We start from the raw sequence: 72,089 nt of genomic DNA on the forward strand, positions 1-72,089 counted from the left end.
CCATGTCAGGAAAATCATTTACACGTATTAATAAGGTACACGGGAGAAATATGTATCCAGAGGAGGGCTTGCTTGACAAGGGGCTCGGTCAGGAGCAGCCTGAACTGTGCCATGATAACTATTCAAAGTGGATGAGCTTTCTGTCAACAACTTAATAACCATCGCCTGCTGAGAATGAGCTTCAGCTGAGGCTTTCTGCAATGAATGGCTGGTAATGAGCAGGTTAGGCTGGGGAGACAGGCCCTTTCTGTCAAAGCGGTGGTCTTGTCTACAGAAAGAGATGCAAAAAAGCTAGTTTGCCCTGTATCGGTTAACATAGGAGTTTAGGAATGAAGATGTGATGGTGATGAGCAGGGATAAGAACCTACATAGAATAGAATAGAATCACCACACTGGATCAGTCCCCAGATACATATAGGCCAGTATCCTATCTCCGCCAGTGGCCATAACGAGATCTTCAAGAGGAAGGTACGCTAAACCATAGAGTACGCAGATGTAGTATAATTAATCCACCCAGAGAGTCTCCTCTTAACCCCTAATAGTTAGAGATTGGTTTAAGCTCTGAATTGTGAGGTTTTTATAGCCCTTCCCAAAGTACTTTTTTGAAAGTATTTACTACTGTAAAAGTGGATTTTCTTATTAACCATATAAATATTCAGTCCTTTTAAGCCTTCTAACTTCTTGGCTTCAAGGTAATCCCATGGCAATGAGTTCCACAGTCTAATTATGCACTGTGCACAAAATTATTGCCTCATCAGTTTTGAATTTGCCACCTTTCAATTTCTTGGAATGCCCCCTTGTTCTGGCATTATGGGAAAGAAAGTTCCTGATCTCCCATCTTGAGACCACTCATTATTTTATATAATCTTATTATGCCCCCCCCCCCCCGCATTCATCTCTTTTTCTAAAGTAAACAATCCCAGTCTTTTGTTGAACGAAAGTTACAGCATACTAATTAAATCTGCCGTGTCTAGTCTCCTGCAGGCAGCTGTTACTTTGCTGGAGTGTAGTAAAGGAGTAAACACAAGTTTAACTAGTACTAAAGCAAGAAAACTTTGTGTTAGTCTTGTCTCTGGGCTTCCACACTTTTGGTGTCAGCAGCTATGTCACTTTTCAATCAAATGAACCTCCCGTAAGTGAATCAGAGAAAAGCTGTAATTATAAATCCCAATTTAAGTCCAAGTGGCAAGAAATGCTTCTCACCATGTGGACTTTTGCCAGCTCTCCCTCTTGGGGCGTGATTCTTCTGTTTCAAACAGTGGTGTAAATCAGGAGTAACTCCATTGAAGACAATGGGGCAGACTCTCAGCTGGTTTGATTTGGCATTGTTCCTTTTAAATCAATGGTGTTTTGTGGATTGACACCAGCAGCAGGTCTGGTCTAATGGGGCCAATTCATTGTTGCTCTGCACCTTGTTTGGTCATTTTCAACAGTGCCACCTAAGTGCAAGGTGAGTGCGAAGCATGGGGAGGTTTCATACTCTCTTTGCACTGGCATAAAAGGTTCTACCCAAGAAGCAGGGCAATGAAGAACTGGGCCCAGTGGTCCCTTTTTTCCTCTCAGGCAGGTGTAAATAAAAACATAAGAACATAAGAAGGGCCACACTGGGTCCGACCAAAGGTCCATCTAGCCCAGTATCCTGTCTACCGACAGTGGCCAATGCCAGGTGCCCCAGAGGGAGTGAACCGAACAGGTAATGATCAGTGATCTCTCTCCTGCCATCTATCTCCACCCTCTGACAAACAGAAGCTAGGGACACCGTTCCTTACCCATCCTGGCTAATAGCCATTAATGGACTTAGCCTCCATGAATTTATCCAGTTCTCTTTTAAACCCTGTTATAGTCCTAGCCTTCCCAACCTCCTCAGGCAAGGAGTTCCACAGGTTGACTGTGCGCTGAGTGAAGAAGAACTTCCTTTTATTTGTTTGAAACCTGCTGTAACTGAAGAACTTGTACTGAACCCAATGGAGCTGAACTGGAGAACTGGGACCAAAGGGGTTCCTCTGGTGTAAAAAAAAAAAAAAAAGACGAAGAACCTTAGTGCCCAGATTGGACCCCGGACTCTCATCTCAGCTACACTGGTGTGAATCCACATGGTCTGAATCACCTCTCCCTTGCTCCAGTATGAAACTGGAGTCGCCCCTCTGACTTCAGTGGAGTTTCTTTGGATTTACACCAGCGTGGGAGGAGAATGAAGCCCAGCGGGGTTCCTCCGGATTTACACTGGTGGAGCTAAGATCCAGAGCTGGCTCAGGGCCCTTCTGCTTCGTGTGTGTGAACGTGCTGACACTGTGCAGGCCACCCACTGCCAGGACACACTGAGCAAGAGAAGCCACCTCTGTGTGCTTATTCTGGGGGAACAAGGAATTAGCCCTTGGTGAGCAAATTCCTTTGGCTGCTTGAGAGTCAGGCTCAATACTTCTGAACACCAGACAGATAACAAGAAATCAGACACTCGCTTAAAGGGGCTGCAGACAGGAACAGAATGCTGCAGCTGTTTCTAATGGGAATGAGCTGGGTGTCTCTCGTAGCACATCACAGAACGGAGGTGGGGAAATGAGACACCGGGCAGACTATGAGGTGGAGTTAGGACCCGTATTCAGTTGTTATGATCAGAGATGTTAGGACAACGTGCAGTGGGGTTCAGATCTGGGGCGAGCTTGTGTGCTGTGCCCCACCCCCACATGACCCCCTATGTCTGAGCTTGCAAGAGGTCCTTGGAACACAGGCTCAGAGGTGTTGTGCACAGGACATAAGGGGAGGGGGGCTTTTAGGGCCTCTTTATGCTGGACTGAGGCCTGGTCTGCACCTAAAGTGTAGGTCAACCTAGCTACGTTGCTTCGGGCTGTGAAAACATTGGCGCCATTAGCACCATTGTTAGATCGACCTAAGCCTTGGTGTAGACGCGACTAGGTCGACGGAAGGGTTCCTGCCTCTTGCAGATGGGAAAAATCCCAGAAAAATGGAAAAAGCCTCTCTGTCGATGCTGGAAGCGTCTACACTAGGGTGCCGTAGCTGTGCCACTCTAGCGGCCGTAGTGTAGATATACCCTGGGACCCAAGCATAGGCGCTGACTCCATGGGTGCTCCAGGGCTGGAGCACCCATGGAGAAAAATTAGCAGGTGCTTGGCAGAGAGGGAGAAGGGGTCAAGCACCCCCTGGCTAGAGGGGAAGTTGGCGTCTATGGACCCAAGCAATCTGGGCCTCTGCCACAGACTTTTTGTGTGACTTTGGTCACGTCACTCTGGGCTTGTGTACACTTAAAATGCTGCAGTGGATGCTTCAGTGAAGACACTGCCTATGCCAATGGGAGGGGTTCTCCTGTGGGCATAGGTACTCCCTGTCCCCGAGAGGGGGTAGCTAAGTCGATGGGATAATTCTCCCTTTGACCTAGTGCTGTCAACAGTGAGGGTTAGGTCAGCTTAACTGCATTGCTCAGGAGTGTGGATCTTTCACAACCCTGAGCGACACAATTATACTGACCTAATTTCCTAGTGTAGACCAGGCTTTAATAGCTCTGTGCCTCAGTTTCCCATCTGCCAAACAGGGATAATGATCTGTCCTTTGTCCATCTGGACTATTTAGATTGTAAGCTCTTTGAAGCCAGGACTGTCTCTTTCTGTGTGCCTGAATGGTGCTAAGTACACAGGTGCTCTGATCCCTGCTGGGGCCCCTAGGCAGGATAGTAATATAAACCATCATAACTTTATGGCTCTGGTTTTTTTCAGCTGGGTGTTGGGTTGATTTTTTGGGTTTGCTTAATCCTGAAACACAAGGTGGAACGTGGCTAGAGGGATGGCATTGAACAACCCCTGCAAATATAGGTATAGGAACCCCTGCAGAGAGATTTCAGAGTAGCAGCCATGCTAGTCTGTATTCGCAAAAGAAAAGGAGGACTTGTGGCACATTAGAGACGAACCAATTTATTTGAGCCTAAGCTTTTGTGAGCTACAGCATCCGATGAAGTGAGCTGTAGCTCACGAAAGCTTAGGCTCAAATAAATTGGTTCGTCTCTAAGGTGCCACAAGTCCTCCTGCAGAGAGAATTCACCAAGCTTTGCACAGCTCTGAGAATGAATTCTTCCCCCTCTGCACCAAGGTAGGCAAGTATTTTACAGATGCTAAAACTGGGGCATGTGGAGGTTGAGGCTGAAGCTTTCAAACTTGGGTACCTAAGGTTACTCCTCTAACTCCATATATAGATAAATATCCCATTTTTAAGAGACACTGAACAGTAGCTCCCATTGATTCCAGTGGGAGCTGAGAATGCCAAAGTAGGATAATGAAAATATACCCTCATGCTACAAATCCCATCCCCCAGTCTCTAAGTTTTATACAAATAACATTTTAAAACCAGAGAAACGAAGCCATTCAGTGCCTGATGCAATAAATGCTGATTTCCGAGGGCCGCGCTTCCTACTGTGATTAGGTGCGTGGAAACCAGTAGGGTCACTCATCATAATGAGCCCTGTGCTCAGCAGTAAGTGTTGTAAGCATTGGACTCCAAAGGTCAGAACCTCAGCTTGTGTAAATTTGCAGAGCTCTACTGAATTTAATGGAGCTCCTTTGATTTCCACCAGCTGAAGAGATGGCCCTAAGGTTTTATTATGTGCCGACTCCAATTTTTTTAGCAGAACAATCTTAATGTCATTTAAGAAACCAAACAGAAATATCTCTGAATTTTTGGAAAATAATGAAATAACTGTCTGCTACTTGTTGTTTTGGGAATTTTCTGAAAGAGGCTCTCTTGCTGGAAGGGTGCATCATAACATGACCCTATTTTTTAAAATTCAGAACACAAAAGAACCCAAAACCAGATAGAGGCAAAGCAGGCTGCTCTCTAGTGCAGAAAGGCACAAATCACCCCACATTAGTCTAGGCTGTCTGGCTCCAGATTAATTCTGATCACACTCGCAAACTTTCCTACAGAGCTCCCTATCTTAACAGCAGGACCAGTATTTAACGTGACAGCATGTAATTCTTACACTTTTCAGTACACCCCAGGTTTGAATTGGGACCAGTTCACTCTTACGGGTCCAATCCTCACCTTGTGTATAATGGTGGCTGTCATCAGCTGAGGCTCTGGCCCATAATATGTGAAATCAGCCACTCATTAGTGTCTCTTGCAATCTATCAGCACATGGGGTGAAATGCAAACATACGCCATCTGCCAAATTGCCACCTGGAACAAATTTTTACAGCTGAGTTATGATCTGCCTTGGAAAGTAGGAGTTTTTCATTAACATTAACCATTTAACAAAGTGCTTGGATGCTGCTGCTGAACGGTTTCACACCAGGTCTGCCTCTGCTGAATCCCATTACGGAGTTCCCCGAACGAGTACCAGAAACAGGACAATGCGGTGTTCCCACACAACACGCAGGTCGCAACATCGCCACAGCATCTCCATTAGCAATGTTGTACTGGTGTCATAAACCTTTGACTACCGCTTAGAATGTCAGCCTGGAGGTAGCCATGAGCACAGCTAGCCTCTAGCTCCTTCAAGTGACATTTGTGACTCCCCTTTCCTCCCCCTTTCGTCTTCTTGTCTTGTCATTAACGAACAGGCCTGCCTTTCCCAAGGGACTTTGGGACTCTCTTACACACCTCTGTCTGCTGTCAGAGCCACTCCATCCCTGTGTCCCTTTCCTTTCCCACAGTGGGTACGTCTTAGTGTTTATGCTTGTCTCTCATTCACTGCGGGTATGGCTATGCTTGAATATTTAGTTCTGTTTTAACACCTGGTAACTAACACGATGGTAAATTCTTGTGTAAACGCAACTGGCTACAGACACTTGGTCTCTGCCTGCATTCCGTAATGAAACAGATTAGTTAATCTGGAACCTGGATAAAAATTCAAGTGTCAATAGGAAGGCTGCCAGTTTGGCCAACCCAAGAGACTGAACCAAGGACTAAAAGCATGAATCTCTGTAATTGAGCACAGCCCTGCTTGACACCAGTGCAGTCTGTCTACATTAGAGGTGTGCACCAGTGCAAAACTACAGCAGTGTAGTTCCACCTGGCAAATTTCAGTCACACTTTATTAACCCTTTATACACCATTTATAAATAAAGCCTTAATATCGAGAGTTAATAGGTGCTGCAAGCATGTTACATGCTCTGTTGTTGTAGCCATGTTGGGCCGAGTTTACAGAGTTTTTCATCTTGAACAACAGGGGCTTTGGCTGGGCTCTGGGCTAACCAGAATGCTCTATGCTTTAACCTTCATTTCTCTATGCTAACCGAAGCACTTCCTGTGTTGCGTTCCAGTGGGCTAATAAACCCTGCTGTTTTGACAACGCTGTATGAGTGTCACTGCAAATACTTGGCGAGGCATGTTAATGCTGGAAGAGCGATCAAGTCTCTACCAGGAGTCTGTCTCAGCTGGACTCACTGAGCTGAGCTCACAGAGTGAAACAGGAGGGTGGGAGCCCCAGAGGTTCAGTTTAAGGAGGTGGTGAGTGGCTGGTAGACTGAGACCCTTTGGAGGTGAAGGGGTGCCATACCCCAAAGTCGTCTGACTTTTCCTGCACAGGGTTGGCTACACAGCCCGACCACGGAAGGAGTTCCTTCTAGAGACTGTTCCAAAGCTTGGGGTGTAGCACCAGAAGAACTCAATGTAAGCCTGAAAGCTTGTCTCTCTTGCCAATGGAAGTCTGTCCGATAAAAGACATTACCTCACCCACCTTGTCTCTCTAAGCATGTTCTAGACAGGAACAAAATGTGTTCCAGGTGGTTAGAAGCACATCAGTAGAAGGAAGTATAAAGGGTTATAAGTCATGGCTGCAAGCAGCCTGTTGGCCCTGTTGGATTCTATAACAATGGATTAAAACATCTATTAATGATTTGTTTATCCTTTATAAGCAATTTATATACAATGTAACCTTCCTACAAACTGTGACCGAAAGCGTTCTAGTGTGGACAGGCCTTTAATGTGCTCTCCGAATCCTAATGCTCTCTCTCTCTCTCTCTTTGCTAGGAAGTTTTCCATTCATTTATAACAAAACAAACAAACAACAACAACAAAAGCAACTCCCTCCCACCCCTGCAAAAAAACAAATCAGACTTTCTCTGTCTGCTGGGAACATTTTGATTTAAAAAGAAAACATATTTGACTATATCTCCCTTTTCTTTTAAAGAGCTGTCGTGGAAAATTCACTTGAAATCAAGGTATATAAACCTGTATTGTTTTGCTCCTGGCTAATTAGGTAAGTGCACCTCAGAAGGATCACAGCTAGACTTGTTAACCAGACTTAGTCACGCAGACAGCCTGAAAAAACAGACCCCTTTACAACTACATGGAAAACCAAAGTCACTGCTGTTTGGCTCAGAGGAAAAGCTGCCAATCTGTAATACAGACATGTTGCTTCAAAGAACCAAGGTGGGAGTGGGGAGAAAGAGAGGCTATGCTGTGGAAGCAGTCAAGTACAAGGATCCCTGCTTCAACATGGTTGTCCTCCAAAATAATTAAACCACATGTTATTCTCACAGTGTCGATGGGATTGAATTATATTCCAACTACTTTTCTGTAGCATGGGGCACTCAGTTTAAACATGGCGTGGTCCTGCCTATGCTGCTAGATTAACACATAATCATGTTGGGAGACAGATGTGTTGCAACTGGATGGCTCAGCGTGGTTGTCCCTCGAGTGAATGCAGGCCCCTGTTTCTCTCCATCCTCCCCCTCACCGTGACTGCAGAGGAAACATGACTGAATTAAATGTTGGCAGCTTTCAGGATTTTCCTTGGAGCCAAGCAGCAGTGAGTTTGATTTTCCAGCTAAGTCTAGGAAGGCTGGCATTTTTGTCTGAGTGCAGCAATATATCTGGCTGCGATAGTTCAGAGCTGACCTTGCTTAAGCACAGAATAAATACCCCTGGATTTCCATTGAATTCTCGGTAACTTCCCTCTAAAAATGGGGCTCACATGAAAATAATGGAGCAAAGAGTTTTTAAATGCTCCACGAATTCCCATTCTCCGGGCACCTGAGGTCTGATTTCACACCGGGGCATTCAAGAGCAGTTCTACTGAAGCTAGGACAAGAAGCAAGGGGCTTAAATTGCAGCAAGGAAGGTTTAGGTTGGACATTAGGAAAAACTTCCAAACTGTCAGGGTGGTTAAGCACTGGGATAAATTGCCCAGGGAGGTAGTGGAATCGCCATCATTGGAGATTTTTAAGAGCAGGTTAGACAAACACCTGTCAGGGATGGTCTAGATAATACTTAGTCCTGCCACAAGTGCAGGGGACTGGACTAGATGACCTCTCTCGAGGTCCCTTCCAGTCCTATGATTCTATGATGCCAGTGGAGTTACACTGCTGTAAAACTAAACAGGATCAGGCCCCACATGGTCTCTAGCTTCTTCCGTCCAAGGATACAAGGGCTCACAGTCAGTGAGAGGGGAAGGTGAAAGCATTTCCAGAATGCCTGTCTTTAAAGAAAAACTCTAATGTACTATAATAGATACAGGGCAAATGGCGTTATAAGGTGTAACCAAGAGAAGAATTTGGCCCATTCTGTTAATGGACGAGGAAGCTGCTGTCTTCACCAAGGCCCCTATTCAGCAAAAGCACGTAGTCAGGTGCCCAAATCCCATTTCAATGGGAGTTGAAGGCCTAACTCCAATGGGCTCCTTTGAGCATCACCACACGCTTAACACCAAGTACATGCTCGGTTCTCATTGATGCCACTGAGATTTAAAACCTTGCTTAACATTAAGCAAGTGGTTAACCGTTTTGCTGAATGGGAACCGAAACGCTGAGCTACAGTTCTTGGGCATATAATAGGCATCACAGAAACCTGGTGGAGTGAGGACAATCAATGGGACACAATCATTCCAGGGTACAAAATATATCGGAAGGACAGAACAGGTCATGCAGGGGGAGGAGTGGCACTGTATGTGAAAGAAAACGTAGAATCAAATGAAATAAAAATCTTAAATGAATCCACATGTTCAATAGAATCTCTATGGATAGTAATTCCATGCTCTAATAAGAATATAACAGTAGGGATTTATTATTGATCACCTGACCAGGACAGTGATAGTGACGATGAAATGCTAAGGGAGATTAGAGAGGCTATCAAAATAAAGAATTCAATAATAGTGGGGGATTTCAATTATCCCCATATTGACTTGGGTACATGTCACCTCAGGATGAAATGCAGAGACAAAATTTCTCAATACTTTAAATGTCTGCTTCTTGGAGCAGCTGGTACAGAAACCCGCAAGGGGAGAGGCAACTCTCGATTTAGTCCTGAGTGGAGCGCAGGATCTGGTCCAAGAGGTAACTATAACAGGACCACTTGGAAATAGTGACCATAATATAATAACATTTAACATTCCTGTAGTGGGAAGAACACCTCAACAGCCCAACACTGGCATTTAATTTCAGAAAGGGGAACTATACAAAAATGAGGAGATTAGTTAAACAGAAATTAAAAGGTACAGTGACTAGAGTGAAATCCCTGCAAGCTGCATGGACACTTTTCAAAGACACCACAATAGAGGCTCAACTTAAATGTATACCCCAAATTAAAAAACACAGCAAAAGAACTAAAAAAGAGCCACCGTGGCTTAACAACCATGTAAAAGAAGCAGTGAGAGATAAAAAGGCATCTTTTAAGAAGTGGAAGTCAAATCCTAGTGAGGTAAATAGAAAGGAGCATAAACACTGCCAAATTAAGTGTAAAAATGTAATAAGAAAAGCCAAAAAGGAGTTTGAAGAACAGCTAGCCAAAAACTCAAAAGGTAATAACAAAATGTTTTTTAAGTACATCGGAAGCAGGAAGCCTGCTAAATAACCAGTGGGGCCCCTGGACGATTGAGATACAAAAGGAGCATTTAAAGCCGATAAAGTCATTGCAGAGAAACTAAATGAATTCTTTGATTCAGTCTTCAGGGCTGAGGATGTTAGGGAGATTCCCAAACCCGAGCCATCTTTTGTAGGTGACAAATCTGAGGAATTGTCACAGATTGAAGTGTCACAAGAGGAGGTTTTGGAATTAATTGAGAAACTTAACAGTAACAAGTCACCGGGACCAGATGGCATTCACCCAAGAGTTCTGAAAGAACTCAAATGTGAAATTGCGGAACTATTAACTATGGTTTGTAACCTCTCCTTTAAATCAGCTAGTGTACCCAATGACTGGAAGATAGCTAATGTAATGCCAATATTTAAAAAGGGCTCTGGAGGTGATCCTGGCAATTACGAACTGGTAAGTCTACCGTCAGTAGCGGGCAAATTAGTTGAAACAATAGTAAAGAATAAAATGGTGAGACACATAGAAGAACATAAATTGTTGCGCAAAAGTCAACATGGTTTCTGTAAAGGGAAATCATGTCTTACCAATCTATTAGAGTTCTTTGAAGGGGTCAACAAACACATGGACGGGGGGATCCAGTGGACACAGCATACTTAGATTTCCAGAAAGCCTTTGACAAGGTCCCTCACCAAAGGCTCTTATGTAAATTAAGTTGTCACAGGATAAGAGGGAAGATCCGTTCATGGATTGAGAACTGGTTAAAAGACAGGGAACAAAGGGTAGGAATAAATGGTAAATTTTCAGAATGGAGAGGGGTAACTAGTGGTATTCCCCAAGGGTCAGTCCTAGGACCAATCCTATTCAACGTATTCATAAATGATGGGGACAAAGGGGTAAACAGTGAGGTGGCAAAGTTTGCAGATGATACTAAACTGCTCAAGATAGTTAAGACCAAAGCAGACTGTGAAGAACTTCAAAAAGATCTCACAAAACGAAGTGATTGGGCAACAAAATGGCAAATGTAATTTAATGTGGATAAATGTAATGTAATGCACACTGGAAAAAATAACCCCAACTTTACATACAATATGATGGGGGCTAATTTAGCTACAACAGGTCAGGAGAAAGATCTTGGAGTCATCGTGGATAGTTCTCTGAAGACGTCCACGCAGTGTGCAAAAAAGCAAACAGGATGTTAGGAATCATTAAAAAAGGGATAGAGAATAAGAAGGAGAATATCTTATTGCCCTTATATAAATCCATGGTAAACCCACATCTTGAATACTGTGTACAGATGTGGTCCCCTCATCTCAAAAAAGATATACTGGCATTAGAAAAGGGCAACTAAAATGATTAGGGGTTTTGAATGGGTCCAATATGAGGAGGGATTAAAGAGGCTAGGACTTTTCAGCTTGGAAAAGAGGAGACTAAGGGGGGATATGATAGAGGCATATAAAGTTATGAGTGGTGTGGAGAAAGTGAATAAGGAAAAGTTATTTACTTGTTCCCATAATATAAGAACTAGGGGCCACCAAATGAAATTATTGGGCAGCAGGTTTAAAACAAATAAAAGGAAATTCTTCTTCACTCAGCGCACAGTCAACCTGTGGAACTCCTTGCCTGAGGAGGTTGGGAAGGCTAGGACTATAACAGGGTTTAAAAGAGAACTGGATAAATTCATGGAGGCTAAGTCCATTAATGGCTATTAGCCAGGATGGGTAAGGAACGGTGTCCCTAGCTTCTGTTTGTCAGAGGGTGGAGACGGATGGCAGGAGAGAGATCACTGATCATTACCTGTTAGGTTCACTCCCTCTGGGGCACCTGGCACTGGCCACTGTTGGTAGACAGGACACTGGGCTGGATGGACCTTTGGTCGGACCCAGTGTGGCCCTTCTTATATTCTTAAAACTAGCTCTACTAGTAATAATACCTAGTTTTTATAGAGCACTTTTCATCTGTAGGTTTCAAAGTACTTTACAAAGGAAGGTCAGTGTCATCTTACAGATGGGGAAACTGAGGCGTAGAGGGGGGAAGTGACTTGCCCAAAGTCACCCAGTAGAAGAGCCAGGAATACAACCTAGGTCCCTGCCAAGCGCTTTAGCCTGCCCACAAGCCACAGTCCCATCAACTTCAGTATGTTGCACTCCCTTTACTAAGGCTGAATGTGGTGTGTTAGGTCCTCATCCGCATCAGCGGACTGGACTTCCTGTGGGGAAATGTCAGGAGAACTGCAGCTGCCCCTACAGCACCACAGGTAGCTGTGGGGTAAGCGACACTGCAATGGGTATTTCTAAAATTTCTGTTTCATGGTAAATATTCGTTTGTAAGAGTTTGATCAAGCACAACTGTAGCTAAATGGGAGTTCAGACATTGACACTCCAGTGACAGCAGGATCAATCCCTAAATGTTTGTTTCACTAGCTAAAAGAGTCTTCAGATTCCTTTAAATAAACAATATCCCCCCCTTTTTTCCCCATCGGTAAGGTGCCAATGCAGGACTGGCTGCTTTGATCTGCCCTGATCTGCTTCATTTCCAGAGAAGCCAGGCAGGGAGTGAGGCATGGATCCAGCGCATGAGCCAGAAATTTCACAACAAAATCCTGGCTAAACCTCATGGTCACCTCTCCATTTTTTTTTAATTGACCAGGGTTTGTCTTTGGAAAGAATGGGCCAATTCCAGTCTACAGACCTGATATGAACAGACATACCTGGAGCCATTTGCAGGATCAGGGCTACCATTGCAGTGGTGTAAATCAGGAGAATAGCACCACGCTTTTCACCCAAGGATCTCTAAGCAGTAAGGGCTAGATCACGTCTTGACAAAGGAGCGAGAAGGGGTAAGTTGCCCCATCTACAGAGACTACCCAGATCTTGGGGTTGGGCACGTCGAAGCTTCCCATCTGCTTACTCCTTACCTGGTGCTGGTGGGCTGGGTGCGGGGGAATGACCGGAACTGTGGCTCAATGCCTTCTACTCACTGGCAAGAGTAGATGAGCCAGCAAGGGTGAAGGGGTAGTAATTTGCTGCAGAAACTACCCCTGCCCACAAGGAGGAAGAATTGTGTTTCTGAGCCAGAAAAGCCTCCTGGGTTGGTGCAATGTATGCCCTGTGCTTTGGTCTAGCCCTAATGAATGAAGTCGCACAACTCTGAGCAGTAGGTAAATATTAATAGAACCCAGGAGTCTCAATTGTCTGCTTTAACCACTAGCCTAGATGCATTAAAGACGGGGAGAGGGAGTAGGAAGATTTTTCAGTCGATATTAGCGTGAGTAACAGTTGGAGCCCAGGTCAGACGTTGCTGCGAAACTGAAGCTACCTATGCAGATAGGGAAGGTGTGTGACAGAAATGGACTATGGGCTTTCAGCAAAAGACAGCACACATCCGCTCTTGTTCCTGTCGTTTGGCACCAAACCCTGCTTGATTGTGGGCTCGGTTACACATGTTCTGCTGCTTCGTTACTCATGCATGCAGGTGGACTGGGGAACCCTGCTGCACCACAGGAACTGCAGGCCGGAAGTCAGCGTAATGACTGAAATCAGACATCTGTTAAACAGCATGTGTGACGAGGCGTGTACTCTGGCATGAGTGTGAACTAGATTGCAAGGAATTTTTAGAACACTACTATATTTTGCAATGCCATGTATATATGTGGGCGAGAATTGTCAAATAGGGTGTGTAAATTTAGTCTCCTAAATCAAAGTGGCGTGATTTTCAGAAATGCTAAGGAGCCACAAATCCCATTGACTTCAGTGGGTGCTCTATGTCTTTACAATCAAGTCCCTTTTATTTAAATGCTTAAGTATGTTTTTAGGAGACTACCTTTAGTCATCCAAGTTTGATATTTTTGGTTGTAATGCATTTATATACTGTATATAATAATAATAATTAATATAATGTATATTTATCTTCCATTCAAGGATCACAAAGCATAGTCTAGCAGTGCTGCCAACTCTCACAATTTCATCATGAGTCTTGCAATATTTGTTTTCTTAAAGCTCCAGCTTCAGGAGTCATGTGACTATGAGGGATTTCGGCTTTCATGCCCGTTTGTGGAGAAAAGCTTGGAAACACGACCATAGAGTATCCTAAACCAGAAGACAAATAAAATAAGCCCCAAAATTATTATTGAAAGGAACCTCATGATTTTCAAGCCAATCCTGTGATTTTTTTAAAGCCTGATTCATGGTTTGTGAATGCTTGTTGTTGGCAATACAATTATAAGCTGTATTGAAAAAGCCTCTCAACAATCCTGGGAAGCAGATAAACCTCATTAGCTCCAGGTCACAGATGGGGAAATGGAGGCATGGGGATGTTAAGGCCAAAATTTGCAAATTTAGGTGCCTAAAGTTAAGCACGAAAGTAAGTGGCAACATCTGCAGCCGTGCTATGCACCAAAATCTCCAACTGACGTTTGGGTCACTCCTTTGCCTTATGCCTCAACCTTCCATTTCGTTTAGACAAGCCACTCCAGTTTCAGGTTCTGGGTTCCAGACCCAGAGGAAGGCTGTTTTCTGTATCCCTGCCCGCCCAGAAGTAGGAAGCACGGGCAACCTCAAGACAAGCCTGTACTCAGGAGATTTTACATACCAAAGGGGGTGCCAATAGTGGAGAGAAGCATCCACATTTCAGGATGGGGTGGGATGGGGTGATCTGAACTCATCTTGAATTCCAACACTCTGCAGGTTAAGCCTCTCGCCTGTGTCATGGCATGGCCTGACCTGGTCCTTTCCCTTTCCTGCGCCGTGTTTCTTCAGACTCTGATTTACAATGCTGCAGCCCTCTGCACTCCTTTCCTGCGTGCTGGCTGCCAACATCCGACCACCGCAACTTGCCAAGGTTGTGCGGAGCCTTTGTCTGTCGACTCTGAGAACTTCTAGTCAGTTCCAAGGGCAGGCCCTTGGTCAGAATCCAAACAGCAGAAAGAGGGTAATAAAAAAAACCCCTCCCCATGGGACGTGCGGGGGAGAGCATTGAAAAGGAAAATAGCGTGACAAGGACATCTGTCCCCAGGTGGGGTGATGTTGAGAGGTCTGCTCTTGACAGATTTAATCAGCTGAGTGAGCTTCTTCCAACACTACCTCTCCCCTTGGCACTGGCAGCTGGAGGAAAACGATAAATCCATCTGTCCTAAGAGAGAAGTAAGGGCCCTGGGGTTGCTGCATTCTTCCAGGCACTTCATCCCCATTAGATGCATTAAAAGGAAGGTGCAGATCCTAAAGCTTCAGGAGCTCCACTAGGAACAAGTCCTCTCCGAGCAGCATCAGCTCCCACAGACCACAGCCTGGGAGCAATGCAATTGTTGGAGGCAAGTCAGCATAGCAGCCCATTGTGAGTAATATGTGCCTCGTGGATTTGGATGATCTGTGTGTCTCACTTCATCGCCATGACCGATTTTGCTGTTGTTGCAATAGAGCGAAGTGTGGTTAACACTGGATTTCATAAGCCAGATCTCTAGCTGGGACAGATAAACAGAGCTGGTTGAAAAACAGAATTTCCATCCCTCGGGAAATTCCAAGGTTTCATCCAGCCCCGAGGCAAGACAAGAAGCCAAAATCTCAGAATTTCCCCAAAATATTTAATTTCAACCTTATCGAAACAGGTCTTTTAGTCTATTTATTAATTGATTATAAGACTATATTATATTGTAAACATAAAGGGTGGAATGATAACACTGAAACAAAATGTTTTAACCTTATTGAAACTGAACGGGTTGGTAATTTCCTGTCAAAAATGGGAATGAAGTGGAAATGCTCCCCGAAATGGTTCCATTTTGTCGCAGCAGCATTTTCCGACGGGAAAACCTGTCCTGCTGAAAGATTTTTAACCAGCTCTACAAATAAGCAGAGCTCCCCTGACTTCAGCAAACATGCACTGACTTACATCAGGTGGGGATCTGGTCCCTCCTCTCTCTCCCCTCCCTCCCTGCCCCCCACACTGGAGGTCTTAAGTTTAATAGCAGCCAGCCAGTGACAAGTTGCCTAGAGTGCAGTCTGCGACCAAATGCCAAGGAGCAACGAGCAAAAGAGCAGCAGGCAGTGCGAGAAGAGACAAGGAGCCAGTTCAGAGGCAGATAGTTGGGGACTGTTCCTCTCTCGCTCTGTATGGACACAGAAAACAAGCTGCATCTCCTCTGCTTTGGAAGATTTGGGGGCTGCAGGAGGTTTGAGAACTTGGGGGCATAGCTGACCCAACGTGTCACTTCCTCCCCAGGAGTGGATCATCAGAATAGGGGATCAGAGGGGGATCTCAGTGGAAGGCTAATGAGCTACTTGTAGGAATTCCACTACCCGAGGCCAACAACAACCCCACCAGCCTGCAGCCACCCACCGAAACAGTCACTGAATGTTTTGCTGTTCTTTTATCTGTGTGGTAGGCCTGTCCTAGCACCCCAATCAGGGGACCAGCGGGGACCATCTAAGATGTTTGGGGATTCTTTACATTGGTAGCCCTGGAGGATTTCAGGCTCAGCCTTGTCTCTGAGCCAAGGCTGCTATCTGTACCCTGGTCTCCAGCATCACGGAAGCCTGTTACAAACAGCCCTTGTATAACATCTTGCCCATGCCATGCCTAGCGCGCTCGGCTCTCACGAGAGAGCATGCTGTCATTGTCAGAAGAGGTGCCTTCTGCCTACTTAGCCGGGAGAGAAAGGCCGATTTGTGCTGAGGCAGGAGAGAGGAATTGGGGAGTTGCTGCCAGGTTTTGTGTGCACATTTGGTTTGCTTTTGTTGTTGCTGCTGCTAGGGTAGGAAGCCAGAGTTTGCAGGGCTCCCCAGATAATGGCCCAGGCTACTTACCAGCTGATCTTTCCCCATCCCTATTCTCCCCCTCGCTCTGCTCCCCGCCAGTCTCTGGTGGGTTTCAGTGCCTGGAAACTGTCTGTGTTTCAAGCTGCTTACTCGGTGGAAGCTCCCAGCTTGTGACATGGAGGGCTGTTATTGATCGACGTGGTGGCTAACGGTAATGAAATCGGACAGTCCTGCAGCGCAGAGCGGGGCCTGCTGAGCCTGATGTAATGCTGCCAAGAGGCGCTGCTGCGAACAAGCCTCACTCGCTGCTGGAAACCCCGAGTTAGAATTAATCCGATCCAGCCTAGCCGTTCAGCTGGGCAGGTACTCTCCAAGTCCTTGCTCTGAGGAGCGGAAGGCAGGCCTCGCAGAGGCTCATGTGACCGGCACATTCCTGGCACCGTGCCTGGTGGACTCCAAGGGGGGAAAGCATTCCGGATCCCAGCCTTGCCTCCTGCGGGGATTAGAAACAAGAACAAACCCGCCAAGCTCCAGTGGATTCAGAAGCATCACACACAACTGGGTGGGCGCCACAGGGGCGTGGTGGGGAAGACATGCCTCCGAATTCTCTCTTCCCGGCTGAGGGCTGCAGCTGCGGGAGGGAGGGTGCGGGTCACAGCACTTCAAGGGGCAGGAATGATGGCGTTAGGGGGCTGTGCTGGGGTGGCAGCTCAGGGGGGAGTTTTTAACATCAGGTTCCTACTTTCCCCTCCCTCCCCCCATTGTTTTAGGCCAGGCCTATATCCCCTGACTTCCGTGTCCCTTGCCCGTAGGAACTGCTATACCTAACCAGACCAGTGGTCCATCTAGCCTAGAACCCTCTCATTAGCAATGGCCAGTACGAGCTACTTTGGAGTAAGGTGCAGGAAAACCCCATCATGGGCAAGTCTGCTGTCTGCAGGGGAAAGTTGGCTTATGCTCTCTACCATGAATGTTAAATCCCTCTTCTCTTTTTGTCCCATCTATTGAATCTGTAGTTGTTCTCACCATCCAAGGGCATGCCTAGCCCTTCTGTGACTGTTACTAAGCTCTTGATCTCAATGCCATCTCATGGCAGTGAGTTCTACAGGTCAATAGTCTCTAATACACTCTCCCCAAACACCCATTCTGCCTTGCCCAGTTGTAATCTGCTGCCCGTCTTAGGCTCATTTTCTGGCTGAGGAAGGGGAGACAAGCCCCCGTCCAGGGGTTGCTCGTAAAGAGTGGGTATGTGTCATTGCAGGGCATGACTCCAGCAGGTGTAATTCAGCAGCCTCACCTGACACAAGCTCACCCACACAGGCAGGTGGGCCAGCTTGAATTCAGGTCAAGCCTTCCCCTCCACTCAGAGTCTCCTTTTGGGCTTCTCACATTGCAGAGAATAGGGGTCCACATGCCAAAGGACCAGACTGTATAAGTACAGGTGTGCTTTTCTTTCATAATCCGACCTTCTGAGTGAGAATGGTGCTGGGGGCTCTGCATTCCCCTGCATGGTGCTAGGGGGCGCTGCAGTGCAGGAGGGGCTGTCTCATGCATAAGAAGCAGCCCCATCACACTGCTGCCAGGGGACGGCAGATTTCCGTTCCAGCTGGGGCCTGTCTCCCCGCAGCTTTGGCCCTGCTGTACTCCAGGCTTGCTCTGCTCAGCTGTTGGCTCTTTGGAGGAGAAAGGATTGTGGGCACCTTGCTCACTGGCCCTCTATCCTTTCCCCTCTCAGAGGACTTCTTACCACTGAGGGCCTACAGCAAAAACCAGGGAGTGAATCAAGCCCTCTATCTATAAATGAAAGGCAGCATTGCCTAGTGGTTAGCACCATGGCGCTGGGAGGCAGAGCCCCTAGGTTCTTCCTGAACTCCTGCCTCACATTGGGAAAGCCACTTAAACTGCTCATCAGATTCCCCCCGCCTGCACAACAGAGATTGCAATACCCACCTGCCCCAAAGGGGTGTCGTGATGCTCAATTAACCCCCATTTGTAAGGCTGCTTGAGCTCACTGCCTGAAAGATGCCCCATCAGTGCAAAGCACCCCTATACTGGCCCTATAAGGCGCTAGTCACGCGATAGGCTATAGTCAAAGATATATGTTGCCAATATGACATGCCAGATGCTGCATTCATGGCAGATTATTACATGCCTCAAGTGCTGCTACATTGCGGGAGGTTTGGAGGGTAAGTGACTTTAACCATCTAAGCACAGCAATAATCCCTTAGAAATGAGCTGCCTGGAGTGTTGTTTTCTTTCTTTACTGAAGCAGAATTTAGCAATAAAAATAAAACAAAAGGCCAGATGAGGACCTTTCCTGGAACAATGCTCATCATTACACTGACAGGAGCCTTCATCCAAGGATCTCAAAGCATTTCATATAGGTGTTTAACAACTGGACTCTTGAGATGGGGAAATAGCTTCATCCCCAGTTTACAGATTCTTGGAAGAGGCGCTCCCAGCCAAGAGCGGGACCCCGTTGTGCTAGGCGCTGTGTGAATGCACAATGAGAGACCATCTTTGAGCTTAAATTCTAACAGGACAGACCAAGAGTGAGAGCAGAAGCCGCAGCAAAGATTGAAAAATGACCGTGGCAGGATTGTGTAGTGAGTTAGAGCTTCAGCTAGGACTGGATTCCCGGCCCTGTGCGCTAACCACTAGACCACACTCCTGCCACACAGTGTAGACATAACTGGCAGCCATTCAGAAAGCTGTTTGTGTCCCATGTTCTAAAGTCCTTTCGTCATCATGTGTATGTAAGGTTATCCCTCTCTGTACTGGCTGTACTCCCCTTCTCTCTGCTGGCTGTCTACTTACTCTGAAGTAACTTTGCTCTTTGTTCACTGACAACGTAACACTGGACTTTACCCAAGAGGGCTCTGCTGTCAATGAAATCACAGGAATGGGCTTGTATAAACATTCAGCTTCCAGAGTCCCAGCAACTGCACCAGCCACATGCCTCCAACATTGCTATTTCCAGAGTTGGATGGCTGATTGCCTCTAACCTGCTGAGTGTTACAAATGGCATCTTTCAGGCCTGTGAAAGAGGAGGAAGGGGCGGGGAGACATCGGATGGCGGCTAATAATTGGATTTCTGCTAATGCGGAACATTCCCTTGAATAGGTTCCTGATGTTTAGCTGCTCATGGCAGGGTTCAAAGAGAGAAAAAGCTACGGGGTTGGACAACAATCTGGAGCTGTTTTCAGAAGGGCACTGTCAAGTTCTTGTGGTCAGGAATTGAACATAGCTTTCTAGCTGCCCATTTTCAGTGGAGAATGTGCCCCTTACTCTAATGCTAGATGGTGGAAGTGGCTGGAGAAAACTGACCCTTTCAGTACTGAGGAGTTAAAAACGAAATAGATAACCTAGGTCCTACAAATAGACCAAACAATACAATAGCAGATGGCGCATGTGTCTCTGATTTGTGTGTAAGCTGGGAAGGGCCACATCCGCTTATATTGGGGATAGTTCAGCTCTATAAGACTGGATTTAACCCCTGCCCTCCCTCACCCCTGCTAAAAAAGAAGTGCAAGGCATTGTTATTTTTATATTTTCATAAGTCAACATGTGGCACTTGCGCTGAGACAGAACACCAGGTGGCTGAAGTCAGTGGAGAGACTCCAGGTTGACACTGCCTGTAACACAGTCTCAGCCAAGGTGTGTGTTCCAACAGGACATGGAGACAGAAACCGACATGGCAGCAAGAAAAGACTTTACAATTGGTCATTGTCTGCTTCTGGGCTGGGCAGAATTCTTAAGAGCACTCCCAAACTAGAGGGATTTTTTGTTTGTTCAGTAACCAAGGAGAGTTAAGAGGTTTAGAAGTGATTAAAAGGCCATTTTCTTTCCTTCAGCTAGAGCACACCAGAAATGATCCCTGGACAACGCACATTCAAGCATATAGTATCGAAGGATTAAATAAATGCACACACTTGTAGGGACTGTTCTCTGTTTTTCCCCTGTGTGTTCCCAGAAAGGATTTCAAGCTGAACAAGCAGTCAAGACAGGAAGAATACCAAGGGTGCTTAAGCTCTGTCATGCAATCGTCTAAATGACCGTTCTCTAGCAAAGCACCAACTATCAGACTATGGATTTATCCTGAAGAAATGTGAGTTCTTTGTTCTGGAATTGCACATCTATTTCACAAGCAGAAATGGCAAAAGGATAGATAGATAGATAGATAGATAGATCTTTAAAAATTATTTCAACTAAACTGTTCTTGCTCCTATGGTATATTTTGACCCTTTTGGAGATGGTGAGAGGAGAAATTCATCTGTCTTCACATAGGTCCTGAGAATGGCAGTGTTTGAACAGTGTTATTCACATGGGACATGATCCTTAGCCCTTACCCACATGTGTACTCCCACTGACTTCAGATGGGGAAACTGAGGCACAGAGCAGTGACATGACAGGAATCACACAGTGGCTATGTCTACATTTGGAGCTTGGGGTGTGAGTCCCAGCTCAAGCTGACACACTCTTGATGAAAGCCAGTGTGCAAAAAATAGTGTAGCTGCAGTAGCATGGGTGAGCTGCCCTGTGTACAAACCTACAAACGCACCCAGACCCCCCAGGTATATACTCCGGGTTGCTATCCACTGCTGCCTGTGGCTACCCTATTATGTTTAGCATGTTACCCTGATCAGAGCTAGTGCAAGTATGCCTCCTTGAGCTGGGAATCACAGCCCCAGCTCAAGTGTACACATAGCCAGTGAGTCAAAAGCAGAACCTTCAACAGATCTTAAGAGTCCTGACTCTCAGCCCCTGTTCTAACCACTCTCTTTCACTGCATTACACTAGAAACTACCTTCACCTTGTTTCCCACTGTATGTAGCCCTCAATGTTGCCTCCTTTCCAGGGTAGCAAATATCCAACCTACAGGATTATAACTGTGTGCACGAGACAGGCAGGAAGAGAAGAAAGTTGTGGGGCGGGAGAGATGCACTTTCCCGGAAAAGCTTGACTGAAACCACAAAAGCCATTTCCTTTTGGACTAGAACCATTACCACTAAGGTAGAAATTCTTACTCTGCACGTGGTCCCCACTAAGGACACACATAAGCACATGAGAACGAATTCTGCTGTAATAGCTTCAGACGGCAGAGTTGCACGACACCCTGCAGTATGGGAGAAGATCGCTCTGGGCTCTCCGTAAAAAGTACTCTGGGCTTTAGAAAAAGAATTTCCAGAATGGGGTCACCATTGCCTTGTGTTAATTTTGACCCTTTTATTGTGTCGATACTGGGTGCTGTGGAGCAGATAAGAACATCAGAACATAAGACGGGCCAGACTGGGTCAGACCGAAGGTCCATCTAGCCTGGTGTCCGGTCTTCCGACAGTGGCCAGTGCCAGGTGCCCCGAGGGAATGAACAGAACACGTCATCATCAAGTGATCCATCCCCTGTCACCCATTCCCAGCTTCTGGCAAACAGCGGCTAGGGACTCCATCCCTGCCCATCCTGGCTAATAGCTATCGAAGGACCTATCCCCCTGAATTTATCCAGCTCTTTTTTTAACTCTGTTATAGTCTTGGCCTTCACAACATCCTCTGGCGAAGAGTTCCGCAGGTTGACTGATCAAGCCAAGGTCAACCAAACGCGAGTGTCTTTTAGGTAGAATGTTAGCACTAGAGCTGGGCGAACTTCTTTGGCAAATAGTTTATTTGCTGAAAAATGCATTTTCAGTTGACCTGAAACTATTCTCAAATCCATGTTGAGTTTACCAAATAGTTTCGACCAAACTGAAAAAATGGAACGTTCTGGCAGTGTTGAAACGAAATGTTTTGTTTTGATCAGACATGAATATTTTTTTTTTCTTTTTACTTTCCAATTCATTGAAAATTTTGGGGGGAAAAAAGCATTTTTGGTTCGATCAGAAACAATTCCCCTCCTCCCCCCGATTTTTTGGAACTGCCCATGAACTGAAAACTGCATTATTCGCCCAGCTCTAGTTAGCAGGTGGTCTCTTGATCTTTGTCAAGAACCATTTAACACCCCAGTATGGCTCATGAGCAGGGATAGAACATTTAGTAGCAAAGGCAAAGGCCTCTACCACTTGAGTTAAGGAGCAACTGACTCCAGCACCTAGTAAGAGCTGCAGGTTCGTAGTGGGGAGATGCTCAAAGGCACAGAGCAGAGTTAGGTAACTGTCAATAGGAGGTGGCCACCTAACTGGCCTTTGTGCTTTTGAAAATCTCCTCCAGCTGCTAGATGAGGGCACAACACAGTTAGCCAGCGTGTTACTGCCAGAACAGTCAAAGTGGAGCACAGATAAATAGAGAGTAAATAATACATAATACCTTTAATGAATTAAACCTCAGAGCACCCTGGAGAAGTAGGGATTCATTATCAGATGTGCTCCAGTCTCAGAGGAGAAAACTTAGGGTATGTCTACACTTAAAACACGGGCACAGCTGTAGTGCTTCAGTGCAGAGACTAGCTATGCCGATGGGAGGGGTTCTCCTACTGGTGTAGGTAATCCACCTCCCTGAGAGACAGTAGCTAGGTCCATGGAAGAATTCTTCTGTCGACCTAGTGCTGTCTACTAGGGAGTGGGGGGGGGGTTAGGTCAGCATAGCTGCATCTCTCAGGGGTGTGGATTTTTCATGCCCCTGAGAGATGTAGCTCCACCAATGTAAGTTTCTAGTGTAGACCAGGCCTGAAGCAGAGGGCGGTTAAGCGTCTTGCCCAAGGACATGCTGTAAGCCAGTGGCAGAAACAGGAACAGAATGCCCAAGATCTGGTTCCCTGCTCCAGTCACTAGATCTCATTCGCATTCTGCTAGAAGAGGACTTCGAACCAAACGGCTGCTTCAGATGACTGCATTTTTCATACCCACCCTTTTACCCTGCTTTCAAGTAAATGGCAGCCAAATAAACAGACACCAAGGGCTCAAATTGCTAAAAAGCAGTTATTCTCTCTTTTGTACATAATTAAGCCTCACATCCCTCTGTGGTGACAGGTAAAAGTATCCTATACATGGGTACAGTGAGGCACAAAGGAGCCAAAGGCAAAATTTTCAAAAGCACCCACTGCTTTTCTAAGAGACTTAGGTTCCTAAGGGCCTACGTTGCATTTGAAAATGGGACTTAGGCTCCCAGGTCCAGATCCCATTTGGAGTTAGCTGCCTAAATACTTTTGAGTATCTCAGCCCCAGGCCACATAGAGAGACAAGGTGAGATAGCTTTTATTGGACCAACTTCTGTTGGTGAGAGAGACACGCTTTTGAGTGACACAGAAATCTTCCTCAGGTCTGGGCAAGTCACTTAGGTAGTTTTGAAAATTTTACCCCAAGTGACTTGCCCGATGTCACTTAACAAGTAAATGCCAGAACTGGGAAAAGAACCCAGGAGCTCTGACTCCCATGCTATTGCCATAACCATTAGACCAACCATTCCCAAAACATGCATTTTCCAGACCGACAAGGTGAACTAGACAGCAATACAAATCACCCATTAGAAAGAGGAATGGTTTGCGCTAGTTGTAGCTTTGCTATTGCTAGGCAAAAAAGATGTGTTGAAAATATTTTGGAAATTTAAAACTTAGAGGGATAATTTTTTTAACAGCATTTTCTCCCCTTGCCAGTCTTTGCTTTCCATGGGCGAGCATCTCTACTCACACAGCAACCGACAGATTATATGCATTCTTTAAATGTTGAGGGGAGGAGGCATTTTTTAATTTCATTATAATTTCAGCATAAAATATGTCACTTCTGTAGGAGTTTGTTGTCTGGCGCATAATTACTTTATGGCACTATAAAATATATGTATCACATTACAAAGCCTTGCCATGCTACACGGAAATAATTTATAGCACAGTAATAGCGTGAAACAATATTTGAAGCCATTCTACCCAGGGTTTAAACAAAAATAGCAGAAAATAATGACTTGATTAAATATTAATTTAATTACTTTGGAGTCTTGGCTAAATCTCTGCAACCTCCCCCAACCCACCAGCCCCAGCCCATGCCGTTCATCATTAGATTCAAGGTAACCAAGAGGAAATTTTTCAAGTCACAAAGGGCTGTTAGGCACCCAATTCCCACTGAAAGTCTTATTGCTACTCTCATGTGTCAATTCACATCCATATTTATTAGGCAGGGATTTTCCAGTGTGGTCTGTGATTTGGGTGCCCAAGGTGGGCCTTTCAGATTAATTAAACCTCAGCCTTTGGGATTTTTTCGGAGGTGCTGAGCATCCTTAGCCCCTGCTGTGTCATAAGCTGCACGACTGCAGGAGGTGCTGTGACTCCTGGGCACCCCTCTAAGTCACAATTCCTCCCCCACCTCCTCCTTACTCCCGGAGGGTCGTCATTTACTGCTGGTCTAAACCGTCAGCAAATTAGGACATTCAACCACAGCAGCTCATCCGCACTGGCCTGTGAGTGGGGAATGGAATTGTGGTTCCTCCCATTCCTGGCTCCTCCCCACCCACCTGCACCTGCATGTCTGGAATGAAGATCCAGGTGGCCTGTGCTGGGTGTAAGGCTAGTTCTTGCTCCCCCTTGTTCCCGTTGCCCAAGTGCTTAGTCCATGTCACCGTCTAGCCTACTGCCTTCATTGGGAGGTGGAGAGGCTCCACTCCTCTGAAACTCCACCCTGAAGTTTCTCCAGTTCAACACTCAGCAACTGAGGCGCCCCAAGAGCAGAGGCCACTTACAAAAATACTGGCCATCTTCCCCATCCTGCAGCCCTGACTCATGCAAGCAGTCTTTATTCATACATGCAGACCCACTGATTTCAGTGTGGCGGCGGGGATGGGGGTGGGGGCAGGGGCGTGTTCCTCATGAGAGCCAGGGCACAGGGCCGGGCCTGTATACGTTAGCAGGCCCATTGCCCTATACCCATTTTTAACAAAAACCCTATCCTGAGTCCCCAGCGCTGGATGGAGGCACCGGATGGAAAACCCAGTTCAAAGCAATTCCCATGAACGGAGTTGAAAGCTGAATTGACAGCACACATGCAAGATTTGGAAGGCTTGCTGACATCGTCCCAGGATGGGCACGGTAGAAAGACATAATGTCGTCCCTTTTAATCGCCATGTTACTATGTGTGTGTGGAGCAGGGTAGCTGGTGGGCTTGGGGAGGAGGAGAAAAATGCCACCCTAATCCTTTATTCTAGTAAGATAACTTCAGCTGGTTGCTTTGCTTAGCATCACTGGGAATGGAAAGGGAACAGAGCAGATGTAGTGCCAGGCAAACCACTTACAGCACCGCTACATAAAACCACATCACACCTTTCCAGGGAGCTCATTGGTAAAATCAGCTTCGTTTTATTGTTGTCTCAGGTCTCAGAGGCTGAGGGGTGGAAGTGGAGTGTTGGGTTCCTGAGATATGAGCAGAAAAGATTAAGCCTAAAAATAACAAGGTCAGAAGCATCGGGAAAAGTGGTGGGAAGGACCAGTATGATGCTGTGGATTCAGGAAACCTCTCTACGAGGCTGCTATGCCTGATTTCCTTTCTATAAGGCACAGAAGTAGAAGAAATTGGATTTCAAGAGAGTAAAGGAGGCTGGTTGGTTGCACTCACGACGCATTTAATTCTGTACCATGGGGCATGCATGGGTTTGAATGTAGCTCCTTTGTAGCTTCTCCTCTCCTCTTTGGGAGGGGTGGGGAGTGCAGTGTGGTCTGGGGGGCTATCAAAATGAATGTTGCTGATGAAGCACCAAGACATCCCAACCAAGATCATAATAGCGAAGCTGCGGCAGCAGGGACCAGCCGCTTGAGTACGTACCCAAGGTCCTACGCAGGCTTATACAGCCAGTGCTGCTGCCCGGGGTGCCACGGCTTCACCGCCATTGCTATGCGAGCTAGCTAGATCAAAGCTAGCTCAGATGGGTCTACACTTGCTTCAGTCACACCTCCGATTACAGTGAAGCCAGCCCCACAGTTTAACATCTTTAACTCAAGTCTGGTAGGTCAATAGCTTTCCCCCAGTCTAGACAGGGCCTTTGTAACACCCATTTAACCTGCCATCTTGGGCATAAAGTTAGTGTCATGATGTAATGGCGGATGACCAGGAAGCAAGAAAATGATGGCTCAACCCTGAAAACCCCACTGGGCCCATGCTACCATCCTGAAGGACAGTCAGAATTCCCCAGACACTTGCCCTCAGGTGTCAGAGTGGGCTGAGTCCACCCTGAGTCTCCCTCCTTTCCTCTGAGGAGAAAGCAAAGATCTTCCCTCAGCCAATTTTCTTCCCCTCTTCCCTTTGTCTGATTCACCCTGGTTCCAATTTGGGCTGAGGCCTGGGGCTGGGACAAGGTTCTAAAAATAGCGGTGGGTGCTGGGTATGCATCTTCAGCAAAGAGACTCATAAATGCAGCCTGGACTGAAAATCAATTCTGTAAAGCTGAAATCAATAACAATAACTAATATTAATAGTGATCATCCTTTCTTTATTGCACTTTGCAGTTGGAAATGAATTGTTTTTAAGGATTAGCGGCAGCTGAACTCTGTAATGCAGTGTAAGGCCGAAGATTTACTATGAAAACACAGCTTATGAGGAAAGACCCATTACAGCTGATGGAATACGCTTTGGAAGTGGCCACAGCCACGGCTGCTGCGGCTGAGCAAACGAAGACTTTAAATGTGGAGTTGGTGGTTTAGATTTCTGCAGGAGATGGGGATTTTGGTCAGTTACCCTGTCTGGTTCTCTTGCAGTCTGAATGTCCTGTTCCCAGACATTCTCAGTACATTTCCTTTTTTTGGTAGCTTTTATCTAAAACAGCTTTACCCCTGCAAAACTCCCAGGGGAGTAGGAGGGGGAAGATGGTGTGCATACAGACAGACATCTCTCTCGTTCTCTATAAGAGACAGCGATGTCTCGAGGTACAGAGAAAGCTCTACTGTTTACAACAGATTTTCAAAAGAGTTTAGCGCCCTGCCTGGATGTATGCTAGGTACTGAACTCTTTGGAAGATCTGCCCAGAAGTATCCCAATGGGAACTGAGTGCAGGGTACTTTTGCAAGTCGAGTACTGAGCATTGGGAAATCTGGCCTTGGGATCTTGAATCTGGTCTCATGTAGCCATAGCAATGCATAGGAGACACACAGAACTGGGAGTCAGGAGACCTGGTTCTGACACAGTCCTGCTGTGTGATCTTGGGCAAATCATAAACCAGCTCTTTGCCTGTTTCCCTGTCTGTAAAATGGGGAATGACGGATACCTCGCTTCCTGGCAGCAGACTGCAAGTTCCTGGGATTTCCTCAGTATTCCAATTTGTTAAATGAATAATCAGAATTCAGGATATGTTCTGATGGGTCAGATAGGTCATTCTCCCCATTGTTCCAGTACCAGTGTGCCTTGGAGCAGTCACCTATGTAGGGGTTGAATGAATATTTCATTCTCCAAAAGCTCATCTATTTATTATCCTCTTCTGAAGGTGTCAACCAGACATCTACTTAGTTTCCATTCTGGAGATGATATTTGTGATGTGGACACTTAAGCAGTTCCCACCTCACCTGAGGCTACTAACCCACTTCATATACATGCCACCAAACAGCCATCCATTGGCGACAACTTTGGACATTGCATTTGAACCAGGGACCTAGACTAGGGTAACAGGTGTGATGTTAGAACATGTTAACTAAGGGGCACTGCTAAGATGATCAAGTTAAAGCCTAGCAGGAAGTCCAGATTTTAACTCAGTTCACTTAGCCCATGTTACAGTACATGCTGCTGTTGTCTACACTCAACTTTTACTATGTGTTAGGCCATGTTAGCTATCACGTTCTAACAGCACACCTTTTATCCTAGTCAAGGTCTTAGAGATGAAGGACTCCATATGACCAATCTTCTTAGTCCCACCAAGGGGATTTTAATCCTCATTAAAGTTTGAGACTGACAGCACACTTTAGAACCAAACACGCTGTAGGCAGGGAATATGTAAGTTTTGTCCTCAGCAGAATCCAGTGGTAGCAAGTTGAGAATGATGTAAAAGCACATGAGGTGAAATCCTGGCTCTTGTGAAGCCAATGGAAAAACTCTCATTGACTTCAATAGGGGCAGAATTTCACCCATTATGCTTGGTATCTAATTCTTCCATGCAGGAGTTGCTGTTGAGTTCAGGTTTAGAACACCTCAACTTGGGATTCCTTTTACTTACTCAAAAGTTTGCTATTGTTAACTATTATCAGACAGAATAAATATCCTGCAGAGACAACAATTGTTCAGTGCAAGTCAGCACAAGAAGACAAGAGTTGTATCACATTCTTGATCCAAATTTTTCACATGGAAAGTTTTCTTTTTTTTATGAAAAATGGCTTTTTTAAATACAAATCTCTTTGTGGAAAATTGTCATCATATCAATCTTTTTCCCCCCAAAAGTTTGTGACATTTTTAATCAATAGTTTTATCCAAACCTTAGTCTAATTCACAGGTATCCAATTTTTTGACTCAGTAAGAAAATGCAGTTTCCAGTGGAGGATACATTTCTATTAAAATTATTATACATTTCAAACACTGCAAAACAACTTCAAAATTGCAAAAGTTTGTAATTCCCTCCTGCCTTCCCCCATTTTTTTTTAACCAGCTCTAATTTCAGCAAAGATGCATTTCCCTTCAAAGCAACAATCATCAGACACTTTCCCAGCTGGATCTGGCAGAACTTAGGCCTCCTTAAGTTGGTACCAGCCTGGATAGATTTATTGGTGCTTTACTGAGACTGGCATGTGGTGTGCAGATGTCCTCATACAGGATCCGCTTTTAACTTACTCTAACAATTATGCAAGATTGGAAAAACTGACTTGTTAATTTCCTTAAACCCATCTTCAGAGAGAGGTGGGAGGCGGGGAACAGCTTCCCTTTCCCGGCTGGGGAAAAGCAGGACTCTGTAGCCTTGAGGGAAGAGACAGTTTCTGAGGGTGATCATGAATATTATGGAATTTTGGGAATAGATGTAAAGAGGCCAATATGGCCAGATCTTTTATCATGGTGGGCAGCGGCCATGCTGGGAAGGCTTCCACCCTCAAGTGAATTGAGAGGACATTTGGGATGGATGGATCGTGCTGGGCTGGGGATGGATGCATGGATAGGAACATGGCTCAAGAAGCCTCCTCCCTACAGCAAAGTTCAGGCAAGTCAACAAGTTATTATGACACTCTTGGCTATACTGTACTCACTGGCTTTCTTGATCATTGAAGAAGGATGGGGCAGATAGTCCAGTCTCTGGTTCAGCTGGCACAGGATTGTTCCCCAACTAGCATGTTATCCAGGCTAGGTTTGGACGAGCATTGCTATGGAAAAGGGAAGTGCAGTGAACTAGGTTTGTAGCATTTAAAGGATGTGATGCCTTTCAAATAGTAACTGACTTCTCTTAGCTCCCCTGGGAGGGAGGCAGATATTATCATCCCTATTGTACAGATGGGAAAACAGTGGCAGAGAGGGTGACTTGCCAAAGGTCCCAGAAGGAGCCATATAGCTCTGAGCCCTCTACAAGGTACAGCTATCTCCCACTGACTTCAGAGAACAGGGACTACCTACCCCATTGAGCACAGAGAGTGGAGGTCTCTTTTCCATAGGACTTTTAAACACACCCATTCATCACTACATCTGTGAGGTCTTTTTTCCTATAGGCAAAATGGTAAAGGCTTGTTCACACACAGACACCCCACAACCTGTAAAACAGAGTTCTTACAAGGGACTCAACCAGTGATTTTCATGGAATCTGCGCTTTTGCCAACAACTCCACTACCTCCTCCTAGCTCTCTATTAGCCCAGCTGTCAATCTGCCTTGACTTTAACAAACAGAGGGAGAGAGGGGGAAGGGTAACACAGGGAGAGAGAAATGAGATAACATGCAGATTGATCAGTCCAAAGGTTAAGAAGCTGAACTTATTTAACTCCAGTTGGTTTATTTATTGTCCCCCAGTTATATTTGTGACTGTGATGATGGAACAGATTAGCACAGGATTGCTGGGTAGATTTAGAAAGCTTCAGTGTTTCCAGCTCAGTATATATATGTATGTGTGTATATGTTTGTTATTTTCACTTTTCACTAAGCACAGCCATTCTCTTCTCCCCGAGGCCCATTATGGATGACTGTAAGCACTCATCTATGCAATTAGGGACAGAGAAGGGAGAAAATTTCCTTGGTCATCAGATCGGGAGCTAAATGTATGCAAGGTAGAACACACTCTCTTTATTATGCTGTAAAAGCCCTGAGTAGTAATTTCTCTGGCCTCAGAAACAAGGACACGTACTGCAGTAAAATATATAAAAAAAGCCCCTCCCACTGGTGGCAAACACATGCATCATGCAAGATTGATAGGATGTGGATGACTAATGCTTGTTATGGCCCCTGCAGACTACAGCCTAGGATCAGGAGCTGAAGGTTTAGGGAGGAAGAATGTTCTTGTGGGCAGAATTACGCAAGGGCATCAGGCAAACCAGGCTCTACCCCTAGCTCTACTGCAGACTTGTTGTGTGACCACGGGCAAGATTCTTTAATTCTCTGTGCCTTGGTTTCCCCATCTGTAAAAGGGCTTTCAAAGACAGTTGAGCTCCTCCGAGGGAGGGAGCCTGTATCAGAGTATTTAACATATGTATTCTTGTTCCTTGGGTGCTTTGGTAGTTTTCGAGAAGGGCAAGATTGGAAAAACAGGGATGGGGTGCATAGACAGTCCAAACTGAAGTAATGGCAGAGTCTCAAACAGAATAGCAAGAATGTTGTACGTCAGGAGTGAAGTGCATTAGGCAGATGTCCTGGCTAATATCTCATATTACATCAGTGTCTCCCCCACACTTTTGCAAACAGTCACAGAAAACACTCAGTAATTTCTCTTTAACACTAGTCATAGAATCATAGAATCATAGAATATCAGGGTTGGAAGGGACCTCAGGAGGTCATCTAGTCCAACCCCCTGCTCAAAGCAGGACCAATCCCCAATTAAATCATCCCAGCCAGGGCTTTGTCAAGCCTGACCTTAAAAACTTCTAAGGAAGGAGATTCTACCACCTCCCTAGGTAACGCATTCCAGTGTTTCACCACCCTCCTGGTGAAAAAGTTTTTCCTAATATCCAACCTAAACCTCCCCCACTGCAACTTGAGACCATTACTCCTTGTCCTGTCATCTTCTACCACTGAGAATAGTCTAGAACCATCCTCTTTGGAACCACCTCTCAGGTAGTTGAAAGCAGCTATCAAATCCCCCCTCATTCTTCTCTTCTGCAGACTAAACAATCCCAGTTCCCTCAGCCTCTCCTCATAAGTCATGTGTTGCAGACCCCTAATCATTTTTAAAAAGAAAAGGAGGACTTGTGGCACCTTAGAGACTAACCAATTTATTTGAGCATGAGCTTTCGTGAGCTACAGCTCACTTCATCGGATGCATACTGTGGAAATTGCAGAAGACATTATATACACAGACACCATGAAACAATACCTCCTCCCACCCCACTCTCCTGCTGGTAATAGCTTATCTAAAGTGATCATCAAGTTGGGCCATTTCCAGCACAAATCCAGGTTTTCTCACCCTCCGCCCCCCCACAGACAAACTCACTCTCTTGCTGGTAATAGCCCATCAAAAGTGACCACTGTCTTCACAATGTGTATGATAATCAAGGTGGGCCATTTCCTGCAGAAATCCAGGTTCTCTCACCCCCTCACCCCCCTCCAAAAATCACACACACAAACTCACTCTCCTGCTGGTAATAGCCTATCCAAAGTGACCACTCTCCTTACAACCTGCATGAAAATCAAAGTGGGCCATTTCCAGCACAAATCCAGGTTTTCTCACTCCCCCACCCCCATACACACACAAACTCACTCTCCTGCTGGTAATAGCTCATCCGAAGTGACCACTCCCCCTACAATGTGCATGATAATCAAGGTGGGCCATTTCCAGCACAAATCTAGGTTTTCTCACCCCCCCCCACACACAAACTCACTCTCCTGCTGGCAATAGCTCATCCAAACTGACCACTCTCCCCACACTGTGCATGACAATCAAGGTGGGCCACTTCCAACATAAATCCAAGTTTAACCAGAACGTCGGGGGGGGGGGGAGGAAAAAACAAGGGGAAATAGGCTACCTTGCATAATGACTTAGCCACTCCCAGTCTCTATTTAAGCCTAAATTAATAGTATCCAATTTGCAAATGAATTCCAATTCAGCAGTTTCTCGCTGGACTCTGGATTTGAAGTTTTTTTGTTGTAAGATAGCGACCTTCGTGTCTCTGATTGCGTGACCAGAGAGATTGAAGTGTTCTCCGACTGGTTTATGAATGTTATAATTCTTGACATCTGATTTGTGTCCATTTATTCTTTTACGTAGAGACTGTCCAGTTTGACCAATGTACATGGCAGAGGGGCATTGCTGGCACATGATGGCATATATCACATTGGTGGATGTGCAGGTGAACGAGCCTCTGATAGTGTGGCTGATGTTATTAGGCCCTGTGATGGTGTCCCCTGAATAGATATGTGGGCACAGTTGGCAACGGGCTTTGTTGCAAGGATAGGTTCCTGGGTTAGTGGTTCTGTTGTGTGGTATGTGCTTGTTGGTGAGTATTCGCTTCAGGTTGGGGGGTTGTCTGTAGGCAAGGACTGGCCTGTCTCCCAAGATTTGTGAGAGTGTTGGGTCATCCTTCAGGATAGGTTGTAGATCCTTAATAATGCGTTGGAGGGGTTTTAGTTGGGGGCTGAAGGTGACGGCTAGTGGCGTTCTGTTATTTTCTTTGTTGCCCTTCGCTGGACTCTCTCCAATTTATCCACATCCTTCTTGTAGTGTGGGGCCCAAAACTGGACACAGTACTCCAGATGAGGCCTCACCAATGTCGAATAGAGGGGAACGATCACGTCCCTCGATCTGCTCGCTATGCCCCTACTTATACATCCCAAAATGCCATTGGCCTTCTTGGCAACAAGGGCACACTGCTGACTCCTATCCAGCTTCTCGTCCACTGTAACCCCTAGGTCCTTTTCCGCAGAACTGCTGCCGAGCCATTCGGTCCCTAGTCTGTAGTGGTGCATTGGGTTCTTCCGTCCTAAGTGCAGGACCCTGCACTTATCCTTATTGAACCTCATCAGGTTTCTTTTGGCCCAATCCTCCAATTTGTCTAGGTCCCTCTGTATCCTATCTCTGCCCTCCAACGTATCTACCACTCCTCCCAGTTTAGTATCATCCGCAAATTTGCTGAGAGTGCAATCCACACCATCCTCCAGATCATTTATGAAGATATTGAACAAAACCGGCCCCAGGACCGACCCCTGGGGCACTCCACTTGACACCGGCTGCCAACTAGACATGGAGCCATTGATCACTACCCGTTGAGCCTGACAATCTAGCCAACTTTCTACCCACCTTATAGTACATTCATCCAGCCCATACTTCTTTAACTTGCTGACAAGAATACTGTGGGAGACCGTGTCAAAAGCTTTGCTAAAGTCAAGAAACAATACATCCACTGCTTTCCCTTCATCCACAGAATCAGTAATCTCATCATAGTCATGGTGTTTCGCAGCCCGGTGAGGCTTAGAGTGCATTAGAAGTACAATTCTCCTGTGAGTCTGAGAAAGTGATAGATTTGTAGCCCCAGTTGGTTTTGATCCAAGAGGAAAGTGCCAACACTGTATAGGATGCCCTGGGGCTACAGAGAGGAGAAAACCCAAGCCAGCTTCTGCTCTCACTTACCCCAGCGTGGATCAGAAGTAACGTCACTGAAGTCAATGGAGTGACACTCGGAAGGGAATGGGGCAGGTTTAGATGAGAATGATCCAGGAGTGAGCTGGTTAAAGCCAAGTGGATGGTGTCAAGCAGGGACATGCAGAGAGGGCTGCAAAGCGATACCAACAAAGCTGCTGTTGACAATGGATTAGAGTCTTTGGTTTTCATACAGAATGAAAAACAGCAGATTTCTAGTTACCCCCATTGTCTCTTTGTCCCTTGAGCCCTATGTCCAGCCCCCCCATCCTCATTACACCGAGCCACTGATTTAACCTGTCTTGGGGGGAAGGCGGGGGCTATTTTCCAAAGCAAAATGCATCCTTTAACATCTGTATTAAGACGGCGGGTGAAGACAGCCAGCCTTGTTTTTGCTGCCGTGAGATGTGCGCTACTTCCTGGAGGTGGAAGCCAGAGATGCCATTGGCCACGCTCCCGCATACATAATTGATACTATCAGCTTTTCATCCACAATGAGATGTTATTTTCTTTCTTTTTTAAAAAAAAAAAACTTCAGCTGGTGCCTTAATTTTTATTTGTACAGCCGGCCTTAGCCCCCTTAGCCTTCGGAGGTCTGTCGACTCCCACTGACCTCAGCACTAAATAGAATCAGGGCCGGGGGGGGGGCAGCTTGTGGAAATTAGGGTTTTGTTTGGGATAGCTACATTGGCTGCTGATGCTTGCTCCCCAGCTGGAGTCTGAGCCCAGCTGCGTGCCTGATGTCACGGTTATTCAGAAAGGAGCCCAAACTGCACAATGTGGGTACGACTTCAGATTCCTAACACCTTGAGGTTCAGAGGTGTTTGGATCCAGGGCCTAGGTCTGGCCTGTGATGGGTAAGTGCAAACACAGGTTTTGCATTCTGAACCCCCCCCCCACGTGTCAGGGTCTTTATCAGAGGTTTTGCCTTGTGCCCCTCTTCACTCTGAATAATCATTTCATTGAGATGTTTACATCAGCCCCAGGCACTTAGTTCCAGATTCTGATCCCGCTCCTCAAGCTGAATAGGACCTTACTCTACCAGTAGTTTCGCTTGAATAATGCTATCAGCATCTAGACCCTGGACAGTGCCTGGCCAGAGGGGCTTACCGTCCAATGCAGAGAAGAATATTCCACAGGAACTGGGTTTAATCCAGGCAATCCATGTAGAAGACTTCACAACAGAAAGATTGAAGGAGAGGTTATGCTTGGGAGGTGGGAGGTTATTCCAAGCCTAGAGAGTGGCACAAAAGAAGAGGCATACCTGGGAGTGGGAGCTGATGACAAAGGGATCTGAAGGAGAGAGGATATGGAGGAGTGTTATGAGCAGGAGGGAGGAGAGGTGTCAGGCCAGACTGGGCACTGCCAGTCACCCTGTCTCATGCTACGAGGTGAAAAATTTTAAGCTGTTGAAAGGAGATAGTTCTTCACACAATGCAAATTGGCCCGTGGAACTCACTGCCCCATGACCCCGTCAAGGCCAAGAGTTTAGCAAGATTTTAAAAAAGGAGGTTGAATGTTTATGTAAGTAACAAGAACATCCAGAGTAATAACAGTAAAGAATAAAACCCGCAAGAGCTATAGAAGGGATAGACATACATGCTCCAGGGCAACTTCTAACCAATTGCAGTCAGGAAGAAACTTTCCTTGGGGGCAGATAGGGTGAGCAGATGTCCCAATTTTGTAGGGACAGTCCCGATATTTGGGGCTTTTTCTTATATAGGGTCCTATTACCCCCCACCCTCTGTCCCGATTTTTCACACTTGCTGTCTGGTCACCCTAGGAGCAGATTATTCCATAACTGCTGGCTACTACAGGGATTCTTGCATCTTCCTCTGAAGCATCTGATGTCAGCTACTCTTGTAGTCAGGATATGGACTAAATAGACCACGGGTCTGATTTGATCTGGCAATTCCTAGGGATTTTCACTAGTGTAAATGAGAGCAGAATTTGGCCCTACAGCAGAGCTGGAGACATAGCTGGTGACAGTGAGAATGGAAATATTCCTTGCCCCAGCCCCAGCCTGTATAAAGGGAGCCATGTAATTGGATACCAGTAAATTGAATTTCAGTTTAAAAAAAGGTCCAAACGACAGTGTTAGCATTGGTAAGAAATTCCCTGGAAAATCATCTGAACATTCCTAGCCTCGCGCTGCTGACTTCATTACAGACATATAGAGATATTTACTTTTTATATAAAAAAAGTCACAATGGATTTATTTTATTTATAGAAGAGATTGATAATTGACAGGTGGCTGTCTAAAAGATATGAAACCCTCCAGCTAAACACTGCAGCCATAGCAAGGATACAAATTACAGAGATATGGCTCCAGAGGTGAAAGACTGTTACTTTTAACACTGCAAGATATAGAAGAGAACAGGGTTGAATCGCAGTTCAGAACAATCATACCTAACCAGTGAATGAAATAAAAACCAAGGATTTCATACCAGCACCTGGAGCAGCCTCAGAGTGTGTTTGAATTAACAAGCACATTGTTTCCTCCCAAAGGGTCTTGCAATCCCCATATTTTCTATCTATCTATCTATCTATCTTAGGATTGTATCCTGCTACCCCTCACCGAAGTATCTGGGCACCTTTCATGTAAAGTCAATAGAAATAAGGAAATCCCTTGTGGACTTCATGGAGTTTCTGGCACACCTCCCTTCTTGTGTAAAAACTATGCTGGGGTAGAGTTTGGGGGGTTTGAATTTTTAGATTTTTATCAGTTGCCCCCTTTTTGTTTGTTTGGGGTTTACTGGTTAGAAGAGGATGTCAGTATTCTGAACTTCATCCTTACAGTCATCATCATCAAATGTGCATAATCTACTGAGGACTGTTATGCCAGCCAGAGTGACCATGGTTGATGGCATTGTACCAGGCATCATGTAGTGAAGTTTCCATACCTGGCTCAATCCTACAGATCCACAAATCTCTGGCACAGCCCTGCGGCCGACACAAGGCAGGGTCAGGGCACACACCCCTTTGTGTATCAATGGAGAGTTTAGGAGCACGGCATGCTGGGATGTTTTTGTCCAACCTGGCCACATGGCCAAAGAGCGTACAATGCTGCTTTTGAACATGAGCATTTGGAGGAAGACCAGATCTCTGCGACATTGTGGCATTTCACACAAAGGCAAACTGCTTTGTGCCCAGGATTTAGCACTGACCACACATATAGAGTGTCTCTAGCCACTCCAAGTTTGCCTGTACGATGGTCCAGGTTTCTGACCAATATGGCTTTACAGGCAATACACAGGTTTGATAGATCCTGAACTTTATCTAAATGCAGGGATGTTTTTGCATCCATAAGCAGACATGGACTTCACGCAGCAAGACCTAATTGTTGGAGGATGTCTGGTGTGCTGCTCGCAGCCTAGGGAGACGAACTCTTCAACGCTCTCCACAGTGGTCGACAGCAGAAAGGTTTTTTGGAAGATGGAAGGTTTTGCAGTGTTTGCTAAAAAGCCTCCAACACTGGAATTGCCTGATCCCCTCTAGAAGTTTGTTCCATTGCTGGATCCCCGCAGCACAGAATGATTTAGACTCAGCTCTCTTGCTCTTCACCCTGGGCTCTGAACTGGCCCAGAGGAGCACAGCTGTTGCCATGGTTCATGGACAAAAACTCGGTCTGTAATGTCGCTGGGCTTTGATCCATTAATTGCTTTGAAAATTAGGACCAAAGCCTTTTCCTCCCCGTCATACCCAGACCAATTTTTCCCTTCCCCTCCCGGCAAGGCCCCATCTTTGTCTAAATGAAGTCAGCCCCTTCCCAGTCAGCACTGATAGGCACTGCGGGACACCATGTGAAGACAGCAAGGAAACTTTCAGGAGTGCAGATGGAGTTTAGACCCTACTGGTGCAATGCCTCAAGCCTCCAGCTGGGGGTGCTGCTCTCTTTTGGACCAGAGGCCTGAAGGCCTGATCTAGTCAGTGGGAGTCAGTGGCTTCTTTTCACTGGCTTTGACGGTTTTGGTAAGGCCCAAAAGGAGGGGACACAGAGATTCAAAGGCGGCCCTGAAGTGATGTGAAGTCATCCTCAAGCAAATCTGAGGTCTGTCTGTCTACTCCATCCATCTCCATCTCCATCGCCACTCCTCTATCTAAGGGTATGTCTACACTGCAGCTGGGAGCGTGCGTCCCCGCGCAGGTAGACAGACAAGCCAGCAGTGCTTGAGCCATCACACTGAAAACAGCAAGCGTGGTCATGGCAGCATGGGCACATCCTCAGGCAACTAGTCCAAGTCACTGCCCAGGCTGCTGCAGCCACGCTGCTATTTCGTGCACTAGCTCAAGCAGAGTTAATGCCTGTCTGTCCTCCCTGGTGCTGGGCAGACATAACCAGAGTACCTGCCCAAGTACCCTTAGGGTGCTAGCCCACTCTGAAGTCCATGCCATCGCATCTGCACTGCGACTGTTACCCATGGCAGATTATGCCTCCCCGTGCTCCAATCACACCTTTCATTTGCAACCTAGACATAGCCTAAGTGTGGCCAGCTTTCGGGATTTTTTTCCCAGTCTCATGATATTTCATGTTTTAAAGCCCCAGCTCCTGGAGTCCTGTGAATATCTGAGACTCCCTGCTTTCATTTGATAAGAAAGTCAGTTTCTAGCCCACAGAGTTGAGTACATACGAACAGGAATGACCCGAACGTGACTTAACAGATCAAAGACCAGAAGGCAAATAAAAAGAACTCAAACTACATTTTTGTAAAAACAAATCTCTTGATTTTTAAGTCAGTCCTGAGATTTGGCAATGGGGTTCTCATTCATGATTTTTGAACATTTGAGGCTGGCAATACTGGTATCTGTCCATCTAACTACCTAGAAGGCCCCATCACATAATGCTTCCCAAGCATTCAGGGAAAAAATTAACAACAGTGTCTTTCTTCCTCTGTCGTTTCCTTCTCAGCCCGCAGGAGAAATAGGGGAGTTAAGTTTACAAGGTTTTTGTGTTTGTTTGTTGGCTTGTTTATGTTTGAGTGTATGAGTGAATGAATGTGTTGAGTGCACGTGTGTAAAGAAATTGAGAAAAAGCTAAGCTGCAGTGCTGGGTTATGCCTTTATTTCTGAGTGCGATAAGTGCTGTGATCATTCTTATCTCCTGAAAGAGCAAGTTCCACAGTCCGCAATGAAAGTCCTGTCTCCCACACTCCCTCCTGCTATTGGCCGACAGTTTCATTGGGTCAGTGGGGTGTAGCGCTGGTTGCAAGAGGGAGATGTCATTCCTCAGCTAGCTGGGGCCAGTCCCGTGAAAGGCTTGGACTATCAGAATAGGGCTCTCCAGCAGTACTCTGTTCAGTGGGGAGCCAATGCAGAGAGAGGAGCAGCAGGGTGATGTGTTCATGGCAACCTGTGTTGCTAGGGAGACAGGCTGTTGCCCTTGGTACCAGTTGGGGCTTTTTCAGGATGGGTGGCTTCATCCCTAAATAGAACGAGTTGCCATCATCAAGCTTTACTCACTTTTTTCCTAACATGGAACTTGGAGATCTCTGAAGGTCTTCCAGGCCTAGGCTTCCTGTTGTTTATTGGATTTGTACCCATATCTTGTGTGCTCAATAGCATCTGTTCACGACTAGTTCAAATAAAAGCAATTATTTAAAAATAAACCCCCACAGGACTCAGCCCACCAGGCTGACAGTCTGCTGCCTGGGAACCTAGGTACCATATGACACAGTGTTTATATTTGCTGGAGTGTTTTACAAGCTGGGTAATATTTATGGTGTCAGTTTATAGGGGCTATCAGGGTTTGGCACTGCACACCTGCAATGATTCAGTGTCACACTGGGATCAAAAGGAGTAACAACAGACTGAAAATGCTCAGGTTTCCCAAGGCACCTTATGTTCCACCCCCACATCGCCTGTAGCAAATCAAAGTGCAACCAGGACCCAGCATCATCTCGCTGAGGCTGCTTCCAGAAGCCTGGGACCTTGTATGTTATCTTGAGAACAGGGCATGGGCTATAATAAAAGGAGACTTTATTGTAGACTGCAATAGAGCCAAGAATCCAACGGGTATTGCCTAGTGGATTAATTGTAAATTCTCTTTTATGGCCCTTTCAGTCTAATGGAGATTTACAATGTGGAGGGCTTGTGTTCTGTGTCTAATGAACAGTATTTTTAGCCTGGGTAGCTTCAGCACGGTGTCCAATCTTTGCACTGGGAATGCCAGAGCCTGCCCCAGGAATGAGATGGGAAGTGGATGCACTTTTGACTCTGAAGGGGCACCATTATTCCGCACTCAGGCTACAGGGCTCTGTCAGGAGGTTGCGGTGATCTGCCCTGGCACTATGTCCCAGCCCCATTCTGGCACATCCACAGAGTTTTCACCCTCCTCCAAGCCAGGACACCGTGAACAGCCTTTGGCTGCAGGAGAGTCTGAGAAAGGTCACTTCCACTCTAGCCAGTTGTTTTCCTCCCGTAGTAAATAATAGTTAGCTCAGGGAGGGAAAGGAGGCTCTTTGGACCTCCACTGGGCATTCCTGAATATAGGCATGTTTAGAACCCTGCCAGTAGGTTCGGTATTTGTCACCAGCTATCCTGGCATGTAGAGCCATCTATGTGGCATTAGTGATGGCCATGAAAGGGTTTCCAGGCACCAATTTTACATTTGCCACCAGCGTGTGGAACATCCAGTCAGACCATCTTAAGGACTGAGCTAGAGCCCAGGCTGGGCGGGGCTTGACCTGCAAGGATTTGCCTTGAAGAGGATGATGAAAGGGCTTGGTGGTATATGCCTAGTGTTCCCAAAAGCAACTAACAAGCATATCCTGACTTCAGGCTAGATCCAGCCAATGATGGTGCAATGCTTATCGCTGGTTATCCTGCTGAGGAGGGCTGGGCTCGATGTCACTGAGATAGCCATGCTCATTAGCGACATGGGATCTAGAGTTAGACTGATGGGAGATGAGGGCCAGATCCTGGTCAGCGCTTTCTCCCAGGCTGTGGAACGCCTGACTCTGTGCTCATGTCTAGCCACCTTCAGAACCCAGTGCCCGACCTACATCTTTGTATATACCTACCTACAGTGAAAAGAGCTACACTGATTTAAACAAACAAAAAGCTGTGAAGCCTCTTTGCTTAGAAATACTGCCTTTCATATTTCATTGTATTTCAGCCTTTAGATACTGTGGTGACTGATGATAGATAGATAGATAGAGAGATAGATAGATAGATTCATAGAATAGAATATCAGGGTTGGAAGGGACCTCAGGAGGTCATCTAGTCCAACCCCCTGCTCAAAGCAGGACCGATCCCCAATTAAATCATCCCAGCCAGGGCTTTGTCAAGCCTGACCTTAAAAACTTCTAAGGAAGGAGATTCCACCACCTCCCTAGGTAACGCATTCCAGTGTTTCACCACCCTCCTAGTGAAAAAGGTTTTCCTAATATCCAACCTAAATCTCCCCCACTGCAACTTGAGACCATTACTCCTTGTTCCGTCATCTGCTACCACTGAGAACAGTCTAGAGCCATCCTCTTTGGAACCCCCTTTCAGGTAGTTGAAAGCAGCTATCAAATCCCCCCTCATTCTTCTCTTCTGTAGACAAAACATCCCCAGTTCCCTCAGCCTCTCCTCATAACTCATGTGTTCCAGTCCCCTAATCATTTTTGTTGCCCTCCGCTGGACGTTTTCCAATTTTTCCACATCCTTCTTGTAGTGTGGGGCCCAAAACTGGACACAGTACTCCAGATGAGGCCCCACCAATGTCGAATAGAGGGGAACGATCACGTCCCTCGATCTGCTGGCAATGTCCCTACTTATACATCCCAAAATGCCATTGGCCTTCTTGGCAACAAGGGCACACTGTTGACTCATATCCAGCTTCTCGTCCACTGTAACCCCTAGGTCCTTTTCCGCAGAACTGCTGCCGAGCCATTCGGTCCCTAGTCTGTAGTGGTGCATTGGATTCTTCCGTCCTAAGTGCAGGACTCTGCACTTGTCCTTGTTGAACCTCATCAGATTTCTTTTGGCCCAATCCTCCAATTTGTCTAGGGCCCTCTGTATCCTATCCCCACCCTCCAGCGTATCTACCTCTCCTCCCAGTTTAGTGTCATCTGCAAACTTGCTGAGGGTGCAATCCACACCATCCTCCAGATCATTTCTGAAGATATTGAACAAAACTGGCCCCAGGACCGACCCTTGGGGCACTCCACTTGATACCGGTTGCCAACTAGACATGGAGCCATTGATCACTACCCACTGAGCCCGACAATCTAGCCAGCTTTCTATCCACCTTACAGTCCATTCATCCAGCCCATACTTCTTTAACTTGCTGGCAAGAATACTGTGGGAGACCATGTCAAAAGCTTTGCTAAAGTCAAGGAACAACACGTCCACTGCTTTCCCTTCATCCACAGAACCAGTTATCTCGTCATAGAAGGCAATTAGATTAGTCAGGCATGACTTGCCCTTGGTGAATCCATGCTGACTGTTCCTGATCACTTTCCTCTCCTCTAAGTGCTTCAGAATTGATTCCTTGAGGACCTGCTCCATGATTTTTCCAGGGACTGAGGTGAGGATGACTGGCCTGTAGTTCCCAGGATCCTCCTTCTTCCCTTTTTTAAAGATGGGCACTACATTAGCCTTTTTCCAGTCGTCCGGGACTTCCCCCAATCGCCATGAGTTTTCAAAGATAATGGCCAATGGCTCTGCAATCACATCCACCAACTTCATAGATAGATAGATAGATAGATTAGATAGATAGATAGTTTGGAGGCTATGCTGAACTGGACAGAAATGGAATTGTCCATTCCCAGCTTGCTTGTACAGTTTCATTTGAGTTCAGACTCGTAATTAAAAGTGGTTGTTATTTGTTTCTTATTCACCTTTGGACTTTTAAATACTTTGAACGCAATTTTGCTCACAACTGCACCAAAGACAATGAAAGTGACTACACGGATATCTGGTTGGTTTTCATTGTACCCTGCTCTGCTGAAATGAAACTTCAAACCAGGTGCGTTTCATGTGGTTGAAGGTTTTGCTGTAAATGTTCTGTGCAGATCTCCTGGGCAATTAAAAAGTCAAGAGCAGGAATGAGAACCGTCTTGCTAATGATTTGAAGTCAGCTCCTTTGAGCAAACATGTCTGAATAAAGCCCAAATTATATCATATCAGTCTCCAGAAATTAACCACAGAAGTTAAACATTAAGCCATCTTGGGATGGAAACTTCTGTAGTTCTGCGGCTGATCACAGGTCCAGGAGAAAGCCATTAGGAAAGGCCTTGATCTTTAGTAACCATCAAGAGAAATGGGAAAGCACAGAAGAGAGGACAGCAAACATCTGAGTGTCATAAAGTCCAACCACACCTGACTTCTGCTTATCTGGAGCTTGGTCCTGCACACACTTAAGACAACAGGAATACTCCCCCTGACTTCAATAGGAAAAGGGCTGAGTTCCTGTTTTATTTTTCTGATATGGTGACAAAGTGCTGGCTAAAGGAATAAACAATCTCACCTAGTTGTTTGAAGATTCATTCTAGCTTGAGCAGTCCAAGGAGGCAGATCCACAGCTGGGTTTTTTTCGTCATAGCGCCGCTAACTTCAGTTCCTGAGGACCTGTTCCCCAGTGTTTAGAGCAGGGGGTCTCACAGTCTGGACTTCTGGGTTCTTTTCCTAGCTCTGCCACTGACTTTGGGCAAATCACTCCACCTCCCGCTACTTAAAACGCTGTAGCCCTATAGTGAAGATGGTGTACGCCGACGGGAGAGAGCTCCCCCGTTGGCACAGTTAATCCACCTCCGCAAGAGGTGGCAGCAATGTTGGTGGGACACACAGCACTGTCTGCACTGGCGCCTAGGTCGGTATCACGATGCTGCTCAGGGGGGTAGATTTTTCACACCCCGTGAGCGACACAATTACACTGAAGTAATCCCATAGTGAGGACCTGGCCTAAGGGAGCGTCTACACCTCACTCCAAGGTGGGACTGCAGTTTAGACATGCTAACATATCTAAAAAGAGCAATGTAGAGGTGGCAGGGCATGGGCTGTGCAAACAAGCTGGGACCCTAGGAAGCTTCTCTTGTTGTTAGAGCCTATGCGGACACATTGACACTGCTATTTTTTGCCATGCTAGCATGGGTAAATCTAGCGTGGGTATGTCTATGCAAGATGCAATCACATACCCTAAATCCATTAAGTGGGAGCTGGAGTAGGTAGCTATTCTCTGGGGATCAGGTACAGAGAGGACATATGCCACACACTGAAGAGTAAGCTAGCTACCATTTCATTTAAGGAGCTGTAGAAGTACAAAAGACTCCATTCATTCTCACCATTATTACCCATATTAAAACTTATTAAATTCTCTAGTCACTGAGGAATAGAGGCATCAGGTTGGAGCCTTAGTGAGGTTAGATAAAAAAAGCTTTTACAACCCAGACCTTAAACACATGCCCTCCCCTTTTGCCCATTTATTAAGTAATAATGAAACACTTTTGTCACAGGTTAGGCACAACATTTTTGACACTAAATCTGCTCTAAAACTAATCAAGGACGAGACAAATGGGAATATAATTACGGCTGCTGACATCCCTGTATCATTAACCTCTCAGCTCAGGTGCTACACTGAGACACAGCTGCAAAAGCTTCCATATTACAGATAGTTCGCACCAGCCTCGGAAATGAATTTGGATTTTAATAGCCGTGTAATGTCTCCACAGCTGTCTAATCTGGCACTGGTTGCTAAGACAATGGCTGATGGTGAAGTTTCCTGTTTGCGACACCCTCTGCTCTCTAGTGGCTTGTGTCAGGATCCAGCTAGCTACATGGCCTGGTCTTACCTAAAGTGTAGTTGAAATTGTACCACATTGAGAAAAGACAGTTTTCCAGGCCAGGCACTAGACTGGGACTCTGTTCTGGTATATATAGATTCTTGTACCACTCTGATCATTGCAGTATCTGAGCCTTTTCCTTTAGCGCATTGACAGACTAATGTCTGTGAAGCGTGGTTCATATATAAGAGCGAGGGATTGTTATTATTATTAGTTTCTTCCCAGTGCAGCAGAGTAAGCCACAATGTTAAAGGCACATTTGTTCAGCCAATCCTCCGATCTCATAGTGCAGTGCCTCCGATTTGAAAATACGCAGAAGCCCTTGCTTTCAGCAATGATGCTGGGCACTTGGCCTGGGTGCTTCAGGACTCCCAGAATGCACTTGTATGGCCACCGGTGTAAGGTGCGCTGCATATGAACATGCCAAACCGGTTCTGCGGGAATCAGTGTTGTTGCAAGGATGCCCTGACCGAACGCCCATTGACCCCCCAAGGGGACCCATTCTGCTGACTTCAAGGAGATTTGGATCTCTCATTGCAGGTACTGGATGCACCACCACAATGTCATAGAATCATAGAAGTGCAGGACTAGAAGAGACCAACAGATCAGAATGAGGGGGGATTTGATAGCTGCTTTCAACTACCTGAAAGGGGGTTCCAAAGAGGATGGCTCTAGACTGTTCTCAGTGGTAGCAGATGACGGAACAAGGAGTAATGGTCTCAAGTTGCAGTGGGGGAGATTTAGGTTGGATATTAGGAAAACCTTTTTCACTAGGAGGGTGGTGAAACACTGGAATGCGTTACCTAGGGAGGTGGTGGAATCTCCTTCCTTAGAAGTTTTTACGGTCAGGCTTGACAAAGCCCTGGCTGGGATGATTTAATTGGGGATCGGTCCTGCTTTGAGCAGGGGGTTGGACTAGATGACCTCCTGAGGTCCCTTCCAACCCTGATATTCTATGATTCTGTGGTCATCTAGTGTAGTCCCGTGCATTCAGAGGAGGACTAAGTAATAACTCTGACAGGTGTTTGTCTTACTTGTTCTTAAAAACCTCCAATGACAGAGATTCCACAACCTCTGTAGGCAATTTGTTCCAGTGCTTAAGTATTCTGACAGTTAGAAAGTTTTTCCTAATGTCCAACCTAAACTGACCTTGCTGCAATTTAATTCCATTGCTCTTGTTAACAAGAGAAATTTTTCACCCTCCTCTTTGTACCAACCTTTTATGTATTTGAAAACTGTTATCATGTCCTCTCTCAGTCTTCTCTTCTTCAGACTAACCAAACCCACTTTTTTCAATCTTCCCTCATAGGCCATGTTTTCTAGAACTTTAATGATTTTTGTTGCTCTTCTCTGGACTTTCTCCAATTTGTCCACCTCTTTCCTGAAATGTGATGACCAGAACTGGACACAGTACTTCAGCTGAGGCCTTATTTCCTCATCGAGGGTGAAATACTTCTCATTGACTCCATCAGGGCCAGGGCTAACCCTGAGTGTGATCACAGCAAGTGCCTAAACCTTTGCGAAGCCTTCTCAACTGCAAAGGAAAGAAAGGCCTACAGGGCAAATCTGCATTCCTCATTCTGTCACTCAAGTGCCCCAAATCCATAGTCAGACTGGGCCAGGAAGGATTCTCCAGTCACCTCTCCATGGATGACAAGAGGCCATTGTCTAATGTAGAATTGAACACTGGCTTCAGTTCAGGGAATACCCCAGCCCTGCCTCAGGGTGCTGATCCTCTCCCTGTTCCCACCAGGCTAATTGAATGCAGTGCAGACCTTAGCGCTCTGGACTGGAGGCTGCATTCGTTACCCTGCCTTCTCTCTGCCGAGAGATTATGAATTGTCTGGCTATACAAGGGTGAAATCAAGCAATCTGTACAAATCATATTACCCAGGCAGCAGCACCAGGGGCAGCTGGGGTTCAAGAGGTGAGGAGTCAAAAGGTGAAGCCGGTGCCCTCTGGATGACTCGGGCCGACTGGTGGAGACATTTTATAATGCTCTCACCAGGATGACACTCTGATGTGCTTCTCCTTCACCTGTGGTTACCACAGGAGACTGAGGGAGAGAAAAAGAACGACCAACAGCACTTCTAAAGAAGGAACCGTTGCATCGGTGGTGCCTGGGTCCAGCCCAGAGGGTGCTGCAAAGTGAGAAATCATAGGTGATGCCATGGGCCAAATTTTGCTCTCTGATAAATTGGTATCAATTCCGAGTAACTCCTGTGACTTGGTTGGATTTATACTGGGATGCTGGAGGGCAGAATTCAGCCCTGTAGCTGCAAACGGGGCTTGTTTCCTTCACATCTTGTTATTCATCTTAAAATAGTAACCAATCACAGTAGCTTGCCCCCTCTGTTTGCAGTTCAATGGTAACTGAGCATTAAGATCCGTTCTCTTCCTCCCCTTGTCTGACATGAGAGGAGGAGAGGGAGCTCTGGTGTCCTTGGCTATTCTATTGAGGCATGTTTTTGAACAATAAATGTAATGGAGATAATTGATTAGCTCTGAACCGTCCCTGCTGAAGAGGAACCCTATCTGTTTTGCTTTGGCAATCAGTTGCCTTTCATATCACATGCCCACTTCAGCTGAAGTGCGGCTATTCAAGGGGCAGACACTGGCTTTGCTTTTGGGAGCTCGCTTTTTTTTTTTTTTTTTTTGCTTCTTTGAAAAACGGGATTTGACTGCTCATGACAGAGCGAGACTAACAACACCAACGAGCAGCACGTCCCAGACTTTACTGGGTCACGTGCCACCTTCTTAAGAAATTGTTGCAAAATGAATTGATGGAACATCAGCCTCACTTACCACAGTTTGGGAACCCCTGGACGACCGCCAAAGGAACAATAAGAGCAGGCTGCTACAGACAGAGCCTTTTATCTGAGGATCTCAGAACACATTACAAATGGTAATTAATCCACCCTCACATGGATTATTTTATAGACAGTTAAACCAGGGCACAGAGAGGTTAAAGGACTTACCTAAGATTGCAGAAATCCATATCTGAGCCAAGAATAGAACCCAGAAGTCCTGAAAACTCGGTTCCTTGCTCTAAAAGCTAGCCAACATTTACTCTTAAACCAGCCATCCACAGTGCCCCTGATAATGTTAACCCAAGTGATATATGTGCATTTAGAAGAGAGTACACGCTTAGTATGAGAATTGCATGGCCAATGCACTTTAGTCCTAGCTTGCACAATCCTGGTGATAGGTCTGTTAGATGCTAAGCAAAGATGGCTGGATTTTTCTTGACATGAAAAATATCTATTAGAAGTTAATTAGAAATGCAATACTAAACCCAATTAAAAGTCTGGTGTATTTTATTGTTCATGGTTTGCTATCACAGCGATTACATTTGTTGCTTTGGATTTCAAAGTTTGTCTCATACTTTCTCGACAATGGTCTCAGTTTCTATGGTGCAAAACTCAGAATCCTGAATCTGGTACATTGTGTTTTCAGTCTTTCCATATTTAAAGGCCCCCTGCTTACCCTGCCCAACCAAATCCACAGGAAACAGAGATCACAATAAATAAGAGGCCAAAGCACCACAATCCAAATGAGAACTCTGGAGTAGTTCATGCATCCTATTAATTCCATGTGCCCTGTGTGTAGTTTTTAGTTGGTTTTAATTCAGTTTCTTGGAGATGCAACTCAGATAGATTATACTCAGAGGATGCAACAGAAAGTCTTTAATCCAAATGGGATGTAAGATTTATTTAGGAGAGGCAAATATCTTGTCTTGGACAGAAGTGACTGAGTTGAGCTGAAACAGAAGGACAAAAAGGAAATCAAACAGTGTTGCCACCTCTCATGATTTTATCATGAGTCTTGTGATAGTTGGTGGTGTTCTTAAAGCCCCACCTCCTGGAGGCATGTGATTAAGTGAGAATTTTAACTTTCAACTTTAAAAAAAAGAGTAGTTTCTAGCCTTCTAGGTTCTGGAGAAAAGTTGAAAATGTGACCAAAAAGCTCAGAAGCCAGAAGACAAACGAGAATCCAAAATTTAGTGTTTTTTAAAATCTCATGGTTTTTAAGACAATCTCATGATTTTGCCAGCCTGATTCATGATTTTGGAACACCTGATATTGGAAATATTGATCAAAAGATTCACAAGTAACTTTTCTTTTTTTTTTTTTTAAATCCCAAAAGTTTTACCTCTAGGCAGTTTATATAGGCAGTGAAAACATCAACCATCTCCATTTTACTCTTTCCAAGCACCACTCAAATACACTGCAATCCATGGTTGAAATGGGACTTCAGTGGCGCTGCTGGCACTCTGCAGAGTGTTGAATGTCACTCTCTCTTTAAAATTGAAGTCATGCAAGATGTAGTAGGAATCAGAATGATCCTCCTTCGATACTCATAGCAATAAGCTGGAAATCTCAGTAGAACAGGCTGTCTTGTGAGATTTCTGGCACTTCCCGGTTCTTTTGAGGTCAGAAGTATGGCAACAGCCAGAGTATCCTTCCTTGTGATATTTTGATGCATACGGTTGCAGACAGATTCCAGAAAATGCAGAGACATATGAAAAAAAATTATCTGATCTTCTCTGTGCCAGGAAACAGTCTGGATTGAGTTTGAGGCTTGGGCAAAAATGTGGATTAGTTCTTACTTCATTCAAACTGGCTCCCCAGTCTGTAACTTTCAGGTTCTTGGTGGTGATCAAGCCTCCTTGCTTAGTACTATATAATATTAATAATAATATCTTTGCATTATGTAGCACTTGAGAATCTCAAAGCACATGGGGCCTGATTCAAAATCCACTGAAGTTAATGGAAGTTTTTTCATTGACTTCAATTATCTTTGTATTTGGTTCTTAGAAAGGTGGGTGAATAGGGTCATCCCAATTTTACAGACTATGGGAAACTCGGTCTGACAGAGGATGGATGAATTGCAACCGCTCACAAAAGAAGTTAGCGACAGAATCAGCATTGCCTTACTTTTGGCCATGCTGCCTTCCAATAACAGGTGAGAGTGAAGCAGAATGCTCACTGGCCTGAGGTGGCTGCCCACTTCAGACAAGGTGGCATCCTGCAGTTCTGGCTGTAATATTTCCATCCCTCTGAAACTCATAAGAGCATTAGCCCTGCTGGCATCTGACATTTCCAAAGGTCAGAAAGTCTATTAAATATACCACCCCACTTCCAAACAATCCCAAACAAACATCTTCCCACTCGCGTCCTAGAGCAAACCCGTTGCATTAGATCCCTTCCCAACTGCTCACCTCACATGCCAATTTTTCACTTAAGGAGAGAACCCCCCTCCTGTTTGCTCATTTTCCATCTCTTGTCCCAGTACAATCTGAAGTGGATTCAAACAAGAAGGAAAAAAAGAGCACGCAGGAGAGAGGGAAGAGACTCATCTATTATTATGCTGTGCACAAGGCAGGAGGTCTTGGCCTTTCTGGTTTGAGTGCTTATTCCCCATAAAATACATCTGAGAGAAATCAATATAAGAAGCACGCAAGAACTTAAATCAAAATGCAAGGAAGCAACACTATGAGCAGGGAGCAACATTATAAAGCTGGCTGTATGGAAACTGCAATTGGCTGGCTGTCAAAAACCGGGACCTGGCCTGTCTGCAATTGGAAAGCCTTCTGAAAAAACTCCTGAAGGCATATTTCCTAGATTGTTGGGTGCTTCCTTGGTGTAGGTCTTGCATGGGGATAAGCATTCCAAAATGTGCGTGCATAACGCATGCTGCTGCCCTCGCAAACTGGGAAACTGCACAGTTATGTTCACGGCATACACACAGAGAAGTTAGATTAAAAACATGCAATACTCTTGCTGGAAGGTTGCAACGTAACTCAACTTTGTTCCTTAGAATTCAGAACATTAACACACAAGAACCAAAAACAGAGAGAGAGAAAGCACGCTGTTCCCTAATGTGGAGAGGCAAAACCAATGCTTAATTGGTGCCAGGGCTTGCCAGGGCTGCACCCTGGTACCTCTAGGCTTGGCAGTTCATAGCCCCAGCATCTCTGGGCTTGCCGCATCAGTTATGAATGCAAAAAAAATGTTTGAGCCCCAGCACCTCTTTCATTACAAATTAAGCACTTGGCACAACTCAGCTCACCTTATTCTAGGCCCTTTGCAGATTAATTGTTGAAGACCTAGACTACATAGAGCGCTCTACCTTGCAAGAAGGACCAGGAAACCCCTTAAACTGAGAGACATAACTTGCAATTTTAACGGTTTTCAATACACTGCCCTGCACGAGGCCAAGCAGCAATTTCTCGGTGCTCATTTGCAGTTGTGCCTGCAGTGTCCTTTCTGTGCCCAGACTTGCGCCTGCAGTTTAGGTTCATCTTTTGGTGGAAAAGGTAACCATCTGTGTTGCCTTTGTAGGAATAGTGCCTGAGGCCTGCCACCCCAGACAATGCTGTTGGCCAATCTGGCTAAGGGATACTTGGGGCTCCTTCTAGCCTCCAACCTTATCTTGGGAAACAAGCCCTTTCAGACTGTGTGACAAGGACCCGAAATGAAGGTCCCAATCACGCAGCGCTTTCTCTGGGTCCTGGTAAGGTCAAGCAGTTGAGCGGTGTAAAGCCTGCCTGCATAAAGGATGCCAGGGCCCGATGCTATCAGGTCTGATGCCTTTCTAGCATGTTAGTGCTTCATAAGTAGAAGGCCCACCTTGAATCGGTCAGGTGTCTGGGTGGGTGTCCCCAATACTAGGCCCTGGCTCAGTGCCACTGACGTAACAAATCTGCAAAGATTTTCCCAGTCACGCTCAATGCCCTGCCAACCACAAGGCCCAGGTCCCCCTGCTGGGAAACCTGACCCCTCCGGTAGGCAGAAAGACAAGAGAAGCTTGGCTTTGGTGTTTTGAATAAGTGGCTTTTTATCTGCGATCCCTTTGGGAGTGTGAGCTCAGTAACCAATGAAATTATATCTGTTGTTTCAAGCAGTGAAGAAAACTTGGGCTGATGTTTATTGAAATTTATGGCTTCCCTTGAGCTTAATTGTCTTTGGGAGCCCTGGATCTTTTTAACAGTTCAGCTAAGTGGTACTAAGAAGGATGATAATGGTTTGAGCAGTTGGCCCCCTTAACATCTCTCTCTCTCTCTCTCTCTCTCACACACACACACACACACACACACACGCACACAATTTGCTGATATTTGGGAAATACAGCTAATGCAGTCCATTCCTGAGCTCACAGTTACTCACTGGTGTGAAACTTCGAAGACACAAAAACAAGTGTGAAAAGCTCCCAGCGGGTATTTCCCTTCGCTAGCCGTCTGCTGCAGCTTCTACATTTTTCATGCCCCCATTTCGTGAAGGGGTGGGAAAAGTACACATCAAACATCAGTTTTGTTTACTCCTGGGCAGCTGGAAAGTCTGCTGCTTCCCCTAAAGAGACTTGGGGTTGCCCTTATCTCCACACTACATTAACCCTCTGGGTTCTTGTGGCTCATTCTTCAGATCCAGAAAGATTGGCAGGGGGCTCATTGGCTGCTGGGTGACCTGAAGCAATCTCTTCCCCAAGGATTTAGCGCTTGATTGGGTCAGTGGTAGTGTTTCCAACGGCTTCAATGCTGGTGGAATCAGGCTCCTATCATGTGCTTCCTCCATGGTGTCTAGGAAGCAAGAGACTGGAAATTAAATCCAGGTCTCACTTCGGTGGGCAAAAGATCTCGTAACAAGGCCACGAAGCAGGCCAACTGTGTGTGACTTTTATAGCCTTGTAGTGGATCTTCATTAGAACGAAGGGGGGCATCACAGCCCACGCTCATCCCAAAGGCTTGACAACAACAGTCAACAGTGACATGAATAAAGAGCGAAGGCTTGGAAGACCAGGCTGGTTTCAACAGACTGGTTTGAGGGGCATGCACCTGATGGCAGGGGAGATAGGGAAGAGATGGGGATGGATTAGATGCTTGCTGATTAATCTGTCTTCGCCTGGCCCTGGGACGAGAAGACCATTCTCTCATTCCTGGCCCTGCCTGTGGGAACTGCACCACAACCAAGGGGCAGAGAGGGCAGGGAAGGATCGTCCCTTGAATGAATGGGAAGTAGATCCTCAGGAGTCTGTCTTCACTGGGACAGGTGCTGCACAGTAGAATCCATATTCAGATTTCTGGTGGGAGCTTGGACCCAGCACTGAATTGTTCCCCTCTCAGAAGGAATTTCACACTGTGATTTTCCAGCATAGAGTGGAACAATGCTCCTTTGGCCAGCCGGCCACAATACTTCCCTCAGAAACTGCCCCGACTAGAGACACATGATGCCGTTCTATTCTGTGCCTGGACCATCCCATCCGGTAAATCTCAGCACTGGAGGCCTCTGACAGGGAGCTTGTCATTGGAAGGAAGATGATGCCCTTCACATGTAATTATTTCTCTCCTCTGGAACCTTTATCTTCAGTGACCCTTGTTGGTCTGTTATCTCTACCCAGCCATTCAATGAAGCCGTAGACCTGTCATTGTAGGAAATGACCTTAACCTATTTACTCACCTTGAAAAGATGCCGTGTCTGCTACACTGGGTACTCACAGCTGGTCCCCAGGAGCCCAGAGTGCACATCAGCCTTTCTGTGAAGAGCAGGGAACTTGGCCGAGATAATTACAACAGCCCTTTCAGGTTCAATGGTCACTTTCATTAATAAACCTCAGGTTTCAGAGGTAGAGAGCTCGGCCATTTGAAACCACATCTGGCTGTAACTTTTCAGGCTTACAAGGACATCAGGCCATATCCAACTTGCTGCGGAGCAACGTGCTTTAAAAAGAAACCGAACAACCAGTCCCTAGGTTCATCTACTTAAGGCAAGAACGGACATGTGCCAGTCCCTTACCTTTTATTGTGAGCTAGTGCCATTTGGTTATTTATTTTTTTTTTAAAGAAAAGATGACTCATATATTGAAAAGTGCTTACACATTCCTTGCTTCTCCTTGATTATGATGTTCCTTGCTTCTCCTTGATTATGATGTTGTTTACTGGGGTTAACTTAGTGATCATGAAAGTGAAGGATTTAGAGTACTCAGCAGGCACTTATTATTATTTGAGTACCACTCAGCATCAGGCCCCAGTGTGCCAGGTACGGTACATACACATAATAAAAGACAATCCCAGCCCCAAAGAGCTGATAGTCTGAAGAGACAAGGCAGACCTTGGGTAGGAGATAGGAATTATTATCCTCATTTTACAGATGGGGAGCTGTGACACAGATTCAGTGACCTGCTGCAGTCACACAGAAGGTCTGGGAAGAGCCAGGACTCAAACCCAGAGTTCCATTGTTCGTAATTGTTACTGTGGGAACGCCCACAGGCCCCAGTCAGAATCCAAATCCCATTGTGCTGAGTGCTGTGTAGGATGACACAGTCCCTGCCCCACAGAGCTTGCAACTGACTTCAAGACAGGATGTGACACGTGAGCATTGAGTGGGTGGGAGAATGGGGGTGACACTTATAAAAGCACACACATTTACACAGGCGACTGTGGCACTGTAATCCCATCATGAACACCCCCGCCCCCCAACTCCAGTGCATAGGAGTCCACTTGCTTCTCCCTCCTGTGTGGCTCTGTAGCCTACCTTAGGACCAATGAACCTTTGGTTCTTTATGCTCCTTAGGCTGGATAGCAGGTGTCAGCCCTTCGTTTGATGATCACCAGAGCTAAATGAATTCTTAGGGTACAGTGTATACACACCTAGTGGCCAGGTGAATATTTTAATATAAAGCCCCTAGGAGCTATAGGCATGTGGTCTCGTGGATAGAGCACTGGACTGGGACTCAGAAAAGCTGGGTTCTGTCCCTCTGCTCTGCCACTGGCCTGCTGGGTGACCTTGGGCAAATCCCCTGTGCCTCCCCATGCCTCAGTTTCCCCAACTATAAAATGGGAATGGTGAGACTGACCTCTTTCATAACGTGCTCTGAGATCTACTGATGAAAAGTACTACGTAAGAGCTAGGTATTATTAGAACTGATGAGGTTTAACAAATACTTTACTGGAGAAAGGAAAGGGTTAAATTAAAAGAAGTGGTAAGGATCAGAATGGGGCAAAGAGAAAAGGCAGGGGAATCAAAGGGCAAAGACGTATGAATAAGTAACCCCCAAAGCAATAATCATTCTCTCTCCAGTAAAAACACCCCCTTTGATTAAATGTAATCAACATCCCACACAGAATCTAAGAGCCAGCGGGTACACGGTCGGCTTGCACTGCTTAGTGGAAGAGGAGCTGTCTAGGGCAGCTCAAAGGAAGGTCAGTTTGCACAATAAAACAATCAGCCAGTCACTGGGGGCCTGAACCTGGCTTGTGTGTGAGGTGCCATCAACCGTTTGGGTCCAGGCACCCTCAGATCACAGGGCTCTCCTCAGCCCAGAGCCCTTTCCTAGCCCGTCTTTCCTTTGGCTTCCAGAGCAAGGCAGGCCTGATGGGCTGGGCTGGCAGACGGTGGATGTAGTGCTGGGCTCTCTGTCTCTCCCTGCTGGGGCTGGCTGCTTGGGCAGACAGACTGGTTTTTCTCCCCTGCCTGATGCTTACAACAGCCAAACTGTTCCAGGGACAGCTAGCTGAGGGGGCAATGGGGCACCCCCTGCAAAACGGGGTGCTTCTGACTGGCTGTGCCTCTCTGGCTGAGAGGCAAAATGCACGCTCCCCTGGAGCTAGCTGCCTCCCCACAAACACCATCCCTTCTCCCCAGACGCGGTGCACATTGTCGGGGCAGCGGCAGCAGGGAACAAGCGATCAGGAGCCTGGAGTTGGTTGCCCTGATTGTCAGTCAGGCTCCTGGCCCAGCCCTCCATAGGAAACATGTGTCTTTCAAGGCAGGCATAGTGTCAAACCCCCAGCCTCTGCTTTGCTCAATCCCCAAGCCGGGAAGCGGTCTGGAGCGAGTTTTGAGTCGATTTCCCTTTGGCCAAGTTGTTTTTAAGGCGCTGGCCTGTTCAGTCTAAACCAGAGGAGTCAGAAAGCCATCCTAACCAGGTCACAGTTGTAGGCACTAGCTGTCTCCTCCCCAGTGCTGGTATCAGTCATGCTGGATAATTTCTGTGGGGAGCTGAAGTATATTCCTCACAAGGTCTCGAACTCTCCCGCGTAAGATCTCACTGTGGAACCTGGTAGTGCTGCCATTCCTTACTTGGCCAGAGAGGTCACCACTGAGCAATCACAACCCCTTCCTCACCTCTCCTCACCAGCTTCGGAGGGGACGGCTTCTACGTGCCACTTCCTGGCAGTGAAAAGCCTTGGCCGCTTATATGCACAGGTGAAATAGAAGCTATCTGGGCTGATCCATATTCATGTGACTTCCCAGTGATGGTGATCACCACCCTGGGAGAAAACTCACTCACCACTCTCTGCCACCCATCCCAAATATGAATCAAATTAAGGCCATCCAGGCATTGTGCAGGAATTGGAAGCACTTGCCTACTATAGGGAATTAAACTGAGGGTTGCAGCTTGGTCATGGGTTATTGCCGCGCTCATGGATTGCTAATGATGTTTGCAAAAGCCCTGAATTAAGACCACACACATAAGAGGCTAAGTGAGTGATATATCTTGGACCTTGAGGGCATGAGGCAAAAATGCTTTCTTTCCTGACTCATCCGTTCTGAGCTAATATTGAATTATAATTACTGATTTTGGTCCAAACAAAAGATTTCTCCGCATTCAAACATATGGAAAATGCTAACATACCCTGCCCATGAAAAGGGAGGGATAGATTTCTATGCATTCACTGTGCCATACAATGCAGGGAAAAAAGGATTTCAGAGATGCAAATAGTAGCATTTACTTTCTGATCATGACTTGTAGATCACTCTGGTCTGGGCACCAGAAGGAAAAAAGCAGACATATGCAAAACCTGCCCCAGTGGTGGTCATGGGAGTTTTGCCTGCGAAAGGAGCCCTAGAATTGGCCTTTAATAGAGGTCTTTGTTAAACTCTTGGTAGTGGTGGTGATGGGGTTCCTGCTATGCTCACATGCGGTGTCATCAGCACTGTGCTAGATTGGATCATAGTAAGAGTGCACTCAAGTACATCGGTCCCCCCATTGCCTTCAAGGAGATATTCATGCATCTCCTTGACCACCTAGCCAGGGAGTTGCTCAGTGAGCATATTTCCATTGACTTCAGCGGAATCCAGTGATGTCAGATTTACACCAGCTGAGGATCAGTCTCTTGGATCCTGGGAAGAAAGGGGTAGGCGGGGGAACTGGCTACTATCCCAGCAATCTGAGTGAGACATCAGCGGTCGGAATGAAGAGCTCCTGCTGGCAGCTCCCAGGCTGCTGAGCCCACCAGTGCATGACATCAGGAAGCTTGTTTATTGTTGTAGCTATAGCGCCATCACAATAGGCACTGCACAGTGGGTCAGGCATGCAAAATGAAAAGGCCTCTGTCCTGAAAAGCTTGCAGAGTAAAGCCACGAGCAGGTGTGATAGGGCACAGAACGCGGGCAGCCCTGATAGCTGGAAGGCAGAATGGAGAAGATGAGAATGGAGGAGCTTTTTGAAGTAATGGAAGGAAGTGTGGGGGTGTAAATAAAGGTGGGCCACACAGGAAGGTGGTGAGAGGTGAGCCTTATTTCATGGCCCCAAAGGTCAGGGTTAGGAAAGATTGATACCCCTGTCGCAGGATGGGGGTTGAGATCCACTCACTGAAGCAGCTTCTGTTACAGGGGTCTTAGTCTGCATTAGATAGAAAGCTGAACCCAAGAGCTGAGCTGCCCTCTGCTCTGTCCAGGACCTGTGCAGAAGGCCAGAGCAAGGCCTATACCCCACGAAAGTCTCCCCGCAGGGCACACATTGCAATAGTACAAAAGGGGAGGAAAAGGCTGTATATGGCTGGGCAGGAACCGGTTTGGCTGCCCTGTGAAGATTTTTGAGATTCTGAAAGTTTTGCCCATCCAGAACCAGGACAAACAGTCAAAATCTCAAAATCGTCCACAAAATGAAAATAAAATAATAAAAAATAAGTGGCACAGGTCAAAGCAGCTCAATATTTCATAACATTTCATTTAAATTTTTACTGGTTTGGTTCTATATTTTTTACTATCATTAGCTTAGATTTCAAAATGAAAAGTAATTTTCAAGGGTAAAACCAGACATTTTCATTCAATAAATGTCCAGTGGAAATGTTTTGACAATTTCAAAACTTGTATTGAACTGGGACATTTGTCAAACTGGTTCTTTCCCAGGAAGTTTAGCTGAATCTGCATTTCCCAATGGAAAACTCCTGACCGACTGTAACGCTTTCCCTTTTAAGATCCATTTTCCGACAGCGCTCCCAACGGAAGGGTGAAGTTTAATCCTCAGCTGCTCTGGGACAATGCCACCGTTCACCCTGGCTCTCTCCCTCCCACAAACCCTCGCTCTGCCATGTTCACCCCTGCAAGCTCAGCTCTTGCTGGAAGCTAAGTGGGAATTTCCCCCTGTGCCAAGTGTTAAATACTTATCATGCTAATACAGCATCTTTGCAGAGGTGCGTACAAGAGACAACATGTTTCCTTAATTAACAAGCCGCTGAAGCTGGCATGAAGTCTCTGCTGCAGCTGCTGTCTGCTGATCAGACCTCGGTTCCCAGGGCTGTTGTCCTGCCTTCTCGACAAGACAGAAAGGTAGAAGTAGGTGGAGGCAAAGCTACATTTTGGAGTCACTTCGCTGATTAGAGAGAATGATCATCTTAGATTGAAGAAACCCAGTGCAGGAGAAAATCTGAATGATCAGCAAAGAAGGCCTTGTGGTTAAGGCTAAAGTCTAGGAGGTTTGCGTTCATTTCCTGCTGCTGATTTCACCTGTGACCCCGGACTACTCACTTGCCCTATCTGCATCTCTGTTTCCTCAGCTGTTAAATGGGGGTATTATATCCCTATCTCGTAAGGGTATCAGAGAAGGGGTAGTACTCAAGTGCCACCACCATGAGTGTGGTAGGAATACCTATATGACAGAGAGCGAAGGCCACTGGCCAGGGACAGAGGGTTTTTCATGTGATGACAAACTTTCCTCTTTGATGCCCGGCAACACTTTGAACTTCTTACATTATTATAGCATGTGATTTAAAAATCAATACAGAATAAAGAGTGAAATCTTTGGCACACAGGCCAATGACTGATTCTGAAAACAGGGCCTGTTTAGTGAGGCTTCAGGACTGTGTGTGTTTTGGGTGACGGGAAACATTTGCAAAGTATCTATCTACTGTATCTATAATAGGTCTCAACCCCTTTATCTGGACCAGATATGGATTAGCTGACTCACCCAGCCATTCACTTAGCCTTAAGCAGAATTGCTGCACCAGAATCTCTCTTTCCGTTTATCTTGCCTTAAGCTGTGTAATCTCAAACACCAAATAAGTCATCTCAGCTGCATGTGGTAGCATCTACCTTGCTATTGGGTTTTTTAATTTTTAATTATTTTTTTTTCCTACTGTGCTGTATACTGGCTTCCTGCATGCAAATTACTCTGAGTGAACCATTTGTCTGGAAAATAAAGGTTGTGTACTCAAATAGACATTTAGTTCCCTTTCTGAATGACCAAACTTGTTTTCTACTGAGAAAACCAAGGTCTTTAGTACAGCGCAACCCCCTAACCCAATGACAGGGAAAAACGTACAGGTAAAAGCCATCCATTTATTTAATGGGAAAAACCCAAACACTCAAACAGATTAGTGGAAGCATTTAAATGGACTCCGTCAACCTATTGGAGCTTAAATTTCCTTCCTGTCTTAAAGGAAGGTAAATCCAATCTGGCATCCCTAGAGGAATATAACCTTAATAGCAGTTTAATGCCACGTTAGGGTATCTTTAGCGATTCTGTTAGAGATTTACCTGCCTTTAAGGGAAATTCATTGTTGAGTGTAAGCAGGCTGACATGATAAGTGTCCTTTCGTTGGTAACTTTTGCAAGAGAAGATGCAGGGAAATTATGACTCAGACCACTGAAAATGTGATGCCCGGGTCTTTAACTCAGTGCCCTCAGACAAACGAAGGATATGATCCTGCAGAATGGTCGGGGGCTCCCAGGAGCAGAGTCAGTGGACCAGACTTCGATCAGATTGGATAGGCGTGAATCAGGAAATCTCCCTTGAAGTTGACTACGTTACCCTAGCCTAAAACTGGTGTGAATGAGAGAGAATCAGGCTAAAGCGAGTAAAGGCAGAAAAGTCAGGTCACCCATTGCAATCATGTCATCTAGCCAGGCACAGACAGAACCACAGCTATGCCAGCACGGTGCTACGCAGACACACTGCTACACAGACACTTCTGACTTCTGGGTATGATTTCTGACTTTGTAGGATCTGGGCATACTGGGGAAGCAGACAGATTATCTTAGAGGAGAGAGACTTCCTTGTGACCGTGACAGTCAGCAGCAGATTACAGATAGGTCCAACCCAAAACCCTGCATCTGAGGACCTGCAGACTTCGGATCCTGATCTAGATTTCCATTTCATGCTCATGCCTAATTAATGTGTAACGTTGACGGGCTCTGAAAGGGAGTTCTACCTGTTCCTCCTTGGCCATTCCATCGTATGGCTCAGTGAAAGAGGACTCCCAAGTCAAAGGGAATATAAAGGGCTCTGATAAACAGAGTTCTTTATTAAGGAAAGGATCATTTAGATTTGGGGTAAAATTTTCAAAAACACCTAAGTCACGTAAGGGCCTAAATCTGATTGAAAGTCAATGAGACAGAGGTGCCCAAGTCACTTAGCAGCTTGAGAAAATGTTGCCCTTTGTCTATGTATAGATTAAGTTCTTTGGGGCAGGGAATGTCTCCTGATCTATGTTTGCAGCACAATCGATTCTCAATCTTCGTTGGTCTCTAGGCGCTTCTGTAATAAGAATAATAATATTTATGAAAGGAATCAGATATTTTTTCTCCTGCATGTAATATAACCCCAAGGACATCCAAGCATTCTAGCTCATCAGTAAAGAATAGATCATTGTGAAAATACAGCTCAAGGCTGTGGACTGAAGGTCTGTGTAGGTGGGTTGGATTCTGTAGCCAATGCGGCTTATGGATAAAGTTGGATGGGAAATTTTTTTCAGAAACGTTATCTGTTTCAATGCAAATTTCCTCAGGAAGTTTTCTCAGGTCCATGGCAGACGTCCCCGGTCTGGCTGATTTGGAGTAAGGACTTGAGCCTGGGTACCCACAACCCACTGGGCTATGGACTATTTTGGAGATGGGTCTCTCTCTCTCTCCCTAGATCTAGGGCTTGGCTACACTTGTGAGTGACAGTGAAATAAAGGAGCCCCGGGCGCACTAGCTCACTACCCGTCCACACTGGCAAGACACTTAAAGCGCTCTGACTCCATGGCTACAGCGCTGCTGGTACTCTACCTCGGCGAGTGGAATAACATTTGCTGCACCCCCACTGGAATGCTGCGGCGCCAGTGTGAATGAGGTGTTGCTCTAGTGTGCTCTGATCAGCCTCCAGAAACATCCCATAATCCCCTTAAGTCAAGTGGCCAGTCTTGTCATTGTTTGCAATCGGCTGTAGGAATGCGGAAATGCCCTTTCAAAGCTCCGTTTCTGACAGCCGGCTGCTTATCTGCTCCGAGACAAAGCAACCATTAGTGTGGAATGCTGTGTGTGAGCGAGAGAGAGGCAGGAGGGTGAGGGGGGTCTGCTGCTGTCTGAACTTACAAGACAGCATGCTGACACGCTCTCAGCCCCCCAAAACCCACTCTCTCTCCCCCCACATACACACAACACACTCCCTGTCACACTCCACCCCCCCCCCCATTTGAAAAGCACGTTGCAGCTACTTGCATGCTGGGATAGCTACCACAATGCACCGCTCCCAATACCGCTGCAAGGGCCGCAAATGTGGCCACACCAATGCACTTGAAGCTGTCAGCGTGGACAGACTGCAGCGCTTTCCCTACTGTGCTCTCCGAAGGCTGGTTTAACTCAAAGAGCTCTACATCTACAAGTGTAGCCATGCCCCTAATTTTCGTTCTGATGCGGAATGAAAACAAATGTTGAAACCTCAAGATTTTCGGCAAAATGGAATTCTTGTTTTCCAGCCTGCCCGACTTACAGGCCCAGTCACTGCAACGCTGTCTTGTATGGCCTGAAAATAGAGAGTTCATCAGTTGCATTCTTGACTCCCCTATTCTAGCTCCAACAGAAAGAGGAGCCATAGGCTCAAATATTTAACCCGGGGCTATAGGCAGCTCCAGGAACGTAAGGATTGAATTTCTGTACATTCCGTACCTTTTTGTTGTTGTTGTTGTACACTGTGACTTGAAGTGTATTTTAGCAGGTAAATAGGAAGAGATTGCTCCTAAGATGCTGACTGACACTCATAAGAAACAGCCAATATATAATGATAAGCAAAGGGACTGTGGTCTCAGTAATATTCACATAAGCCAACATCTAACCTTCCCCCAAAATATCATGATTAAGTTTTGAAAGTAACTTTATCAAATGTCTGAAGTTATTTTTTTAAAGTCTTTATTCAAACTTGATTAAGTAGATTGTCCCTAGGTAACACACTTCTAAATCATATTGTACACATGCAATGGAAATAAAGATGGCACCAACCACAAACCCTCACCTTTCTGATCTATTAAAAGGTTTTCAGAGCAGTTGGTTTCATGTGAACTGATATCAAAATAGTAGTCAGTAGCCTTTCTAAATCAATGGTTTCTTACAGTTCTGTCTAAAACTCATCTGTATTAACAGCTGATGGTGATGAATATTATTAATTATGTTTTGTACTTATCAGTAAGGCCAATGCCAAATGTTCATAAAACATGAGCCAGGCCCTCCCAAATCAGGAGACTGTCTTAAAAATCATAAGGAAAAAAAAAAAACGGGGGGTGGGGTGGGGTTTATTTATTTATTTATTTATTGCCTTCTGGTTTCTGAGCCTTTAGATTACACTTGGGTCATATTTTTGAGCTTTTCTTAGGACGTGTAAGGCTAGAAACCTATTTGATTTTAATGCACGCTGAGTGTCTCATGTGATCACTTGTCTCCAGGAGCTGTGGATTTAAGTAAAACACCAAATATCATTAAGACTCATGAAAAAATCATAAGGGTTGGCAATACTGACAGTGCCCACAGATACGTTGGCTGCTTTCCATTTATTTGCAAACACAAATTGAACTCAGATCTTCTAAGTTCCATGCCAGAGCCTTAATGCCAAGACCATCCTTGCTCCCCAACCATTCTCTTGCCAGCATAGGATTACACTTTACAATCCATTCTCCAGACTCAGAGGTATTTGTAATAGACATTAATCCATTTCAGGTTATTTGTTTCAATGCACAATTCTCATTCCCATGCCTGCGTTTGTTTCATTTGGTTTTGGGCTGACTTAGAACCCTGTTAAATAATAAATAATATAGATTATTTGTATTATTGGCTCCTACATTCTTATGGCAGGAGTGGCATGCCCCTTCCTTCCACTTTACAGCTGAAACACTGAGCTAAATATAGACTGGTACATGCCACTCAATCACCTGTAGATCCATGTAGGAAAAAAAATCTCTGTACTGCAATCCTGTTCGAGGGTCTGACTCTCTGATCCAAAGCCCATAGTCAGTGGAAAGACTCTTGTTGGTGTCAGTGGGTTTTGAACCAGGCCTATAGCTCACAGGCTGTCAGGGCCCTGAAGGAAGGGAGGGGTGGGAGCGCTTCAACACATCACCCAAAATTGCATATCACTTACCTGTTGATGTTCAGCCTTAAGAACAGGAGGGCAAGTCAGACATCGCTCCTTGCTACTTAACTGGCCTGCCTGACAGGTTTTTTTAATTTTTTTTTTTTAATTCTGTCTCCAGTTAGGCAATACACTTACCTTTTAGAAATACTGCCCTGGGCTGCCAGCTCTTTGAAGGAGAAAGGAAGGCGTTTGTTACCAAAGGGAGGAATATAAAGCAGCTTGTCTCTGACCTCCTCTGCTCAAACAGGCAGCGGCTCTTAAGCTGTACAAAGGATTTTTAAGAAGACTCAGCAGCATTTGGGTCAGAACCAAAACCCTTGGGCACAAACACCTTAAAACGACTCAGATCCAAACCTCGTAGCCCAGCCCTCTCTTTAACCTTAGCTAATTTCCTCTGTCATCCAAACTGTGGAGGGGTCTGTTGTGTTGTATCTACTGAAAAGGACCCCAGACCACTAACCAGAGGGGAAGAGGTTTGTACAAGGTCACACACAGAGTCAGTGGCAGAACTGACACGAGAACTGACTTGTGCCCTGTCTACTAGATTGGAGCTGCTGTTGAACAGTTGACAACAATGCTAGGCAACAGTTCAGGACAGGAAGTGAAGCAGAATGTCGCAGCCAATTAACACTGTAATGAGGAAGGTGGGTGTTGCAGACACGTAGATGCAGAAGGCTGGGACTCTCCTGGAGTTATTTTTGAAAGGGTTTCTGGGTTCATTAGGAAACCAGGTGCTCCTGGGACGAAGCAAGAGGTATTTGGGAAAATGTGCTTCCAGACTCCGGTGACTTAATAATTTCTGCCGAGATGAGTGCAGCAGGTTAAGTGAATGTCAAGTTTGTTTGCTTTCGCAGAGGATTTGCTGATGGTTATGTAATCAAAGGGTGTGACTTCCTTAATGAGGGGAAAAAATAGAAGCTCGCGCACACACACACACGCACACACACACACACACGTCTGCTCAGGGACGTGAATAAGTGCAAGTGAAGCGATAGGCGTTCTCAGGGAGTGCTGATAGGAGACCTCTTGGCAGCCAGGGTCTCTCTGTAAGTGTGCATGGCTTTGGCACGCATGAGCCTGTGGGGGCCTGCATTGGTCTGATTTTCTTTTGCTTCATAAAATGCCTCAGATTCATTCTCCTGGCTTAGCCCTGAGTGTTGCAGGATCGTCAAGGACAGAGTCACTCCTGAGGCAGAGTGGCCTCATGGAGAGAGCACTGCACTGGGACTCAGTTCCATTTTTGGCCTTGTCACTAGCCTGCTGGGTGACCTGGGGCCAGTCAGGTCCCCTCTTAGTGCCTCAGTTTCCCCATCTGTAAAATTTTACAGATGGGGATAAGGATACTGACCTCCTTGGAGGTCTACTGATGAAAATGAGATCGGTATTATCATCATCATTTTTATTAATGGCTACCACTCAGCAGAGCAAGGCCTAGATGGGGGACTCAGTGTGTGACAAAGAGTCAAAAGGACGGACACAGAACAACTGTTGATGCAGGAAACTGACAGAGCTGTGGGATCCCTGCCTTCAGTGGAACTGACTATTTCTGTAACCTTGGCTCCACGATTCTTTGTTTCTGATGTCAACCATTTTCCAAAACTAAGAACGGAGGAGCCCATTTGTGTTGCATGTAGGGAACTCTGGAGACCACCACATTTGATGCCCCTGATGACTAAGTTTCATAGATTCCAAGGCCAGAAGGGACCACTGTGATCATCTAGTCTGACCTCCTGTGTAACACAGGCCAGAGAACTGCCCCCAAATAATTCCTAGAGCAGATCATTTAGAAACAAGAATCAGATCTTGATTTTAAAATGGTCAGTGATGGAGAGTCCCACACCCCTTGGTAAGTTGTTCCAGTGGTTGATTACTCTGTTACAAATTTACATCTTATTTGCTGTCTGAATTTGTCTAGCTTCTGCTTCCAGCCATTGGATCGTGTTATACCTTTCCCTGCTAGGCTGAAGAACCCATTATAAAATATTTGTTCCCCATCTAGGTATTTACAGGCTGTGATCAAGTCTCCCCTTAATATTTTCAAAAGGTCCTCAGGAGCTTCCAAGGAGAAGACTGGAGAATTCACCCTGGGAGAACAATGGTAGAAGTTGGGAAGTGAGTGGGTTTGAGAATCTGGGCATCAAGACCTACCAGACTAGCCTTATTATTGGCTTGCCAGGCTGGGAAAGGCTGTCCCAGTTTTGAAGTAGCTCAGTAGCTCCTGCTGGAGGAGAACTAGGTTGCACCATGAAGACACGGCTTTGAGCTGGGGGATGAAGCGGAGTTGCACCACCCTAAGAGGATCTCAGAAAGGAATAGTGCAAGGTGAACTCTGCCTCCTCTGGCCTGCTGAAAGCCCCAGGGGAAGTACGGAAGGAACAATTGTAACCCACACACCTTCTGGGTGTGGTGTTCTGTCCCATCTAGTGGCACCAAGACCACTTAGAGAGTTAAATGAGTCTGTTCTACAGCTGTAGCTAAGAGCCAGGTGGCTTTTAGCTCATGCAGTAGAGGCTCATTCACTAAGGTCCCGGGCTTGATACTGATGACCGGGGTCTGTCGGCGTTACAAGTGGGGGCTCATCTGGGATTTCAACTGGGAAGTCTCTGAAGCTCAGGTCGCGCTTCCCTAGCTAGGGGAAGTATGTAACCCACACACCTCCTGGGTGTGGCATTCTGTCCCATCTAGTGGCATCAAGACCACTTAGAGAGTGGCTTTTGGCTCACGCACTAAGCTCCAGAGGTTCCAGGTTTGATCCTGCCCACCGACGACCGGGGTCTGTCGGCATTACACAATGATAGGTCATGGACTGCACTTGTCATTGAGCATATTACTATTGGGAGTTTTACTATTGCCTTCAGTGGGAGCAGAGTGAGGCCAGTGTTGAGTGCTTTTGGAAATACCTTTTGGAAGAGAGTACAGAGAGTACAGAGAGTGCTTTTGGAAGAGAGTACAGAGGAGATAGATCTTTATACTATACTAGTCAATGCTTTTGGAGCAGAAGATTCTGAGGTTTAGCCTCATTTACAACAGAGAAGCCTACATGGCTACAGAATCCTTTCGAGCTCCTGGAAAAGATTGAATAAAGTCTGAAATTGGAACCATCTGGCTGGATCCTTTTGTCCATAGAAAGCCCCTTGCTCTCCATATGTATCGTGCTCAGTGGAACTGGAGTCAGAGGGCCCACGTTCCCTAGAGAAACGGTTAGCAAGGGGACATCAGCAGAACAGGAAACACAGGGAGTTGTGGCTGGAAGCTACTCAGCCATCTGCACAGAGCAGTGCACAGGGTATAATCAAGTCCCACTTGTTCAGCTTAACCTGCGCTCAGTCTCACTCTGCTTATGGGACACCATGGGCATGAGGGCAGCCTGTATGACTCCTATTGCACGCTTAGGACCATAATGGGTAACAAAAGAAGACAGACACAGCAGTATGCCGAGTGTCCATATCCTTTGCAGCTCTGATTAACTTCACTGGAACGGCCCATTTACCGCTCTGAGGACTGGGTCAGACTTTTTTTTTCAATCTTGTATTACTGTGTTCTTTGTTCTTCTAGAAGCAAGCCCCAGCCCTTTGCGTATCTGCAGGATCTCTTCCTCCCACCATTTAACGAACTCATCCAATCAGCCACACACTCTGAGAGGGAGTAGGCAATTACCTTGGATTCTTCCCTTCTAAACGGGAACCTTTTTGGCATTACTGCATCTCTGTTCTTGTCCTCATCACAGCAACTCAGAGCATCAGGATGTCTTTGGGTTAATCTCCCCCGGAAAAATGACTTTCATTATCACTAGCAGTTGTTCCAAGGGAGGCTTTCACTAATCACACAGAGTAAATAGCTCTGACCTAACAGCATCCTGGATGGGATGCTTGTTCCCCTCTTGTTCTGCCTTTGCCCAGGGCGAGTGTGGTACATTGGTGAGCTGGAAGGAGATTGCTTGGTGTGGGATATTCAGAGCGAGGGACCTGGCCTTGTCAGTGTCTCTGACTCATGTGTCTTTCTGGGATCAATAGGCTGCAGTAATATATTGCACTAAGATAACAAATCACTTAGCTTATTGGGTCTTAATTAGGCCTCTTTTATCTCAGTGACAGCCCCACACCTGAGCTTTCGCCCAGGCGAACGGTATCTGAGACCTCGCACCAGGGAAGACATGGTGAAGTTCAGGAATTGATGAGCCTGTACTCAGTAGAATTACCTCATTGTGTTTACCGAGCACAGAGTCATTGATCTGTCATTCCCCTGCTCCCTTCTGCTCAACCCAGAACAGATACAGCATCAGCGGGCCTTCCTCCTTCAATATTACAGCTGATAACACAAAAGGACGGAGGAGGGGGGAAAAACAGAACTTCCCCTAGCATTCAGCTGAAGAAAGGTCAAGTTAGCCCAGGCCCAGGTAAGCAAGCTCCCTGAAAACTCCCATTAGGCCTCCTGGGTAATAGATACAGTAGTTATAGTCCCTGACAGCATGAAATGAAGACCTACATCATCATAATGTATTGTCAGCTTGTAAGCACTCTGCAGCCCCTGAGATGAATGCGTGCAATATCTCTGGATAAGAGGGGGAAGGGAAAGGTGTTACCTCTGCCATTGGCCTCCAGGCTTGAAGCCTGAATAGTCACTTTGTGGCTTTGGAAAAAAAAAAAAAGAAAAAAAAAGGGCATTTTTGTTTTGCAGGTAGAAGTTGAGGGGGGTCGGATCCCCATGAAGCTACTGACAGACTTGGGCCGTGAAGGGGAATGGCTAGTGAAGGCTGAGATGCTATTGTGTTGAGTTCATCCAGCGATGAAATAATCTCGCTCCAGTTCTGTCATCAGATGAGGCAGAAGGACAGGGTATAAGATCATGGCAAGGCTGACCAACTCTGACAACTACTAATGCAGCCAAAGAGTGGAGTGAGACCCTTTCAAGCCAGCAAGGTCAACTCGACTGGAGGCTTGTTTACACGGTAGCAGAGATCTAAATAAAACACAGAATTAAGTTATTTTGAAATAGGGCACTCTTATTCCAAAACGAGACTATCAGCACGCATACTTGAACCAACAACAATAACGCTGTGAATTACAGCTGATTTAGGTACTTTGGCTCTGTTTAGTGAGTAGACATGATGCCCATAACATAGCACACACCTGGGATTGCTTCCTGCAGGACCTCTGTATTTCTGTTCTGTTTCCTTCTGCCTTCGATAGGTGCTTAATTCCCTTCGCATCTTGGGTTGCTAATAGGACCTGTCTGGTCTGACTCCTAGCAAGAGTCAGAAAATAGCTCTGCATCTTTATTTAGGGTCCAAAAACCTAGGGTTAGACTGCAGAAGACGTCCAACTTTCTGTGCAGGGTTTTAGAATCTGACACTCTGTTACAAAGTTCTGATCCCAGCTTAGCCATTGTCTTATTATGCAACCGTGGGCAAATCACTTAAGATTTCTCTGTTTACCGGTCCATGAAATGGGGGAAGTAACATTTGGCCTCCCATAATAGGCTGAGGAGGTTTCTTGCAGGAGACAAAAGTGGACATGCTTTGCTACACTGGACATTTGCTACATTGTGGATGTGTGACATTACACACAGGAAAGGTTATTTTTAAATAGCTTTCTGTTTGCCTTTCACGTCAGAAGGCAGGGTGCTCAACAGACTAACATAATATTAAACAATAGCAAAGCCCTATGCAATTAGCCTACACAAAATTCAAGTAAAAGGAAACACCCTTCTGCTGTTCCAGTGTTTTCATAGTGAACTATGGTTACTTGGATGGACATAAGAAAGAGAATACAGAAAAGTCCAATTCCCACACGTAGTCAGCATAAATTTTCCTTGTACAGTAGTTCAGTTGAGGGTATATGAAGTAATTGCCATCCATCATCCACAATTGTAATGTTACTTGTTTACTGATCTAGTCTTGTTTCATCTTGCGGGAAAGGATCCTCTTCCTTTGTCATTTGTTATGTGGGTTAGGCTAGCTGGGCTTGAGTTTGGTTTGGTTTGCCCTTGCCAGAAGTGTTCAGAGAAAGGTCTGGACTATATGATTAAACCCTTCTTCTGAGCAGGGAGAATAAAAACGCTGTTTGTGAGCACCTGTGCACAGGCAAAGAAATGACTCTCGGCTTTGACCACGTTTGTCTCCCTTATTATTTGCAAGAGTCATCAGTGTCTCCGTCACCTTATGCTTCCCTCATCTGTTTATTGTTTCCACTTGTTGCCTCTTGCTCGGTGCTTAGATGCAATGTTCCCTCTCATTTCTGTGCGTGTGGGTGTGCCGCCCTGTGCACGGGGTTTAGGATCTGTGCGCGCACGCACAGCTTAGAGGAAACCGTGCTTAGATGGTAAACTCTCTGGGCGGGGACCATCTTTTCATTATATGTGAATACAATGCCTAGCACAATGGGGCCTTGACTGAGGATCTAGGCCTAGTTATGGAACTGCTAGTGACGACGCTGACGAATGGGTTGTGGTTCATGGGACTGTGTGGTGAATGATTATCCTTCCTATGAATGTCCATATTCACGTGCGATTCGTGTGCAAAGAAAAATATTCCCCACTTGTTATGTGCTATTTGCCATGCGTTAGCCTCCTGCTCAGTCCAGCAGGGCCTGATCCAAAGCTCCCTGAAATAATCTGGAAAGACCCCCCCATTGATTTCAGTGGGCTTTGGATCAGCCTCTCTATCAGGGAGCAGAAAAAATATGATGCAATTTAGATGACCAACCCTACGCCACAAAGAGAAACCAGTTGAGTAAAACAGTGTCTGAACAGTTCATAGGCTGAAATCAATTTGCATAAGTTATTGGGTGAAAAATCGCAAGGAACAAATCAAAGATCAGGATCAATCCATGAATAATTTGCAAATGAGGGGGGAAATGGGGCTGTATTCATTACAAATATTTACAATGAATAATTTGATCAGCTCTATTTATTAGTGGAAAGAACAAGATCAATAATTCATAGCAAATACAAATGTTGCCATTTTGTACCACTGATGACAACTTTGCAGCATTTGTGACCCTGCACAGGCCTGGAACACATAGCTGAATACGCAGTGCTGTTTGTTAGACTTACGTCATTCATAGCACAGATCCATGAATCATGTCAGGGAGCAATGAGGCTGGAATACTGCACCCAGGCATAACATCCTCATTCTCCATTCTCAGTGGTGATGTGGAATTTCGTCCAGGTTGTTGTGTGCAATTATGGATGCGTGTGAGTCGGGGAAGTGTGGAAAGCAAGAGGCCTCATGGCTTTCTGATCATTAGCATGTTAGCATCAGCAGCCCTCAGTGTCACAAATAAGCTCTTTAGAAAGCAGGTCCTTGAAGCACATCACCAACCAAAGCTACAACACACTTCGACAGTCTGAGATTGGTAGAGCTCCTAGAATAGCAGGTGTTATTGTAGCCCAAGGTGTGAGCTGCATTAACAGACCTGTGTAGGGAAAGCCTTGAGGAAGAGTTGTTTGCATCACATACAGCTGGAGCTAGGAGTGACACTTGAGAAAGTTTTCTATAGAATTCAGCACCAAAATTATTTTTTTGTTTCAGCTTTTGGGGGTGGGGGTGTTATTTTGGGGTCCCTCAATCTTTGCTTTTCTGCCAGATATAACAAAATGGCAGCTTTTAATCTCAAAATCATGTTGGGAGAGATGGAGCCAGGTCCCACAGTGAAAGGCAAAGCTGAAGCAATAATTCAGATGTGGATGTTTGCCCTTGGCGTTTCAAAGCTACCTCTTTAAGGTCAGCCATCTCATTTTTTCTGCAAAACTGGCCCATGTTCAACTGAAAGAGTTGTGCAATCACACCCCAGTTGCACATGGAAAATTCATGAACATTGCAACAAAACTGGCCTGTCCTCAAGTGTGTCGCAAATTGAGAAAGGACTCAGGCATACCTTTCAAAATTCCCTCAAGAGATGTCCATCATTTTAGCCCTGAGTTATCTCCATTCCACGCATTTCATGTTCCCTCACTTTTGCTGAAAAATGGTTTACATCAGAAATGCAGAATCATGCCAGGGGAGTGACAGAAAAAGTTATTTCTACTAAAGGAAGGAATCCCACAGCACTGCAAGCTTCCTGCATTAATAGTGGGGTTCATGCCCTTCAACCTGGCTCTTCATCACATATGGGCCTTGGCACGTTGAGAGGCCTGGATTGAAACACAGAGCTGGTTTGCCTGTTGTTGCAATTGGCGGGTAGCTTTTGGCACACCACTGTCTATCAGCCTCTCACTTTGATGAGACACGTCTCTCCCACTCAGCAGGGACTGGAGATTATGTAATTTAAACCTTGGCATCCTCCTCCCATTGATACCAAAGTTATCAACTCTTTCAAAACAAGAGCGAGTATGTTAAAGGGACACAGCTTTTATGTGTGTTGCTGCTGTTGCTCCGAGGGCTTCCCGGGAAAGATTAAGTCCACTCCAGTGTTACCATTCTTGGCCAGACTCCGTAGGCGATATCTGGTGTCCTTGTGGTCTTCCGTGACACACGTTTTGCTCCTGTTTGTCTGTGTGTCATATTCTTCTCGTGCCTTGTCTGTTATTATGTCTAGTGCTATGATGGTGTTTTAGTGCTGACTGTTTTTCTTG

Source organism: Natator depressus, chromosome 16 (assembly GCF_965152275.1).
Source record: "Natator depressus isolate rNatDep1 chromosome 16, rNatDep2.hap1, whole genome shotgun sequence".
NCBI classification, from domain to species: domain Eukaryota; kingdom Metazoa; phylum Chordata; order Testudines; family Cheloniidae; genus Natator; species Natator depressus.